General features: G+C 38.9%; 3 protein-coding genes across 4 annotated transcripts; 1 reads left to right on the top strand and 2 right to left on the bottom strand.

The window, feature by feature from the left end:
• Positions 1-14,581: 14,581 nt before the first annotated feature.
• Positions 14,582-17,814, top strand: LOC136203230 (uncharacterized). Of its 2 annotated transcripts, none has more exons than XM_065994332.1 (11): positions 14,582-14,778; positions 15,066-15,133; positions 15,224-15,285; positions 15,373-15,427; positions 15,507-15,546; positions 16,338-16,451; positions 16,525-16,571; positions 16,705-16,765; positions 16,957-17,048; positions 17,137-17,370; positions 17,497-17,814. In XM_065994332.1, the coding sequence occupies exons 2-11, from the start codon at positions 15,098-15,100 to the stop codon at positions 17,644-17,646; spliced, it is 891 nt and encodes a 296-aa protein (XP_065850404.1). In that variant the 5' UTR covers positions 14,582-14,778; positions 15,066-15,097; the 3' UTR covers positions 17,647-17,814. The 2 variants fall into 2 exon arrangements, with proteins under 2 accessions (XP_065850404.1, XP_065850405.1); XM_065994333.1 differs by having other exon boundaries at positions 14,582-14,857.
• Positions 17,815-18,169: 355 nt separating this feature from the next.
• Positions 18,170-20,347, bottom strand: LOC136203500 (cytochrome P450 CYP72A616-like). The gene is made up of 5 exons (XM_065994663.1): positions 20,051-20,347; positions 19,705-19,925; positions 19,366-19,610; positions 18,905-19,286; positions 18,170-18,792 (listed from the first exon to the last, which is right to left on the bottom strand). The coding sequence occupies exons 1-5, from the start codon at positions 20,325-20,327 to the stop codon at positions 18,367-18,369; spliced, it is 1,551 nt and encodes a 516-aa protein (XP_065850735.1). The 5' UTR covers positions 20,328-20,347; the 3' UTR covers positions 18,170-18,366.
• A 5,116-nt stretch (positions 20,348-25,463) lies between these two features.
• Positions 25,464-31,162, bottom strand: LOC136203248 (transcription factor MYB1-like). The gene is made up of 3 exons (XM_065994356.1): positions 31,030-31,162; positions 30,354-30,483; positions 25,464-26,085 (listed from the first exon to the last, which is right to left on the bottom strand). Exons 1-3 carry the CDS (start codon positions 31,160-31,162, stop codon positions 25,662-25,664), a joined length of 687 nt encoding a protein of 228 aa, XP_065850428.1. The 3' UTR covers positions 25,464-25,661.
• Positions 31,163-72,089: the final 40,927 nt, after the last annotated feature.

Raw genomic sequence — 72,089 nt, 5'->3', positions numbered from 1 at the left:
GGGCGGATAACATAGTAATCGTTTTATACCCTCAAATGCCTCTTGACAATCCGGCGTCCATTCAAAGGACTTAGATTTTTTGATGGCATTGTAGAAAGGTAGACATCTCCTAGCTGAGCATGATATGAATCGCCCTAATGCCACCAACCGCCCATTCAGTCTCTGTACTTCTCTTACGTTCCTCGGTGTTTTCATCTCCATCACCGCTTTTACTTTCTCCGGATTCGCCTCAACTCCCTTGCCGCTAACAATGAAACCCAGGAATTTTCCTGCTCTTGCTCCAAACGTGCATTTTTCTGGGTTCAATTTGAGGCCATATTTGATCAGCACTTCCAGGATTTCTTTAATATCCTGCGGGTGGTCTTGCATCTTCTTGCTTTTAATGATCATATCATCTACGTAGATCGAGAAGTTCTCACCTGACTTGTCTGAAAATATCTTGTTCATCATCCGCTGATATGTTGCTCCCGCGTTTTTCAGTCCAAAGGGCATCACCCTGAAGCAATAAGTTGCCTGATGAGTTATAAATGATGTCTTGATTTCATCCGCCTTCTCCATGGGTATCTGATGGTAACTGGATTTCACGTCGGTGAACGATAAAGCTTCAAATCCTGCCGTCCCATCTACCAATATATCAATGTTAGGTAGCGGATACATATCCTTCGGACAAGCTTTATTCAGATCTTTGAAGTCGACGCACATTCGATACGTTCCATTTGGCTTTTTGACTAGCACCACATTGGCTAGCCACTCCGGATAGGTGACTTCTCGAATTGCATCTGATTTTAGCAAATCCGCCACAGCTTTTTCAATCGCCTTCTGCCTCTCTGGAGCGTGTCCTCTCTTTTTTTGTCGCACTGGGGTTGCACCTTTGTCCACATTCAAATGATGGGTTACTATGTCTGGACTTATTCCTTTCAGCACTTCATTCGGAGCTGCGAATGCCGACTCGCATTGGATCAACACCTCGGTAATGGCTTTCTTCATTTCTTCTGGGAGTCCTGCCGCTATTCGTACCTTCTTGTCATTTGAGATGGCGAATAGTTCCGTTTCTCCCAACGCTTCCGCCGACAACTTCTCATCAACTTTATCCTCTTCATCTGGTCTTGGTTGAAGTGACAATGTATAGGCTTGTTGAGATACAAGTTGATCACCTTCCACTATGACTCGCCCTTGGTGTGTTGGCAAATGTAACGTCAAATGCTTCATTGAGATGAGCAATTCCGTTTCCGATAGGAACGGACGCCCCAGAATTATATTGTAGGCCAATGGGAGATCAATAATTGTGAATTCTAGATCACCTCGCCATTTTAGATTCTTATCACCCATTTCTGCCTCCAGCACCACCTGTCCACTTGTTTGAGATGATTGACCTCCAAAACCAGTTACATCCATGAACGTATGTTCCACTCGTTCGTCATTAATTCCCAGCTTGTTGAATTCAGTCCGAGTAATAACATTACAAGAACTGCCTGTATCAATAAGGACCCGCTTAACGTCCCATCCTTCTACGGCCATTGTAATCACCAAAGCATCCGCATGTGGCTCCGTGATTCACGCAAATGAGTAATTGAGGGCATCCCCCCTATGTGTGTTGCTTTTTCGCTGTTCACGGCGAGCCCTTTTTGTTGGAGGCTCATAGATCCCGCCTGCTATCACGTTTATCACCCCTTTTTTCTGCTTCTTTTCTGGCCTTGCATCCACTTCATGCGGGAGCGTTGTTTTCTCGTCACTCGCCTCTTTTCTTACGAATTGACTCAGTTTGCCTCTCTCGATCAGCTTTTCAATCTCCTTCTTCAATTCATAGCAATCGTTTGTGTCATGGCCATTCAATCTGTGGAACCTGCAATATTTGTTAGGATATCTCCCCAAATTGGTTCGTCCCTTGGCCTTAGGAAACTGCACATCCTTTTTCAGGGGGCTTTTCTCAATCCAAAGTAGCACCTCATGACGAGTCGTGTTTAATGGTGTTTGGTATTCCCTCCTTGAAAGGAACGATTGCCCTTTCGAACAAAATTATCCTTGTAATGTGTTTGGTTTTGATGCCGTCGACCATCTGAAGTGTATCTAGCCGCCTCCCTTTCTCGCCTTGTTTGAGCTCTATGCTCCCTGTTAACGTCGTCCACTTCCATGAATTCTTTTGCTATCTTCATGAGTTCATCCACGGTGCATGGCTTGTTCCGGATGATTTCCTCCCGCATGCTCCAATCCGTGGTTCCATCCGCCATGATATTGCGAATGCTCACTATATCCGGGTTCTGTAACCGCACCAGAATATCATTAAATGCGATAACAAATTCCCTTAGGGAATTATAATTTCTCTATTTGATCTCCTTCAGCTGCCTATCTGTCACATCCGCTGCTTTACAGCCCACGAACTTTGCACAGAAATCACGACTGCATTGATTCCAGTTGTGAATGGATTCAGTAGGTAAAGACAAAAACCAATCAGATGCCGCTCCGCCCAAAGTGGTCAAGAATAATCTGCAAATTATGCTTTCACTCGCTCCTGCAACATCCATTAATTCTCTATAGTTCCTGACATGTGCTTCAGGATCAGAATTTGGGTCCCCATAATATTTAGGTATCGCCGGCGCTTTTATCCTGTGATCTGGAATAAATTCCCGCAACGATGGAGCGAAGGGCGAATCGCTCTGCACCTCTGCTCTCGCCCTAGGTGTGTACCCTATTCGCTCCATCATACTCCGCAGTTGATCTTCCAATTCAATATGGGGTATTCGCCGATCCTCTTCCATCCGCTGCTGGTGAACTCTAGGCGGCATCCACCCGCCAATTGGTGTTGAAAGTTGTTCCCGCCGTGGTTCTAGCCGCCATCCAGTTATAGGATCAAAGTTCCAAGTATGCTCCTGTCCAGACGTATTCGCCCTAGACGTCATCAACTCTGAATATCCGTGAACAAAGGGCTCCGTTTGTCGTAGCGGAAGGATTCCTGGCATTCCCGACGTCGGTTGGGATGTTTGCCAGGTCGGATGGATCGTCATACTAGGATCGTGATACGAGTAGTTGCCTGGGTGGCTGTGTGGGTTCATGCGACTACTCTGACCTATCTGATCTGGCTCTCGAGATGGCTGCGGAAGCGCATATATGGTGGCAGTAGTCGATGGTTGTGTGGAGATGACAACAGGTTGTTGAGGAGCAGCCGCCACGGCGGTATTGTGATCAGCGATTGCGGTTAGCAAACTAATCATTCGATCCCCCGCCGCTTGGCTCATATTTGAAGCCAAGACTTGTCCTGCCATTTGGAGGAAATCGCTATTGGACATCTCCATCTCAGTTTGCACTTGGACTTCCAATAATGGACTCAATTGTCCCGAAGGGTTCGTCGAGCTAGGCACCATAGGTTGTGTACTCGCAGGCTGCGAATTCGCAATCCGTGGACCCCTTGAGTTCATACTAGTTGATCTGGTTGTAACGCCGGTCGTTCGTGATGGTTCTGACATGTTCTTTGGGTACCTTTAACCAAATGTTGGTAAAAAAAAGGTCCACGTTCACCGCACCAATGATAACTTGCTGGATCCGATTAGATGATCTCCACCATAGTTACCTGCAAAACAGAACCGGAGACAGGATCTCCGGGAAAACTCTCCGACGATCAAGTCAGTTTTTGTAATATGAACGTCCCTCCCCCTCTGGGCTTATGGCTTTTTATAAATGTTCTGAAGTAACCGCCGAGGGCGGTTATTCCTTCCAGGCCACGTCCCTTACGTGGCAACAAACGTGTTTGAGTGGGAGTTTTAATGCTCCGTTTAGGATGTCGGGGTGGTTATTCGCTTTACCCGCTTCCTTTATTCGGAGCCCGTTTGATCTTGGACCATGGGTCTAAGTGTAGATTGGGCCCGTGTTCATGATTCGGCCCGTTTTGGCTTCGCGGATCATCAAAACCCTAGTTAGATTGAATTAGATCATTTAATTAGAGTTTTATTCCAAATTGCACTCTTATTAATATTATCTATAATTATATCTAAATATAATAAATAATATTTATTATTGATAGGATAATAATTAGGGATATAATCACATTAAACCTCCTAACTTATTTATCCTATAATTAATTTAACCACAATTACAATCCAATTATAATCATCTAAATAAATTAACTAAAATACATATATATTATGTACACAAAATTCGCCCCCTTAAATCCATAATTAAACAATTTTAATCCTCTAGTCATTAATTACCATTATGTCCTCTTTTGGTTCCAAGTCTTATGTGCGACCCATTAGGTTCTTATTGCTACTAGCCGTATACACTCATTGAATTAATTTCCAAAATTACATTCAACCTTTTGTATATCGGAATGAGTGCGTGGACTGTGAATAGCAGAACTGTGAACATTCCCCCATAGCTATAAGAAGACAGGTTGATTCTATTGTTGACCTTTCCGTATTAGGTCCAGTATAATCCGATCCTTCACCAACTATATCCTCGAACGAATCGTATGACTATGGATAGTGTCAAGTCACATATAGCGAGACGTTCATTTTACTTGTTCAGGTAGAGTTAGCTCCGAATGGATAGATTAAGTGAAATCTCCATTTCAATTCTTAATCTATCACATTGCAAGGATTTGGAGTCAAGTCTTCCACAAGTGATCCTGGATATATCTCCCATTTATCAGGAGTGACGAATGCCCAATCCAATATTAAACTATCTGCAATTACTTCGTGTGATACCCAGCGCCTTCCTGCACACACCCCAGGGTCCTCCTTGTTATGGATCGTGTTTGAACAGAGTCAGAGTATCACACTCCATAATTCAGAATCACTAATTAACATTCCTTTGAGTATGACGATTACTTATACCTACTAATACCAATGTGATGAATAGGTGACATAGGATAGATCCATCCATCCTGTTATCTCAAGTCGGGTCCCCAATCCTAACGAACTCCTTTACCGGATCCATGTAATTTTTCAGATATCTCCATATCTGAAGCTTGTGAGATCAGCTCTCTGTTCATAACAGAAGATACTATTACATGCAAGTCTTAATAGTATTATGTCAATCCATAGTTAAACATATTACTTGATTTGGGGTGGTTTTAAGTTTATTAGTTTATTATAAGGTTTGGTCTCACTTCATGCTTGTATGAACACTTTATAATCACTTTAAATAAACTTTAGGATTTTCTTTTATTTGACTTATTTAGTTCTTAAAAGTTGACTGCCTTTATATAGTTGAAAACAAACTATATCTTATTAAAACAAATGATATAAAAGAACAATTCATTAATCATGTTTATATCCTAAAATAATTGTCTATAGGACATAAAACCCCAACAAAAAATGGGTAAGAAACCGGGTATCTCGGTCAGAAACAATAAACACTGGTAAGCCATGTAACTTGTAAACCTTCTTAAAGAACAACTGTCCAAACTTAACAACATTCATGGTCTTCTTACATGGAATAAAATGAACCATTTTAGAGAAATGGTAAACCACTAGATAAATAGAATCATTATCCCATTGAGTATGTCGTAACTGGTTCACGCGGAGCTTGGCCCATGGCATGCTCCGCGTGGACCAAGATTAAAACTTGATAGGCGGGCGGAGCGGACTAGAGCTTCTAAGGATGCGTTATGTGTAGTGTGTGTGGTCTCTTTAGCCAGCCTCGACTCTACCTGTCTTTTACTTAGGGGCAAGTGTACCCTGTCATATCAAGTAATAAATCTGGTTAAGTCCAGGTATCGAATCCGCATGATTTATATCTACAAGTATTAAACTACTCAGTTCTATTCGTTATCTAAGCGGTGAATACTTTAGCTTTGGGTTGGGTGACAACTACTCCTAAGCTACAGTGAGATAGATTTGTATAGTTCAAACTCTAAGGAAGTGATACGGGTGATGATAAGTTACAATATATAATAAACAATATTTCAAAACATATACGAGTAACAATTTACTCTTGCAAAGACGACTACGTGTAAACTGACCAACCCCGTGAAGTGCTTAGATTATGTGGTTCCTCCTAAAGGCGAGTCTAATTCTAGGGATCAGAAATTAGGGCATGTAAGTTCCGTGGCTTATCAATTCCGGTAGGGCAGCACCTATATGGTTCCTAATAGGTTTCGGAGTTCGTAATCAACCTACACAATAGTCAATTATAAGTATCAAAGCAAGTAATAAATATCAACACGTATAGAGAAACCGAAATTGCAAATTATATATTATAAATATGGAATGCGTAAATGTGGAATACAACCAAGCCTAGTACATAGGAAAAGTGCAAGCTAATTAACAAGTAGAAAGGGAAGAAGAATAAGCCATTAGAACTAGCTAACCGGACTCAAAGCCGTCTCGTAGGACTTGGAGGTGGAACTCTTGAGCTTGGTGGATGAGGATGGAACGGAACTTCGACGGAGTAACGAAATGAATGTACAAGCTCTCAAGGTGGTAGAGTTTTATTATACAAAATCTGAATGTCTAAATGAGTGCTAAGTACTCCTATTTATACACATCAAGCTTAGGGATATAATCGTAATTATAGAGGTCTTTGGGATAGTTCACATTTTCCAGTTGATTTTCAGGGCATGCTCCTCGTGATCAGGGCACGCTCCGCATAAGAGAGTTCTTCCTCATTCGTTGCAGATTTCACACCTTCGAAGACTAGATCCCCAAAGTGTTGACCGGTCCACGCTCCGCGTAGACCAGGGTACGCTCCGCGTGAATGGAGTCCTGGAACTTATCAACTGATCCACACTGCCTCAAGCTCCGCTTGGTGAAGGTACTCTCCGTGTGAATGGAGTCCTGGAACTTATCAACTGATTCACACTACCTCAAGCTCCGCGTGGTGAAGGTTACGCTCCGTGTGGACATGAGTTGACCTGGGACAAATATAAGGTTGACTGCCGTAATTCAGTGGGCACCGTGTGATGACGTGACACGCTCCGCGTAAGGCGAAGCACGCTCTATGTGGACCAATGTAGATTTCAACCATTTTCCTTTGTTCTTCGCATCTCGTGTGTTTATCCCGAACCTGCAAAACACGACTACGAACACCGAGATTACTTGACGCTTTATTTGTCTAAAATTGATCAAATAGTAATAAAAATTATCAAAAGTACAATTTTTACTATTATTTCGTTATTTATTCAAAACACACTTATTTTTGCAATTAAACTTAATTATTAGCTCAAAATAAACCCTAAATCACGCTAAAAAGATAGGGACAAAACGTCCTTATCAGTAACCCAAGCACAAAATCCATACAGATGTCCACCCAGAGATGGAATCGGTAGTGTCATGTACAAGCCTGTATTTGTTGTTGTTCCTTTAGACATTTGGCAAACCCGACACCTCTGCACCAACTTCTCAATTTCTCTTTGAATTGTAGGCCAAAAATAGTTAGCATGCACCAACTGTAAAGTATGGTCTCACCCTACATGCCCCTTACCAATGAAGCTCCTAAATAATCTTCACTCACAAGCTACAATCCGGAACACAAAATTGATTCTCCTTGAACACGAACCCATCATGTCTATGGAAATCTGTTCGTTCTCATGCTTGAACTATTGCTAACACACTAGAAAAATATGGACCATAATCATATAATTCATCAAAGGAAGCAAAACCAGGTACCTTGGTAGACATATTCGTCAATAACCCCTTCTAACTGCTCAATGCATCAACCACCATATTAGTCATCCCTGATTTATGATTCACCTCAAAAGTGAACTGTTGAAGGTAAGCAATCCAACTCACATGTCTCGCAGAACTTGTATCATGGTTGCGCAAATGCTTTAAAACTTCATGGTCTGTGTACAAGATAAACTCCCACTCAAATAAATAATGGCGCCAATGCTTGATGGCCGCACCATAGTATAAAATTTGACATCATAAGTGTTATATCGTAGTTTGGCACTTGACAACTTCTCACTAAAAAATACCACTAGTCTATTGTGTTGGCTCAGAACAACCCCAAATCCCAGCTTGGACGCATCTGAATGCAACTCAAAAGCTAAAATCTGGCAGAACTAAAATGGGCGTCGTAGTTAGGCACACTTTGATGAGCTCAAATGCCTTTTCGGCCTTGCCTATCCAAAAAAACTTGCCATCATGCTTCATGCAATCAGTTATAGGGGCTATTATACTGCTGACGTGAGGGATGAAACGCTGATAAAAAAAGCCAATCCATGAAAGCTTCTAACTTCAGTAATGGTGATGGGCCTCATCTAATGCTTCATAACCTCCACTTTAGACTCATACACCTGCAACCCAAAACTAGACACAACATAACCTAGGAAAAGCACCCTAGATGTTAGAAAAACACATTTTTTACTGCTACATACAACTTTTCTCTTCACAGTATGGTAAGAACCTCCCACAACACAACAAGACGATCTTTCGGGTTAACGCTATAGACCAGAATATCATCAAAGTACACTAGAACACATTTGCCAATAAAAGGTCTCAAAACCTGATTCATAATACGCATAAAAGTGTTGGGTGCATTGGATAACCCGAATTGCATAACCATCCACTCATACAACCCCTCCATTGTCTTAAAGGTTGTCTTCCACTCATCACCTTATTAGATACGAATCTGGTGGTATCCGCTCTTCTAATCCACTTTTGTAAAAACAATTGCACCACTAATCTGATCTAGAATATCATCCAATCGAGGAATAGGAAAACGATACATGACTAGGATCTTACTGATGGCTCTACTATTAACAAAATTTAAAAGGGTAATAAATACTATTCACCCATCTAGTATTTGAAGGAAATTAGGGCTAAGGTATAGCAGCGGAAATATAAAAATTTTAGCCTATTTCCTTTTAACCATAGGATCCGTTAATCGTTATTTCATATAAAGAGGGATAAGAAGGAATACCTTTCGATGAACAATCTACCGTTGTTAAAGAAGCGCCCACAATTCTTCTCCGAGGTTCCAACCGCAAAGTAGAATACGGTGAGGTTAAGATAAAATCAACCCTTATGAGATGCAACCAAAATAGATTGCCTCTAATTAACCAACACAAGATCAAGGAGAAAGAGGGATGAATAAGATTAATCAATCGATGGAATGCCGTATGAATTCTTGTCCACGAACTTGGGGAATAGAATTTTTTTCTCTCTCTCTCTAAGCAATTTCGAAAATCACAAGTGGGGAGGCTTAGGGCTTGGTCGAAATTCACTATAGGGAGGGGTATATATATTAGCTTGTATCTAAACCCTAGTTAGATAGGAATAGGTTACTTAATAGGAATCCAATTCGGAAAAGGATTCCTAATTATTATCTCACTATATATCTAATATATTTAGGATAATAATAAATAACCTAATTGGATAATAATAGGAGAATATTAATCTAATTAAAACTCTTAATTAAATTATCTCTTAATTAATTTAATTCATAATCCTAATCAAATTAGGATTAATGGAATAAAATCAATCCCTTACTAATACATACAAATTTCGGCCCCCTCCTTGTATTTGGGCCTTACTGGGCTCAATTGGGCTTCCATCTATTAATCATATCCATCTCTCTTTTGGTTCCAAGTCTTATGTGTGATCCATTAGGTCCTTACTACTTCTGGCCGTATGCAACCTATTAAATTAATTTCTTCAAGAATTATATTTAATCCCTTGCATAACGGAATGATGTACAGAGTATGTTATTGGCAAGTCTGTAATCATTCCCCCAGAGTCCGTTAAGAAGACAGGTTGATTCTGTCGTTAACCCTTCCGTATTAGTTACGGTATAATACGATCCTTTATCAACTACATCCTTGAACTGAATCTTATGACTATGGGTAATGTCAAGTCACATATAGCGAGACGTTCGTTTTACTTGTTATTGGCCGAGTCAACTCAAAAAGATAGGTTAAGTGAAATCTGTATTTCTACTCTTAAGCTATCATCTTGCAAGGGTTTAGAGTCAAGTCTTCCACAAGCGATCCTTGGATGTATCTCCCATTAATCGGGAGTGATAAATGCTCAATCCAATGTATAACTACCCTGAAATTACTTCCTGTGACACCCAACCTTTGCAGTTCACACCCCAGAGTCATCTCTGTTAAGGATCGTGGGACCACAGGATCAAAGCCTCACATTCAGTAATTCAGGATGACCAATTAACATTCCTTTGAGTCTGAGGATTAGTTATACCTATTAATACCAATGAGATGAACAGTTGACAAGGATGAATCTACCCATCCTGTTATCTCAAATCGGATCCCCAATCCTAATGAACAACGTTTCATCGGATCTATGTAACTGTCCAGATATCTGTATATATGAAGCTTGTGAGATCAGCTTTCTGTCGGATAGAAGACATTGTTACATAAAAGTCTCAACAGTGATATATCAATCCTAAACATATCACTCGACTTGGGGTGGTTTTAAGTTTATTAGTTTATTATAAAGTTTTGTCTCACTTCATGCTTGTATGAACACTTTATAATCACTTTAAACAAACTTACAGATTTCCTTTTATTAGACTTTATTTAGTGCTTAAAAGGGATTGCCTTTATATAGTCATAAAACATATATCTCATTAAAACAAATGATATAAAGAACAATTCATTTACAATAAGTTTGTATCCTGCAACAATTGACTATAGGACACAAAACCCCAACAGTATTTATATAATCATATTGGGCCAACAGAAGTTAATGCCAAGTTTACAAAGGAGAAATAGAGAGATAAGTGAGAGAAAAATGAGAGATTGGAGAGAGAGAGAGAATATTATTTAGTTGAGGAAAGATGGATAAGTGAGAGAGAGAGAGAGAGAGAGAGAGAGAGAGAGAGAGAGAGAGAGAGAGAGAGAGAGAGAGAGAGAGAGAGAGAGAGAGAGAGAGAGAAGATGGTGATGTGTTAGTTGGAGATTGGGTAAGGTGTATGATTTAGAAAAAAACAAATGATAAAATAAATGAAAGCATAAAAATATTCATTTTAACCATTTGACTTTGATTATTATCATGTCATCTTTTTTAACACCACTAGCTTTTCAGACTCGGTTTACTAACGAAATGAGCCTCGAGGTACATGTTGTCAAGTTTTGAAACATAAGATTATATTTGAAAATGACCAAAACCATATGGTTTATTTTTATTTTTTTTCTCTAATTAGTATATTAATAGGAATTAAACTCCTAAAGGGAATTACACTCATAAAATGATAGAACTCTTAGTAGGATTAGAAGACCTATTCCAAGAAGGATTGAAGCAATATAAACACATTATTCTACATGGTAGAATTCGGCCAACATAGTACAAAAATAGAGTTTTTGTGCTTTCTTCTGTGCGACAAAAATTCATATACCAAACATATAAGCATAGCCGAAATCCTCTTTGGGTTTCATTGCTACCGTTTTTCATTACTTGTTCGTGTGGATCACCATTGGAGATGTTATAACTATGGACATTTATTCCAAGTTGGTTCAAAGATCAAAGTTTCAAAAGTTCGGAGCTTCAAGAGGTAAACACGATTAATTCTCTTGATTAGTTTAATTACTATCAATTCATGAATATAACAGAATCCATGAGATTGGGAATAGAAAATTTTTAAATTCCACTGCGTCTAACTCACCAACTTTGTCTATTCTATTCCTAACATCCTCCCATATATCATCTCTTACATTTTCATTGACATTTATGTTCGTCCCGTGTAATATAGTAGGATTAGTTCCAAGGGGGGGTTAGGAACTAATGTAACTTTTTCGCTTTATAATGCTGACTTAATTAGATGTTTGACAATTTGACTCAGTTTTTAGGTCAGCAAGGCTGAGTGAGGTGTGAGACAGCTTTAATCAGATACTGACTAGAGCTGTTTCACTTGTGAGTTGGGAAGTAACACTTTAGGTCAGCTTCAAACTCAGCACTTTGATTACTCAGCGTTGGCTTGTACAAATTATTTACTGAGCAATTTAAGCAAGCAACACATACATATGCATATATATCAAGAGAAGGGGTTAGAGATTACTCAGCAGACTTATCCTGGTTCGGCCTCACCGCCTACGTCCAGTCCCCAGAATCCCTCCGGGCTTTTTCAATCCACTACTGAGCTCTTTAAAGGTAAAGCACAAACCGTTTACAATAGCAACTGAGTATGCAAGAGTACCGTCCTCTATTCGTCTACTCAATCCTATCTACCACTGAACATTATAACCGAGTATTCAGATTTTCTCTACCACTGAGTACTATAACCGAGTACTCAGCTTCACTCTTCTAACCTTTTCAATTGATACAAGATTGTTCTTACAAAACGAAGAACACTTTAGATGAATAAAATTCACTCTAGACTTTTACACAATGATTGGAATTGGGTGTAAGAACTTGCTTTTTCTATTCAGACAGCTTCTCTTTTGGATTTTTGACTTAGTGAAGATTTTGCTTGTCTGTATCTCTCTTGTATGTATTCGGCAATGATCCAAGTGATGAACTTGTCCATTTATAGTGAATTCTGAAGCTTCAATGATTTGAAAATCCGACATATCCGTTGAGAGTAAACGGTCTTCTTTCGTCATTGATTGGTCAGCTTCCAAAATTGCAGGCCAATCATATCGTCTGTTTTTAGCAGGAGCCAGATTGCTAGTTTCGTCTTCTTGCGCCAGGTTCGTCTTCTAGCGCCAGATTTGTCTTCTTGCCAAACGTCAGATGGTCCATGCGTCTCGAAAAGGTCCTTGAAATGGATTTTCGAGGCTTCTGAAATGTGTCAGACTTTGTCTTGCAAGTTGATGGATAATTGGACACTGACTTGATTATCACTCAGCTTGACTTAGCGGCGACTTGAATATTGCTCAGCTTGACTCCGTAGCTTCGCCTTCAAGCTTTAATACAGAAGACGTTTCTTTAGTAAAGCTGAGTTGCATTCTACTCAGCTCTGCTGTGTGACTTGCTCATGCTGACTTTGTTCTATCTTTCTTTTATATTTTTTAAGTTCCTGTTCTCGTTAGTTAATATACTCAACATTGAACAAACACATTAGTATAATTAAATCAAAGCACTTAAATTTAATTGTTTTAATCATGAGATTAACTTAAATAATTTTGTCAAATCAAAATAATGTGGAAAGGTGTTTCAACAATTTACTCCTAACACCTCACCACAATGTCATATGAATTACTATTTTCTGCATCTTTTTGCCCAATCCATTCACTTTTGTACATTGTCAATGGAGGTTTAAGAACCTCATAGTGTATGTTGCATTCACTATAGTTTTTATTAATGTCTATCCTAAATGTTATGTTCCTATCATCCTCTATTTTTGGATAATTTATAATCATAGTACCTAAACTTTTCCACTTTGGTATTTAGACTTCATTTTTACACAAAAATACCTCAACTTAAGTTGACTCGACAATATAGTACCTACCACCTGCTACAAATGATTAACCATTAGAAGTATGAGTAAATTACAACCATGGTATCTAAACTTTACATTCTTTCACACTTTGGTACTCAAACTTCATTTTTGCATAAAAAAATATGGTCGTGGTGGTAACTAGTATAGGAAAAAACCATTTTAAAAGAGAAGAATAAAAAATGAAAGAGAGAGAATGAGAAGATTAGAGATGGAAATGAAGGGCTAAATTATCTTTACAACTTAAGTGAGTCCCACATTTAACTAAAAGAGCTTGTCAAACTATATCTCTTTACAAAAGTGACGTTCAGGTACCGAAGTGTGAAAAAAGTTAAAGTTCAGATACCATAATTATAATTTATTCATATTTTTAATGGTTAACTGATTGTAGCAGGTCAATAGATACTATACTGTCCAAGTCATCTTAAGTTCAAATATTGTTTTGTGACAAAATGAAATCTCGATATCAAAGTATGAAAGTGAATAAAATTTAAGTACTATGATTATAATTTACCTCTCTATTTCCTCATGCGATAACTCTTATATCAACCACTTTAAATGGTACTGCATCCGACATGTTTTGTAGAATAAATATTATATATACATATAAAGAATATTTTTATATTTTATACATAATTCAATTCGATTTTCAATTGTACCAATTTTTTTAAATAGTCAAACCAATAATTAAAGGATAAATAATTAATTAGTTACCTGTTTGTTTTTAGCTAAATTAACTTCCCATATTTTGAAAAGGCATTACACTGATTTGAGTCCCCAAATTAAAACTTCAAAGTTAATTAGAACCCTAAACTATTAAAATTATCAATCAGGTCTTTGAACTAAATAAAAATTATCAATTGAGTCCCTATCATATTCTAAAATCAGAAACTATGACTATTTGATATAAATGATATTGATTTTTGTGCTGGTTCAAAATGAGTTTCGGAAAGAGGATCTGAAACTGTTCAATCGAATGATTTTCGATAAGGTCTCAATTGATGATTTTTATTAAAAATAAGACTCAATTAATAATTTTTGATTAGTTCAGTGACCCGATTGATGATTTTGATAGTTTAAAATTCTAACTGGCCTTTAAAACTTAGTTGCGATTTTAAAAAATACATTATTAAAGTTAGTATCTTTTTACTAAAAAAAAATAAAAGTTAGTATCTTTTTGTAAAAGTTCCTCTTCCCTTGATCAAAGATCGAGGTTGGATCCATGGTAATTTGTGAATTTTGCCACCCATGATAATTTTTAAACGTAGAATTCGGAGTGGGGGGAGGCAACAGGGCGCGCCTTTATTTACTAGGTTTTTTTTGATAGCGACTCACGTCTTGGTTGGCCGTTTTCTCCTACTCTTGCCATTGCCATTGCCATTGCCATTGCCATTGCTTACTCTGCTTCTCATATAACAAACTCAATTAACTTATAATCTCTCTATACAGGTTCATGCTCTCCTTCAACCTCTTTTCCTTCTTTTAACCGAGCTAGTTAGTTATCTGCTGATACATATAGACCATAAAGGTTGATTCATTATTTTATATCCGATTATCTGTATGATCCCTTAATACTTGTTCTTTTTTGAATGCTGCTTCTCTTCTCAATGGAATTTTCTGTTTTCAATCTAGCTTATGATTGTTTCTTCTTAATTAATTTTCCACCAATGGAGTTATTATTATTGCTATTGTCAATTAAGTTTGGTAATCAATGACCATTGATGAAATTGATTCAGGTTCTTCCCGGAAGTTCGCTAATTCAATTCAAATGGAGTCAAAGCCTCCTCTGAATCCCCCTAGGAAGGTTTGCTCCAATGGCCCTTTGTCTTTTATTCATACTTCAGTTTGGTTTTGCTGTTTACATGAATATGTTTGCATTTTTTATGTATTACAGTTAAAGTTTCAGCCTAAAGCTCCTCTACGCCGTGCACCAGTGCTTATTCCTGCAATTAAAGGGTAAGTTTTTTCTTTTAGTTAGCTTGCAATTGGCATTTTTTTTTTAATTTTTAAGTACCCTTCAAGTTATTCATTTTATGTTTGCAGCGAGAAGGTTGAGGATGATTCTATTCAGGCAAAGAATTTGTTGAGAGAATTCCAGGTATATTTGTTCGTAAATCCTTTATTCTCCTTTATTAAGTTCAATTTTCTTATACTTGGATTTTCAACATCTGGAACAGGAAAGGTCCATGAAGGGAAAACCTAAAATTGAAAAGAAAGGTAACTTCTTTTCTCAAATTTTCTGGCTTTGTAACCCTTGCATTGAACAGAGAAATATAGCATAGTTAAATATTGTTTTGAATGAAGACCAGAAGCATATAACTTTGTTCTTATATTAGAAGCATACTGATAGTAATTTAACTTGTTTTAGATGTTTATGTCATTTGACCTCTAGTCATGCTATTTCTGATTTGGAAGAAGTAATGACAAAAAATTTAAAGTCTATGTATGATCTCCCAATGAAAGAAAAAGTTTCATGGTTTCCTTTGTCTCTAATGTAAAATTCCTTGATTTGGAGATTTTAGAACAACAACAACTAAGGCTTAATTCGAGCCCCAACATTTATATCAAAAGAATAATTCATGGGTCAAGATTTGATTATGTTTATTGTCAACCCACCACAGCCCCTCCTTTTATCTTGGAACAAGCAAGTAGCTGATGTGTAGATATTAGTGTGATATAAGCAAAAGGCCAGTACAATAGGTTCTCTTTAGATTGCGTATAATTAGAACATAAAATTTGGAGTTGCAATTTGATGTCAGTTATGTTAAAACCACATGAGATAATACTCACTATATTTTAAGGTTGGAAATTTGTTGCAAGTTATTTATCTTCTTCGAGGATGATCCTGGCAATTATGACTATGTTGGGGACATACGAACAACATTTATTGTACCATGAATTCTATCAAAAAAGTCGAATTTCAGATTCTTCATATAAGTTTTGTCAACAAGAATGCATTCTTTATCATCTTTTGTAATAGGAATATTAATGTTTTGATCCTTGAACAGTTCAAGGTGTGCAATCAGCTTTTGGTTTTGTATCTGCATCTTCCAAACTACAAGCATATGGTGTCTCCATAGGCAGGAATGCAACTAACCAAAATCAGGGTTCAGCTTCCAATGGTAAGCTTATCACGAATTACAGATTTGCAAATTAGTGGAGAATTCTTGTGGTTTAGAGTGCAGTATTTTGCAGGTGGTGCTTCTTCAGGACTAAGATACAAAGAGTATACAGAACCATGGGTAGGAAAACCGTGACTTGTGTTTACCAGCTCAATTACCTTATCTAGTTTCAGGTTTCGGCCTATAAGGTTTTATTATTGTGCACAGAGATGACTATCTGCTTATTTCATTCACATTGTTGATTCTACTGCAGGATTATTACAGTTATTATCCCGTTACTCTTCCTTTGAGGAGACCATATGCTGGAAATCCAGGTATGTTTTGAGAGGACAAATATCCAATTGCGATTTGGATGGTTCTGCCATAATTAGAACAACTAAGTTTCTTTAACAAGTCAAACAACATTCTACACTTTGATCTCTTAATTGAGTTGCACAAATTAGATGGCTGCATTAACTGTCATATGTTTTTCACAAGATGGCTTTAACTCTCCCATGTCTTGTAGCAATTCTTGATGTGGAGGAATTTCGGGAGGCTTCAGAAACTGTTTATTCTGTTGAAAATTCAATAAATCCTGCAGTAGATCTTAGCTTAATGGTTGGTTATTTTACATTTAAGGTTTGAAACTTTCAGAGGTCCTTCTTGTTTGGTTCCTGTCTTACATTTTTTGAGGTCTTACTGGCAGGAGGAAAATGTTGAGGCAACAGTGTTTTTTCTTCGTTTACCACCAAATTTCCCCATGATAAAGCGATCAGCTACTGCAGATGGCAATGAAGTGAAGGAAAGATCAGCAACTCCTAAAGAACATGCTGTTGAGAAGACATGTAAATCAGAAGATTTACCTGAGGGCATCATAGGTAAAATGCTTGTGTACAGGAGTGGTGCAGTTAAACTGAAGCTTGGTGATACACCTTTTGATGTACGTATTGAGAAAAAAGTTTCATATAACACTTGACACCCTGCATAAAAAAGAGTGCACTTATGATGATTTTTTCAAAATATTTGTAGTTGAGGAATATATATCTAATTGCCGGAATGATTGCAGGTTTCCCCTGGTGTGGACCGTGTTTTTGCCGAGGATGTTACCGGTGTTAATAAAGCAGAGAAGTATGTTTTGGTTGTTGCAGAGATCGATAAACATGCTTCAATTACTCCTGATGTAGATGCCATTATCAATAATATGGATAATTTGTGACAGTAATACTGCTTACATATAGGAAAGAATTCAAATTCAACAGTTTTGCATTTCCATTTTTTTTTTCTTCATCAGATACAATGAAAATGAGGGGATAGGAAGGATATAAGATTTCTGTACCGGCTATACTTCGAAAAAAGAAATAGTAATATTTGTTTTTCTGAGTTATTCCAGCTTACTAGTGATATTAAATTAAAGCTCAAGGCACCACAACTATCATAAGTTTCTACTATTGAGCAATTTGCCTTTCTAGTCCTGAAAATACATATATAAAATCTTTAACTTCTATCAACAATTGCTTATGTAGTTACAAAAGCATGGTTAATTTATATTTTTTACTTCTGATTCAGCTGATTTTTCAGATCCTGTTTCATCAGATGACTGTGCCAACATAAAGCTCCCACAGTTTCTTTGATTATTTCGATCCATGATACTCAATTTCCTCTTTGGTGATAGTTCATTAAGAAATTGTTATACTTACTGAAGTAAAACAATGAAGTTCCCTGAGGTTCGAGAGCTGATATGTGGCTTATTGCTCTGCAGACTAACACATGAATGCATAGACTCAAAGAATCAAACTATATTGGCTTTATATCTAAAAATTCAAGAATAGTAAAAACTTTGCTGCACTAATTCTACATACAAGGGAAAACTCTTCTATGATCGAAGAGACATTATTCATCATATATTAGCAACGGTGTACGAGAGACATCTCGTAACTTATATTTGATGTATTATGATCTGAGCTCCATGCTGTGGCTGAAGTGTCATGATAGTATAAGGAGCATGAGAGTAGGAAGGTGAGAGCTCAAATGAGAAATGCTGCAGAACCATAGCCAAAACTGTCTTGGCTTCTAACAGGGAAAAGTTTTGGCCAATACACGTCCTTGGACCCCAACCGAAAGGGAAAAATGCCAAATGATTTTTAGATGCCTTAGAAATTCCTTCAGAGAATCTCTCTGGTTTAAATTCTTCTGCATCATATCCCCAGAACTCGGGATCGCGATGAATGAGCATTGTGGGTAGCAAAAGGTCGACTCCTGCTGGGATATTTATGTCTCCTATCTTTGTGTCCTTGTAGGTGTGTTGATATAAAGCAATTGCTGGTGGATATAACCTTAAGACTTCATTGACTATCATGGTTACCTGCAAGATGATGATACACCACCGGGATTGATTAAATTTCTTCTGCAACAGGCATCAGTAATAACATAGAGCCATATTCTATGGATATGATGTATACAAAAGAAATACTCACGATTTTGAGGTGGGTTAAAGCTTCGAAATCAGGTTCCTTCTTCCCACAAACTTGTAGAACTTCTTGCCTTGCCTTTTCTTGCCATTCTGGGTGCATAGCTAAAACTATCATTGTCCATGTTAACAGGCTTGCAGTAGTTTCTTGGCCAGCTAGGTAGAAAACTTTGCATTCTTCTATCACCTCTTCGACTGTCATCGAATTAAGTTTTGAATTTCCTGAATTCTCTTGTTCACTAGAATGCAAGAGCAAGCTTAGCAAGTCATCTACTTTTGACTGTCCGGTTCTGATTGCATTCTGTTTCATTTGTACTAAATCTCTCAGCATCGACGTAATCTGTGTGTTCAAAGTCTTTCTCCTCAGATTCTTCTTGGTTGGAACAAATCTACAATATTTTGAAAGGATTCTGTAAAATGGCTCTGAATTTCATGTATCAAAGGCCAAGTAAATCTTATAATTAGTACCTGAAACCGGGTATATACAAGGACCGCATAGCCTCTATAGTAAGTATAACCAACTCCTGTTGAAGTTGAAATATTTTCTTTCCTTCTTCATAGCTGCTTCCAAATGCTGCCTGTGAAATGATATCCTTGGCCACTTTTTGCAATTCAGGCCATACATCTAATTCGAACGAGCTTTCATCACCGATCTTCTTCTTCCATTGTTCTATCATCTTGTTGCAGGTGGTTGCAAATACAGGTATCATCCCCTTCAACAATATTAACCATTATAACATGTAAACATCAAATGTTTCATATAAGCTTATACGTAATGAAATAATGTGCTGAACAGAAGAAAACAACCTTAAGTTTTTCCATGTGGAAAGCAGGATTTATCAGTCTTCTATGAATAGCCCATTTCTCACCCTCCAAAACTGTAAGTCCTCTTGCAAGGACAAGAATAAGTGGGTTTAGTAGCGGCTTTTGAATGTGACCGAGCTTGTTAGAAAGTACTTCTTGCATTAACACCGGATCCGAGATGATCAACCTCGGTGCTTTCCCGTTCCAAAACATTGATATCTTCCCTGTCAAAGTGACAATAGAACAAAAAGATTCGTTAGGGATACTAATAAAAGTTATTCTTACGCATTATCAGGATTCCCTTGGTAATGGTGAACGAACAAAGACTAAGAAACGCGTAAATGCTGACCATATTGTTGTACAACATGCAGAGTAAATGGATCAACTCTTTGAACAATATGGTGGTTTAGAGTAAGAGGCTTGGACCATGCTTCAGTTATCATCCTTATATATTCCTTCATGTCCCCAAGCAAGAACTTGTATGGTGTGCCTTGAATGCCTTGTTGTCTCAACCTCCTCTCTAGCCACTTGGGTTTCCACCAAAGAGAGTAAGAAACTTTTACTGCTCCATAAATTGCAATAAGTAAAAATGAACTCACTAAAGAGTAAAAAACAAGACCATCCATGATTCTGTAGGTATGCTCAAGTTATTTTTTCTTTTGTTGGATAATTTTGATGGTTATGTATTCCACTATAAATAGATTGCATTAGCCATATCACATTTATGATTGTTTAATATTGAGTCTATCATTTTCCTTGACTTGTAGAAGGATAAAGAAAAGTGAAATACAATATGTTATTTTCCTTGGAGAAGAAGGTGGGAATTTGGCTTATCAACTGTATATTCAAGCAAATTTTGATTGGAGTGAGGACCAAGATTTAGAATCTTGAAATATTTTAACATCATAAAGTTGACTACATTTAAGAATATTATAATCCACTAGAAAAAATATACAACTGCACCTTATTCAAATTCCAAAACAAAAATAAAAAACGGTAAGAATTAAAAATATATGCTTTTAGTAGAAAAAAAATAAAGCTTAATATCTTTCTAATCGCCTCAACTTGTTCTTTTTTTCCTTCATTTTGCCCCTCACCCCTCAACTTAGGGCATAACCTATATTAGCCCCTTAACTCAACAAATATAAAATTTCATGCCACTTATGTGCCTATTGATGAGGGCATCCGGTCCCTAAAGATTGAACCGGAGTTGAAGGATGAGGTCCGTAGGAAGCTAACCGAGAAGGAGGGAGGAAAGGGCGAAGAACAGAGCACGCGGGGCGTGTCCGCTGGGACGCGAGGCGTGAAGGACTCGAAGTCGTGGGAACCATCCAGGAGGTCATACACGCGGGGCGTGTATGGCGAGACGCAGGACGTGGAGCCAACCTCGGATGAGAGTTCAGATCAGGAGGTCCAGTACGCGGGGCGTATGTCTCAAGACGCGGGGCGTATGTCCCAAGACGCGGGGCGTATGTCTCAAGGCGCGGGGCGTAAGAGTACCCAACAAGAACCATCAAGTTCAGGGACACATCCACGCGGGGCGTGAGTGAGGCCACGCGGGGCGTATCGGACCTGGAGAATACTTCCTCCCCAAGTTCTTCTTGTTGAGGACAAGATCTGCCACCTTCCTTATTACTGATTTGCCACTCTACTATTTACATTTTTGCCATTGAACTTATTTACCCTAATATCTATTTTATGCTTTTCCTAATTTACCCATAGGGCTCCTTAGTTGTTGGTAACCCTAGGGGTGACCTTTTAGTCTTTATCTTTTATTTAGAAGGAGTATATATTCTCCATCTTTTGTAATGTTGAGAAACTTTTGATGAATATTATATTTTGAAGCCTCCATTGGAGCAAGGATTCATTCCTTTTGGGTTTATTCAACCTTCAAGTTAAGCTTGAGAAGTTTGTAATATTGTTGGTTTAAGATTAAAACCTCCAGTCGATTTTAATCTACATCATTTGGTATCGGAGACGAGTCGTTTTCCTTGACCGGAGACTTCTTCTCGGAAATGGTCCAACCTCGTATCACCACCGAAGCCACCGGATCCATGGAGCACCGTGTTGAGGCGTTAGAAAGTAACATGAAACATATTTCGGAGTCTCTAAAAACGTTAGAGGAGAAACATGAGACGAGCACCCGAGACTTGCGCCGCCTCATGGAAGAACTCACAATAGTGACCCGCGAAAATCACAACCTCCTAACCGGAGATCCTCACCGGAGACAAGAGGAACAAGCCCGCCCCCTACTTGAACGGCAACCGACACCACCACCAAGGATAACTTATGCACCCCAAGCCAAGAACCCTCGGGTTCAAGAGGTAAGACGTACTAATCCCATAGCCGTTAGAAACGTTGATAGTGATAGCGATGGAGATCGATTTGATGATTTTGAGATGCCTAAAATTGCTAGAACTATGGGGATTAGAATGGATGATGATGTGTTGAATGCTAGGCATGTGAATGATATGAATATGCATGATGTTGTTGGTCCCGTGCATGTGCGTGCCGGGAATTTGGATATTTTGAATGATGATGATGTAGGTGGTCACGGAAGGGGAAATTATGGAATGAATGATCCGTATGGGGGTCATGCTATTGATAGGGGCGGATATAGAGGCGGAATGAATGGGAGAGGGGAGTATGGAGGACACTATGATAGGGATGATGCTTTCAAACTCAAGGTTGATCTACCTTCATTTGGAGGGGAACTTGACATTGAGGGGTTCCTTGATTGGTTGCTTGAGGTGGAGAGGTTCTTCGACTATGCGGGGATACCGGAAGATAGGAGAGTTCGGTTAGTGGCATATAGGTTGAAAGGGGGAGCCTCGGTATGGTGGGATAATGTGAAGGAAGAGCGGAGAAGAGGAGGAAGGGAACCGATTAGGTCTTGGAGGAGGATGAAATCGATGATGAGGGAGCGGTTTTTACCACCCGACTACGAGCAGTATATTTACAGCTCCTATCGGAATTGCTCGCAAGGACCGAGGAGCGTGCACGAGTATACTTCGGAGTTCTTAAGGCTTTCGGCAAGGGCTAACTTGTCGGAAACCGAAAGCCAAAAGACTTCAAGGTATCTAGAGGGGCTACGGTATAATATTCAAGACAGAATTGGGACACAAATGGTAATCCGGATTCAAGATGCAAGGAACCTAGCTTTGAAGACCGAGTCTCAATTGAATGTTAGGGCACGTGACGGATACCGGAGGCCGAGAATTGAGGAAGTTTGTGAAGAGGGGGAAGAGTCCAAAGAGGTGGGCAAGGATAAATGTGGTGCTAGTTCTAGTGGAACCAAGATCTTGAGTGGGGGAAAATCACCTAGCGGAGATGTGCGACCCTTTAGGACAGCCACCCTGCCTAAGGGCAACAACCCGTACACAAAACCGGCTCCGTTTAAGTGTTTCCGATGCAATGAACCGGGCCATCGTTCGAATGAGTGTCCAAGGAGGAGGAGCGCTAATATGGTTGAGCGATGCGATGATGGTGATTATGGAGGTAATCATGAGTTATATTGTGAACCCATTGATAGTGGATCATCCGGGGATGAGCGGAAGGTACATGTAGTGAAGAGGGTATTGATGTCGGTTGAACAAGAGCATGACCCGAGGCACCAATTGTTTAGAACTAGAGGTCTAGTCCACGGGTTGAAATGTGAAATGATTGTTGATAGTGGGAGCCAAGAGAACATCCTTAGTAAAGCCGCTTTGAGCAAATTTGGCTTAGTACCCGAGCCACACCCGAAGCCATACCGAGTGGGCTGGATCAAAGAGGGGGAGAAGCTCAATGTCACTCACCGGTGCAAGGTTCCTATCTCTATCGGGGCCTACCATGATGAGGTTATGTGTGATGTGGCTGATATGGATGTGTATCACTTGCTTCTTGGGAGGCCTTGGCAATTCGACCGTGACGCCTCACATACGGGGCGGGACAACACGTACACCATCTTCAAAAATGGGGTCAAGTATATTCTCATACCGTTGACGGGTCCGACTAAGGAAGAAAAGAAAGCGGCATTGATTGCATACCCCAGCCGGGAACCGATGCCGTTAGAAGGGACCTGTGTTGAGCAGTCCGTCGGGTTGTTAGGTGAGGGTGAACCGACCCAAGAGACGAGCATTGCTAGTGGGGAGAGCGGAACATCAACCTTGGGGAAGAGTCACCTTCGTACTAACATTGAGTTGGGGCCCAACTCCTCTAAAGAAGGAGAGAATGATGAGGGCATCCGGTCCCTAAAGATTGAACCGGAGTTGAAGGATGGGCTCCGTAGGAAGCTAACCGAGAAGGAGGGAGGAAAGGGCGAAGAACAGAGCACGCGGGGCGTGTCCGCTGGGACGCGAGGCGTGAAGGACTCGAAGTCGTGGGAACCATCCAGGAGGTCATACACGCGGGGCGTGTATGGCGAGACGCGGGACGTGGAGCCAACCTCGGATGAGAGTTCAGATCAGGAGGTCCAGTACGCGGGGCGTATGTCTCAAGACGCGGGGCGTATGTCCCAAGACGCGGGGTGTATGTCTCAAGGCGCGGGGCGTAAGAGTACCCAACAAGAACCATCAAGTTCAGGGACACATCCACGCGGGGCGTGAGTGAGGCCACGCGGGGCGTATCGGACCTGGAGAATACTTCCTCCCCAAGTTCTTCTTGTTGAGGACAAGATCTGCCACCTTCCTTATTACTGATTTGCCACTCTACTATTTACATCTTTGCCATTGAACTTATTTACCCTAATATCTATTTTATGCTTTTCCTAATTTACCTCTAGGGCTCCTTAGTTGTTGGTAACCCTAGGGGTGACCTTTTAGTCTTTATCTTTTATTTAGAAGGAGTATATATTCTCCATCTTTTGTAATGTTGAGAAACTTTTGATGAATATTATATTTTGAAGCCTCCATTGGAGCAAGGATTCATTCCTTTTGGGTTTATTCAACCTTCAAGTTAAGCTTGAGAAGTTTGTAATATTTGTTGGTTTAAGATTAAAACCTCCAGTCGATTTTAATCTACATCACCTATATAATATTGTGTACATACTCCAAAACACTTTTTGCATCCATTCTAAATACATCTTCTGTGTACAAGGTGAATTGAGGAGGCTAATCAATACCATGTAAGCACATAAAAAGGTGCGAAATGTTACATTATTGAGTTGAATGAGTTAATATGTTGTCCCTTATAAGTTGAAGGGGTTGCAAAGATATTAAGCTAAAAAATAATTAATATTTACTATCTATCATCAATAATAAACAACCAACAACAATAGTAATAACCGAACCAAATGGGTCTTAAAATGTGTTCATGCCATAATTACATATAAAAGGTATCTACCGCTTTTATGTCCTGGTCAGAAAATACAAATAAATAAATGGAATAAGGTATTAAAATAGACTCAAAGTTTACGGGAAAGACTCAATTTGACCTCACATATAAAATAACATAATTTCAGTCATAATGTTTGCTAAATGGTATAATTAACGTCACCGCCAACACAAAATTAGTACATCAAACATATAGTACGTTAACCCCTTTTACACGGGAATAAGAAATTAAAGCCTCCACATCAGAAATCTTTGCCTCTATGTGCAGAGGGAGTTAACAAAATATATGTTTGATGTGTCAATTTCTGTTAACGGAGTCTTTAATTGTATCATTTAACATACATGGAGATTGAAATTGTTCTATCTTGTAAGTGAAAAAGCTAAATAAATATTAGAGACCAACTAAAATTTATTAATAATTATCAATAGATTTTGAAGTTCCTTGAAATAACAATACATTGCAGTATATTTTAGTATGCTAGCAGTAATATTGCTAGCTCAGCTCGAATAATAATACAGCAAACTTGAATTTTATCATATGAATTATATTTTTCTTCATCTTTTATATTCATCTCAAGGCACGGATTAAGTGCTTTTATTTAAGCAGATACATTTATAAAAAGTGATTGATCAAGGCCATATGTATCCTCAATTGGACCCATTAATTGGATCAAATTGAAAATTCATCTCCTCCAAGAAAAGATGATTAATATCCAAGTCCCATTGAAAATCCAAGTTGTGGTCAGCAATATTATGCAAGTTTTCGAGCAGAAGATCCGGTGGAAATTGGTGATCCTCTAAAGTTGGAGAAGAAGAAGAAGATTGGGTATCAACTACTGGTTGAGGAATTATGGTAACTTGACCACACCGAACTGCTTTGGGTTTCACAATTACTGTGTTTGCTGGTTTCAAATTGAGTTGTTCTTCATCATCATCATCATCATCTCTTTTCTTTGGTTTTAACTTTGAATGGTATTTTCCAAGTTTGACTGTCTTTCTCAAATAAGAATTCCAGTAGTTTTTGATTTCATTATCTGTTCTCCCGGGTAGCCTCCCAGCAATAAGCGACCACCTGCAGTTTTAATATATATATATATGTTTGAGGTAAGAAATAAACATACAAGATTCATGGATGAAAATATGTTAAATCTATAAGTATTGTTTTAATTATAAATGATGAAAATTGGAAACGAAAGCAATAGTTACAACTGAAAACTACGTTAATTTTGTAGAGAAATTGCTTTTGACAAAAGCAATTAATCATAAGAATGAAAATATTGACAAAAGCTGGAATTGGAAATAATAAACTTGAAATTGGAAGCGAATTGATGATTGGTCGATGTCTGGAGCTAAAATTAGTCTTGTAATGTGAATGACAACTGTTGTGATTGATCAAATGAGAATTGAACGAAAGCTAGAACTTGTGTTGAAGGGTGCTTGTGAGCTTTTGGAGAAGATGACAATGGTGGTTTGATGGAAACTTGATTTCAAATAATTTGAAGGCTTGAGGAATGAAATTAAAGGCTTAAGAATGAAGATTAAAGCTTTAGAACGAAACTTGATTGCTTAGAAAAAAGCGGGTTTGGAAGAACAATTCAGAGAATGAACTGAGTTTTTGATGTAGAGATTGATTGGGGTTTGGTTGGACTGTGAGTTTTGGGAGAAGAAGATAATGGTGGCTTGATGGAAACTTGATTTCAAATGAATTGGAAACTTGAAGAAATCGAACATGGCTGCAAAAAAAAAAAAAAAAGCTTGAAAGAATCGAATATGGGTTGCAAAAGACTGGTTATTCTCTGATTAAGAAGTTGATGTTTTTGTTGGATTGGTTGGGGCAGGGTCGGTCCTGACAATTTAGGGGCCTAGACAAAATAAGTAATAAGGGCCCCTTTAATAATAAAAAATTTATACGTAATAAAATAAGCCTTTTAATTTTTTTTATCAATTGAGTTTCGGAAAGAAATAAACCCTTATATATAATTTTATCACTATTTATATTAAAAAAAATTAAATTTCATATATATATATATATAAAGGCTAATTTTTTTTGGGCCTCCTCCAACCCTGGGTCCTAGGCCTGTGCAACCCGGGCCTATGCCCAGGGCCGACCCTGGGTTGGGGTGTGATGAAAATAGGGGTGGCAACGGGGCGGGGCAGGGGCAGTTTTGCATCCCCCAATTCCGCCCCCAATATTTTTGGGGGTGGTTTCGGGGAATCCCAAAAAAATATTCGGGGATTTTTTAGCACCCACACCTGCCCGCACGGTTCTCCACGGGGTTTGGGGAATCCCCAATCCCCAAATAAAATTTAAAAAATTCCCCAAATTTAAAAAGTTATCCAATCCCCAAATTTAAAATTCCTCACGTGTTACTGGTATAAACTAGTTGCCTGAAGATGCTTCTGTTGTGTCGTCGAGTAGAAGTCGAGGGGCCTGAAGATGCTTCTGATTCGTCGAGAGTAGAAGGTCGATTTGAAGAAGAGGTTAGAAGAAGCGGGAACGGTGTTGTCTGAAGTGAAGAAAATGAGAGAAGAAAAGAAGAAAAGTGAAGAAGGAGTGGCGTTGTGTCTGAAGGAGAGAAGAGAAGAAAAGAATCGGCAGATTATAGATAAGAATTTTAGGGTTAGTTTATTATAATGTTTTTTTAATTAAAATACTGATTTTTTTTAATAATTTAAAGTAAATTGAATTGTTGTAGATCTACATAATAGTATTAATTAACTTATCATAATACTGATTATTTTTTAATCATATTTAAATACCAATTATCTTAGATATATATATAATATTTTATTTTATTGTTTGGGGATTTTACGATCGATTTTTCGGGGGCGGTATACAGATCCCCGCGGTTCGGGGATAGTAATACCCACCCCGTCCAATTTTAATGTTCGGGGCTAAAATTTCACCCGTCCCCAGCCCCGCACCCAAAATTTTCGGTTTTTTCCTGGCCCATCGGTTCGGATCCCACGATTTTCGATTTTCCCCCGCCCCATTGCCACCTCTAGATGGAAACTTGATTTCAAACGAATTGAAAGCTTGAGGAATGAAGGTAATGGCTTAAAAACGAAGATAAAAAGCTTGATTGCATGGAAAAAACAGATTTTGCAAGAACAATCTCGGAGGAAGAATTGAGTTTTTGCTATAGGATTTGATTGACTTTTTGTTGGACTGGTTGTTGATTTGGAAAGATGATTTGAAGTCCTATTTATAGCAAAAACATCCAAACTTCATGTCTCATGATTCCGACTTTTTTCTCCCATCATTTCCACTAATTCATATTGCAGAGATGGTGCCCAAAAACGTGGGTAGTGGATGTGTGGGTGGGTGTTGAGAAAAACAGTTTCAGGACTACGTCTTATCGAGACGAGACAATCGAAAAAAGGAAAAAATTTCCAGTAGCCCTTCCCACCAAGATGTGCTGATTTTTTTTTGTTTTCTTTTTCTATTTTTATATTATAATACAATAAAATGATTTTTGTTTATTTTTTGACATTTTAATGAAATAAAACGATTTTTTATTTTCACCTCCAACACCACTTTTAATATTTGTTTATTAGTTAGTTTCTTTCCTTGGTCCTATAGAAGAGATTTTGAGTACAATAAAGGATATCACGAACTTGACTATTTTATATTATCACCTACTTTTTTTCATCTTCTTCTCTCTTCATTTATTTTTTTTTCTAGTTTTATTATAGATTCCTTCTCCGTGATAACAATTTCTTCCTTGCCTATGGAGGAGTAGTTAATTTCAAGTAGAAGTCAACCATGAGTTGGTAGTTTGATAGTTATTCTACTTGTTCTATAATAAATGTATAACATCTTAAAGATTGTTTAATGTAAAGATAAAAAGAATGAAACTGGTAATTTCATATAACAACTAAATAATTGCAAAGAGACTTGGATTACGAGGTGTACATTGGGATTAGATACATGAAAGGCTTTATGCTAAGAGTGATTTGTATAAATCTTCTTCCTTGTTCTTACTACTTACTCATGAATCAATGCAAGAAAACTTGGTTGGTAAGTGTTTGAAGGATCTTGGGAACACATGATATTTGATCCATGTGACTTTAGTGGAAGAAACCTTAGATCTTCGTACTTAATCTTATGCATATATTTATAAGTGAATATGTGTAAAATTCATGTTCTACTTGTTGCTTTTGCCTGTTCAATCTTTATTTGTTTTAAACCCATTACAATTAACTTTGTGTTTGTCCTTTAAGGTAAATTTACTTCATAGTTTGCCTTAAAAGTGTTAGAAGAATTTAGATCTCAACCACAAATCAATTTTAAGTGAAGTTAATTATGATATGTTTCCTCTTGTTTTAAAAAGTGATAATTGCGCTTGTTCAATTCCTGTGGATGCGATAATTTACTTACTCAATTATTACTTATCAGACCTAATGCACTTATTAGTGTTCACATTATAGGACAACAACACCCATGGAAGAAGGATTGAAGCTATGTATTGAGTCAGATCAAGTGCAACTTGATAATGGAAGGTACTAAAGACTTGTAGAAATGCTAATGTACTTAGCACATATGAGGCTAGACCTTGCTTATGCTTCGAGTGTTATTAGCCAATTTATGCACAATCATGAAGAGAAACATATGAATGCAGTAATGTGTATTTCTCGGGTATTTGAAATCTTCTCCCTGAGAGGGAATGTTATTTTAAACAAATGAAGGTTTTCAAAACATTGATGTGTATACGGATGTTGTTTACGTTGGAGCAATTGATGATAGAAGGTCAACTTTTTGGTATTTCACCTTTGTGGGAGGTAACCTGGTGACATGAAGATGCAAGAAGTAAAATGTTGTTGCTCGCTCAAGTGTAGATACTGAACTTAGAAGTATTGCTCTTGGAATTTGCGAGGTGTTATGGATAAAGTTCCTATTGCAAGATTTGGGATTTACACCTACATGATCAATCATATTGTATTGTGATAATAAGTGTGCGTTTGATATTGCTCAGAATCATTTTCAACATGATCGAACAAAACATGTGGAGGTAGATAGGTTCTTTATTATGGAAAGCTTGTGGAACTACTTAAAATTAGGTATGAGTATCAGCCTATTGATATCCTTACTAAAGCAGTTTTAAATCGAATATTCTCAATATTTCTTCATAAATTGGGCATGTGTAACATCTATACACAAACTTAAAGGAGAGTGTCGAGATTTGCTCCGAGTTTTGTTCCTTTAATGTAGTTGTCATTTATATTGTTTCCTTGTATAGTTTATTTACTTATTTGTAGAGTTAATTAGGCTAGTTTACTTATTAAATATATATATACAGAAAATTAAAGTTGAAAAAGAAGTGGTAGAGTAGTAGGTACCTATTGCCAAGGAGGTTATGCATTCTGATGATGAGATCTTCTTCATCTTCAGAAATGTTACCTCTCTTAATACCTGGCTTTAGATAGTTCACCCATCGAAGCCTGCAGCTTTTCCCACATCTCTCCAACCCTATATAACCACCATTTTCAAATTGAGAAAAAGTTTAGGAAAGGAGGATTATTTACGGTCCAATAAAGTTAGGTAAAGTCTCATTAAAGAATTATCTGAGTTATAGTGCTCTAGATAAATTACTATATGTCAAAATTTTATACAAAATCATTTTAAAAACGAAAAAAGTATATAGGAGTTTACGAGTATTTTTCCAATATAGCTTTAACCTGTTTACCTCATTGCTAACTCATATTATACGTCAAAAATTTCACTTTTTACTTATTTATTTAATATATTTATTTACTATATTTTTGGTTTTTCTTGATAAACACGTGTGTTTTACATAGTTAACAATTTCTTTTACTAACAATATTTATCACAGTATCAAGTCAACATGTCATATAAACAAAAAAACATTTCAATGTGTCACGTTAGTAAAGTTAATAAACCCATGTAATCGAAGACTAACATAGTTATAGTCAAATTCTTCTACTATAACTATGTAAACGGGGACATATATGCGTGATAAAATTACATGTGATCAAGATTTAAATAGATACGTACCTGCATTACGAGGGAGGGTTCTCCAATTTCCTTCACCATGAAGTTGAATAAAGTCTGTGAGAATTTTATCTTCCATAGCTGACCATGTTCCTTTTCTCACTGCTGCTTTTGTACAGCATGGCTTTCGTCCCATATATTTTTATTTGTTTTTTTTTTTTCAATTACTCTGCGAAAACCATTCTGTTTACATATATATATTAGTTACAACAACCAAGTTCTTATTAGTTATGTTGTTACTAGCATTTTCTACGCCCAACATTATCTTTTCTTGTACGTCATTTTGACAATAAACCAAATTAATTATATCCTTTAAATAATAAAATTCTGTCTTAATTTAAGTGTTCCCATGTATTTCACTTTTTTTCAAATTAATTAAATTCATCTAATCATATGAGAGATAGCTTAAACTTAAACTTGATAGACAACGTAGTGAATTTAAGGTTTTTAAGTTTTGTCTTCATAAATTATTTACCCTATATTAATCCTACTATAATTACACTTGTTAGGACTGTATATATATTTTGTATCTTCATGGTTCACTCTTATAACATACCCAATATATTTATATATATAGAGAGAGTCCCAGACCTATACTAATTAGGAGAACCAAAATTCTAATCTAACTCTACTTAGGAGAACCGACTTATACATAGTTTTAACTAGGTTTAACAATGTGTAAAAATAAACTTAGGAATGACATCCTTATTAGTGTGCCTATTTCATTGGTCCACGTGTTTAGGGAGTTACCTTTTCATCATTGTTGTAGGGACATGTGTTTTGTCCACATGTAACATTCAATTAATATCATGTTATCATTAAGGTCCAAAAATAGCTTTTATTAATATTATATCTAGCACATTTCTACATGCGAATTCTCTTCATACTTGAAACGTGTACAACACATACCCATTTTATTGTGGGTTAAAATTTCATTTGGGTTAAAATTTCATTTGAGTTGATCATTTAATCTAAAATGTTTTGATATCATATCAATAAATTAATTGAATCAAACTTTTTAATTTAATAGTTAAGATTAAAAACAACTTTTAGTATTATTGTGTTTGAAATTCCAAACTTCTATCTTTTTAAAGGCGTAGTAGAAAGTAAACATCAAATTCAAAATCAGTGGTTGGCAAGTATGGGTGATGCTACTTAATTATTAAAACAATTGAGTTGGTATCACAATCTTAAAGTATTGTAAATGAGCATCTAATCAACTTGTAAAAAGTAAATATCAAAATCAATTGTTGTCCGAAACTACTTCTTAAAACTACATATAGTTGTTGTCACTATCTTATAGAATTCTAGTTCCATACATTGGGAGGAGATCCAAATGCACAACTCAAAGTCATTAATATTTATGTTAATTACATGTCAATGTTTATTGATTTTCCACTTCTTTTTCATGTTCAACTTTTTTTTTATCTAGTTAGTGCCTTTATATATGATGAATAGTAATTTTAAAAGACTAATAACTTAAAATTTGAAATGTTTATGGGAAATTCTAACTCTGTTAGCGATATTTTCGAAATATGCTAATTTCAACCTTGTCACGTGTGGTTAGGGTGCGGGCATGCCAGATGAATTATTCCTCAATTATGAAAAATGGTTACGTTTGTGAAATTGTGCGCCGAAAACATGAATTCTAAATCGAAGCGATTGGCGAGAGACGCAAGGATTGAAAAAGTCCCCCTTGGGTCTCTAGCGCCGTTATAAAAACTTTGCTAGATAAATTGTTTTATTTAAGCTAATGCGGGTAAATTGAAGACAGAAAAAATAAAGGAAATTAAAGTGCGGATTTGACACGAGATTTTGGAAAAATTGGTATTTTATTGATTGAATAAGTGTTTGAATACATGAAATTGGAAATGAATTACTACTGAAAATTTTCTATATTAAACATATAGACAATCAATTGAGTTAGGGAAAGACAAATCAATACAACAAATTGAGATGCAATTAAAATAAAATTGGAATTCAACAACAAACTCGGAGCCACAATAGCTATCTCGGATTGATGTTGAATTTTGGTGTTGGTGCGAGGTCCTCGGAGAGCTGCGGTCGGTCGGGCCCGTACGGTATGTGATCTTGGCAATGGCAAAACGTTGGTAGGCAAATGGGGCAGATTTAAACTTTAACTTTGGGAGGCTCGTTTGGATGCTTATGAACACGGAATTGGACGATTAAATAGGCTAAATTTAACTTCAGGAAGTGAGGAACAAACTTCTATAAGGGATCGAGGGCCAAAACGGACTTTTAATAGACGAAATTGGGGGTTGAAAATAACTGGACGAATCTGAAAAATTCTGGAAACAGAATGTCTAAAAGAATTTGGGCTGGAAAGATCGGCTTGTAACTAGAGTTTCTGGGCACGGAATTGGGCAAATAAATGCACTAGATCGAACTTCAGGACGTTAGGAACAACTTTGTCGAAGGGATTGAAAGCAAAAAATGAATTTAAACAGACGGAATCGGGCTTTGAAAGTAGTTGGACGAATCTGGAAAATTGATTTGAAAACAGAATTATAGCTAAGAATTGAGCAAATTGAAGGCTTGGAATGCTAAATTGAATTGGAAAGGACTTGGAAAGAGGCTATTGAAACTTGGATTAAAGCTGAAGAAGAGCTAAAAGAGGAATCGAAGCTAAGAAAAACGAAGAACGAAAGGAAGAACTTTGAAGAACTTGAAGAACTAAGAACTAAGAACCAATGGACTTAAGAACTAAGAACTTAAAACTAAGAACTAGAGAGCATTGGAAGGGACCTTAGGGAGGGGTTTTGTTGTGTTGGATTGAGTGATTTTTTTATGAAGGGGAGGGGGTCTATTTATAGTATTTTGGAGTGGCATTTTGGTAATTATTAAGTGGCATTTTGGTAATTATTCACCAACTAACTCAACTACCTCCATGCCACATCACCCCACTACCTCAACTTCCACAAACTGCTGTTGACTCCTTCCAACTGCTGCCGGAAGAGACGATACGCCCCGCGTATTCTTGGTTACGCCTCGCGTAATGTTGATTACGCCCCGCGTAGTGCAGCTTCTAGAGTTGGCGCATTTTGTTGATGGTGCATATGCGTGGCGTACTTGGCATTACGTCCCGCGTAAGGAAGTATGTCCTGCGTATGAGAATGGACGCCCCTCGTGTTGGAGCTTCTGATCTCGAAACGCCTTGTTGCCAAGTTTTACGCGTGGCGTCTCTGATGTTAAGTCCCGCGCAGAGAAGGACGTCGTGCGTATGAGAATAGACGCCCCGCGTATTGGAGCTTCTGATCTCGAAACGCCTTGTTGCCAAGTTTTACGCGTGGCGTCCCTGAGGTTACGTCCCGCGTATTGGAACTTCTGAAGCAGATCTTCTCTGGTTGCTTGATCTACGCCCCGCGTATTGGAAGACACGCCCTGCGTAGTGCCGGACTTTCTCATCGGTTGGCGGTTAGTTTACAAGTGTATTTTTCATTATTTTCTAGACAAAAATAGAAACTATACCCTGGGCTAACAAACTCCAAGAGTTTTTATAATTCATTCTCTAATCATCCAGGTTTCTAGTTCATCTCTAATATTAAAGAGGTTCTCTCCTATCATAATTCACTCGTTATTTTATTTTTTCTTAATAATTATTAATGATGAATCTCTCTCCTCTCACTATTGGTAAAAATAACTGTAACGATCCGGTCCAGAATGAGTGATGATATCTGTCTATGTCAACTTGTAATGGAGAGTGTGAATGTCTTGCTGGGGCTTCTGGGTTTGACATGTAAAACAAAACTAAGAGTCGAAGAGGGGCTAGATTCCAACGAACCCACTCTGATGCATAAGTCAGTAAATGCTTAGGAAGGGTTGGAGACTAAGGACAAGTTTTAAGTTGTAGTGTTAATGTACCATAGGATGTGACTATACATGTCTATTCAATGGCGGAGCCAACACGAATGTTAAGAAAAAAATTCGCCAAAAATGTTGTTTATTGTACGAATTGGACACACAAAAAAATTTAAAATATTTCATCGAATTTATAAATATTAATCTCCAATTCAATTATTAAATCATAGAAAATATGATTTTTTTTAAACGAACTGATATGCAATTGATGCAGAATAAGGAATAAAATATTTATGTTTTATAATAATGTTTAAAATTAACCCAACTTGTTAACATTAGGAATAAAATTTCTCTTGGCTGTTAAAGTTATGGGTAAAATCGCACCATTTTAGACTTTAGAGGTAAAATTTCTCCTGACAGTAAACGTTAAAAGTATTTTTACACCTTATCCCGAAATATATTAAAAAGAATAATTTATTTAGTTTGATATAGTTTAAAGGGTAAATTCCAAAAACAACCCCTGTGGTTTCATGTTGTTCTAAAAAAACCCTTGTGGTTTGTTAATACAAAAAAAAGGACTGTGGTTTGCGCCGTTACCCGAAAAACGGAAAATGGCTTAACACCGTTAGTTTTGATGACGTGGCAGAGGGTAAAATTGTCCAAATTAAAATAAATAAATAAAATAACAAAATAACAAAATTAAAATTAAAATAAATAAATAAAATCTCCAAATGACCACCTTCTCTCTTCTTCATGGATTTTCTTCTTCTTTTGTTACAGATACTATCTTCTTCTTCTTCTAATTTCATTGTTTTCACTTTCTTTTTAATCACCGATTATCAGTTGAAGATGAAAATAACTCTGCAAATCTCAGGAAGCAAACCACAAAACACAGCAATAACACCACAGAAAATAACTCTGCATATCTTAGGAAAAAACCACAAGAGAAGAACTGTGCTGAACAGAAACGGCGAACTCAGAACAGAGGAAGTGCTGGCAAAAAATCGCAAACGCAGAGAAGAATCCCAGGAGATTGATTCGCAAAGTTCAAATAGCGCAGAAGAAGAACTGTGTAGAGAGAGAACGACTGCGCTAAAGGAAGAAATTGACAATGAAATCGCGATTTTCAAATGGCACAGAAGATTAATTTGTCTTGGGAAAGGAAGGGAGCTATGGTGACTGGAAATTTCCAAACGTCCCAGGAAAATCAAAACATCCCGGGAACCAAAATGCCCAAACCAAAACGTCCAGAATTTCTCAATTATGGCGTCGATTCTCGAGGAATTCAGATCGATTCTCGAAGAAGAGGGCTGCTTCTAGAATGATCAGATTTCTGCTGTTTGCGCGAAGAGGAAGAAGAAGATTTCTGCTGTTCGTCGCGTCAGATCGCTGCTGGAGGAGAGGAGAAAAGAAGAATCTCACCAGAAGAAGAGAAGAATGGCGAGGGATGCAGGAAAGAAGAAGAGAAGAGAAAAGAAAAAGAAAAAAATAAAAAAAAAATCTCACGCAGGAAAGAATGGTTTTAATTCGTGAAAAGAATGGCAACAGAAGAAGAGAAGAATCTCACGCATGAAAGAAGAAGAGAAGAGAAAAGGAAAAGAAAAAAATAAAAAAAAAATCATTTTTCCAATTTTACCCCTTGCCACATCAGCACTTTAACGGTGTTAAGCCATTTTCCGTTTTTCGGGTAACGGCGCAAACCACAGTTCTTTTTTTTTTGTATTAACAAACCACAAGGGTTTTTTTAGAACAACATGAAACCACAGGGGTTGTTTTTGAAATTTACCCAAGTTTAAATTATAATTATGTAGATAAATTTTTAAATCTCAATTTCTATATAAATTTCCTTTAAATTTTTTTTAGTATTGAAAACTCATTTATCTATAATGTATAACTCATTTAAACATCAAAATAATTGATTTATAAATTATATATAGGTAGGATAGTGCACACTTTTGTTTTCAAACAAGTTAAAAGTTAAAGTTAAAAGATCAAAAAGAAAAACAATAAATCTTTAGGTCCTTGGAAATTGTATTTTTCTTGTAAAAAATTAAATATGCTACAGGTTCCAACTAAAATATAACAGCAGAATTAATTAAAAAAAATCGAAACTAAAAATCGAAACCTTCTTCTTCTTCCCCATTCTTTTCTTCTCCACCATTTTTCTAACTTCTGAAACTTACTCTCTCCTTTTATTCATTTCCCTTACCAAAAATAAAAATTACAGTAACATTTCAAACTTTATTGTAAAATCACAATAAAAACATAGAAGATATCTTCTATAATTGAAGCAGCCGCCATGGTCGGAGGGCCATGGCGGCTCCTAGCAGAGCCAGGGAGGAAAACCCCTCTCTAGGGTTTTCCAGTGGGGTCGAAAGGTCGGCCGACCCTCCCCGCCCCCTCAAACTCTGCCCCTGTATCTATTTATAAGGCTGGATCGAACCCATTTTCTTCTAGGAATCATTTTCTTCTATTAGGACACAAGCTTTAGGAGAAGTCCTCTATGATATGGAGTCTTCGACCTTGGCTCATGAGGGTTTCTTAGAGGGAAAATGTTCCATATAAGCTTCTTTGATAGATTCGAACGTCCAATTTGGGACATGTGGTGGTTGATCCGAAGGCTCCTGAGATGCCACGTGTCCTATTCCTTTTATAGGATATCATATGTCCATCTGCCTTCTTGGCTTTACAGGGTTCAGTTTAGGTGGGGGAGGCGAATCAGCTGTCTTTGCCTTCGGTTGCTTTGGACCTTTGTTTTTAATTTTTCTTTATCGACATGTGTCGTTTGAGCTTCCTTGGAAATTGATTTCCGTATGTCACACATTGTCCATGTGGCATCTTTTGATTGGCTTTGTTACTTGCGCCTGTCATGTTTCCTTAAACGGCGGCTAATCTATTCGACTATAGGCATTTATTGCTCCTAATTTCTGACGTTTCACCTTTCATCTTCCTCTTTTATTCTATAAAATGCTCATCCCAGATAACTTGTTTCTCTTTACCTTCTTTGCTTCTTATTTTTTACTAATTGTCGCTTGCATTTCAAGCTCTTTTTCTCTTATTTTTCTTCAGTAAGTGCCTTTTCCTACTGTGCTTTCCTCTTTTGTGCTTTATTTTGTTTCGTAATGGGTCGTAAGAAATTGCAAACCGGTGAAACTTCAAAGTTTGAGAATGTGAAGAAGACCATTGTTCCTAACCTTAAGAACTTCAAATGGCATTCTTTCTTGGATGACATTTCATTAATGGAGCTAGCCTCCCAATACCTAGAATTTGAGCACATAGGTTTTCTTGTTCCCAATCAAGACCAAGTAATAACCCAAGCCCCATATGGATTTTTTGGTTTTTATAAATTATTTTTGGAGAACGGGGTTCACCTTCCCTTTTCTACCAATATAGTCAACGTGTTGAATGAGTTTGAAATTTTCCCTGCTCAACTTTTCCCCAATGGTTGGTTAGATTTGTTTAGACTGGTGAAGGTATGTGAGGACCTGGATATTGAGCTGACTGACTCCTTATGCCGAAGAATCTAGACACCTTCCATGAGATAAAAATGGATGACTCCCTTTGGATTTCCATATTACTTACGAACCAAAAGTCATTTGTGAGAGATAAAGTTTCTAGTAATAAAAAGTTTAAACCCAAGTGGTTTTGGATTTTTTCCCTTATTGACAAAAGGGGAAAGCATATGAAGGGGGATATGTATCTGAATGGCTTCCCCTTTAGGTCCTCTTGGAACCTCACTCTTGTAAATAAAAAAAGTGGCATATGTTGGGGCCTCTAATAGAAAGCGGAGAAGGAGACTTAAGATCTCCTGGTGAACCTGCCCTTGGATTTTTCTAAGGAGAAGTTGCTGAAACATATTAATTACAACATCCCCTTTCTTTTTTGGTCTACCGAAGGGGTTTTTTATTTTGAGGGCACACTTGAATAGGATACTCTTGTAGGAAAATAAACAAGCCTAGGCACAGCGGAATAATAAAATTTTATCTATTTTATCTATTTCTCCCTTTTCAAGATCTGTTAATTGTTATTTCATATAAAGAATGATAGAATGAAATAGCTTATATGACGAACTATCTACAGTTGCAAACGAAGTGCCCATAACTCTTAATCAGTGAGTCACGAACAATGATTAACACAGAAAAGAAAGACTGTTAGTAATCAACCAATTAATAGCAATCACAATGATTGCCTCTAAAGGAATCGACACGAGATCAAAGAGAGAGTTAGAAAGATAGTAATTTAGTCGGGATGATTTCGGAAAAGTTCCTTAGTCTCTTACTTTTGTGTTGGTCGAAATTTACAGGGAGAGGGGTCTATTTATAGACTTCTCAAACTCTAACCCTAGTTGCATTAGTTAATTAATTAATTAGAAATCTATTCGGAATAGAATTACTAATTAGATAATTAAATAAATATTTATTATTATCTAAATAATAACCAATTATATTTAGATAATAACTCTAATCTAATTAGTTATTTAATTTATGTTAGGGATAATTAATTAGAGTTATAATCACATTAAAACTTCTAATTAATATTATCAGATAATCCTATAATTTAATTTACAATTATAATACAATTATAATTATCAATTAAACTATTTATCCCTAATTTCTAATGCAAATTTCGGTCCATGCTTTATGGCCCACTAAATCACAATTCCGTCCTCTGGTTCCAAGTCCCATGTGCGGCCCATTAGATCCTTATTGCTACTAGCCGTATATAGCCTTTGAAATTAATTCATCCTAATTAATTTTAACATGTATATAACGGAATGTCTTCGCAAGCTGTTACTGGTAGAACCTAAGACATTCCCCTAGTACAAATATGAAGTCAGGTTGAATACTAACATTAACCTTTCCGCATTAGGTGCAGTATAATTCGATCCTTCATCAACTATATCATGTGGACAATTCCTTATAACCACGGAATGTGTCAAGGTTACATATAACGAAGAGTCTGTTTTTACTTGTCCAAGTTGAATTTACTCTAAAAGATAAGTTAAGTGAAATTTTCATTTCTACTCTTAACTATATCACCTTGCAAGGATTTCAATCAATTCACCACAAGCGGCCATTTGGATATATCTCCCATTTATCAGGAGTGACGAATGCTCAATCTAACATTAACTATTCTGCAATTACTTTATGTGATACCTAACCCTACTCTCACACACCCTAAGGCCTCCCCTGTAGTGGATCGTGCTCGCTCAGAATCAAAGTTGTTGGTCCCTTATAACGTTACAAGTATAGTTCCAAGGGGGGGTTAGGAACTATTTAAAAATTTTAAGCTAGGGCAGACTTCTTTTTCGTGAGAAAAAGGTTTGGACAGCGGCGCTGAGTGAATAGCAAGATACTGGCTTAGTCAACTAGTGATTAGGTCAGTTTCTTTACTTGAGTCAGGAGATAGCACTTAGAGTCTATTCCTGAGCTCGGATATTCAACGCGCACAACTCAGCTTGACCTCTTTACTTGGTCAGTTTTTTGTTTAAGCAAGCAATAAATATATAAAGGAGTTAAAGGTTAGAAATATGTTACTCAGCAGATTTATTCAGGTTCGGCCTCCAAGCCTACGTCCTGTCCCCGGAACACGTTCCAAGATTTCGAATTCTCTACTGAGCTCTTTAACGGTAGAGCATCAAACCTTTTACAATCTTAGCAACTGAGTATAACAAGAGTACCTTCCTCTATACCTCTACTCAATCCTAATCTCTCGCTGAGTACTATAACCGAGTACTCAGCCTCTCCTTTCTAATCTCTAGAAATGATAAGTGTTTGTCTTAAACAATGATTGAAAAGACACCTTAGATGATTGAATAATCACTCTAGACTTTTACACAAAAGATGTGAAATTTAGTGTAAGATTGCTTTGCTTTTTCTTGGAGAACTTTGCGTAGAAATTTGGTCAGCGTAATGGCTTGTTCTAGTTCTCTGTTGAATGAAGCAACTGATGGCACTATTTATAGAGACGTCTGAGGCATCGGTCATTTCGAATTTCGAAATAACCGTTGGAGGGAAACGGCTTCCTGTCGTTGTCATCATGACTTGCTCAGAGCTCTCGGCCAATCAGATTTGAGTATCTTCTGTCCTCGGTCAGCTTTTGGTCAGCTCGGCAGAGTGTCTCTCCATTTATGGTAATGTCAACTAGACAGCATACTGCGTCTTCTGAACTTTACCCAAAGTAGAAATACTTTGTCTGGAAGTTGTTCTTAGCCAGCTGCTGTCTTGTACTGTTTGTCGAATCAACTCAGCAGCTTCGTTTCGAAGTTGTTCCTTGAAGGTCTTCTAGATCCTTCTCTTGCTGAGCTGCGTTTTGTACATAACGACAGCGTTTTGACATACGCGGGCCGAGTTGCCTTAAACTGTTTGACTTGGGCTTTGACTTCCGTATTGGGCTTGGGCCTTTTAATCTTGTGTCTTATAAACAGTTTAACTCAACATTGAACAAACACATTAGTAGAATAAATCAAAGCATTTAAACTTAGTGTGTTTAGAATATATTTTAATTATACTTTAAACAATTTTGTCAAATCAAAATTATGTGGAAAGGTGTTTCAACAAACTCCCCCATTTTGATGTTGGCAAAACTATTCAGCGAAGAACTCAGTATTGAGCTCCCTCATGATAGTTGACCTAATATATCTTAGCAAACTCCCCCGTAAGGGTTGAGCTACTGACTTAGTTTTACTCTAAACATTTGAAGGTTTAATCGAGTAGGTCTGAGGTCAGTTTTCAGATATAGGTCAGCTCATGGAACATATTCTATTTTACTCAGTGTTTAAGCGAAAGTTATAGCATTCAGAGGGCGCTGAGTAATTTGTTGTTCAATGAGTTTTATAAGACAATGTTATATAAACATTCAAGTCAATGTCAAACATATTATCAGCTTGGATGTGATTGTAGATACATAAAAACTTAATACTCAGCATCATAGATAATAACTCATAACTCAGTTTTTGAATAAAAAGATGCAAGTATTGATATTACTAGAAGTAGTCAGCATAAACAACAAAAGAAAAGCATAAACATAGAGACTACAAACTTAGCATAACTGAGCTAGCCTAAATTCTATTTCTTTTTCTTTTGCTTGGACTGACTATGCTCATGCTGTGTTTTAGCTTGTTCTTTCTCCCCCGTTTTGTCAGCATCGGGAGGAGGAATCCTAAAAGCATCGGTTAAGACGGCTCTGGTCAGTTCCGTGGACAGCGTCTTAAGTCTATCGGCGCTTTCATTGACACCATCAAAAATAGCAACTCCATCATCTGATACCTCGGCGGGTATATTGAGTTCAGCAGTGCTGATCATGCTTACTATGAAGGCTTGAGATTTACCTATCCAGTAAGTGCGTCGGTCAGACCAGCAACGACTTGATGAAAAGTTTTCAGTAAGGATGTGCCATAGTATTGATGCTGAATATTTGTGTGACGTATGTGATTGAAGGTTTGTCTGGTGATAGACAACATTTCATTTTGCTTCATAGCGTCAGTATCCATTTCTTGCTTGTTCAAGTTCAGCAATCGAACGGCCTCACCAATTTGCTCCACTGAGCACTGAGAATAGGAAACCATTTGCTCGTTGGTTTTGATTTGCTCGGTGTGAAGCTGAGCAAAGAGCATTTTTACTTCATCAGAAGTTGCATAGCGCGTGTTCGCAGCTGACAAAGTCTGAACTTGTTCCTGAAAAGCGTTGAGATGTTGAACTATTGTCAGCTGGATCTCAGCCAGCTTTGTGATGGAATCCTGCTTAGCTTGCTGTGCTTGAAAGGTAACGATGACACTCAGCAAGTCCTTGAATCCCTTGACTTCGTTGAGAAGCTGGGTTACATGGGAGAGCTGAGTTGTCTCAGCAGTAGAAGATCCAGCAGCAGGTTGAATGGTTTGATGAAGATCTTTGATTAGTGTTTGCACCGAGTCGATGATTCTTTTTCCAGACTCGGTAGCATGCAAGTAGCTAAGAGGGCCTTCATTAACTTGCCTTGTTGCCTCAGTATGACCGGTTGGAAGAGGAGTCAGTGGAATAACGTGGTCAATGACTGGAAGTGTGTTTCCAATCTGCACTTGAGGTTCTGGTAGAGCTGATTGATCGGTAGTGGTGTTGATTGGAGAGGAAGTAATTCTAATACTGTCTGTGCTTACAGGGGCAGGAATGTTTTGGGTCAGCACAATGCTTGGATTGACAACATTTACAGGAATTGACTCAACTTGACTTGTTGAGTTGGCGGAAGCATTCAAGTCGACGTGTTCCTTTGGTGAAGAAACAGAGGCTTGCTTTTCAATGGAAGCCGATGGAGTAGTAGTTGGTTGTTTTCTGAAAAATTTCAGCTTGAGCTTAGAAGGGTCTTGGGTCGGCTTCTAGATAACAAAATCAGGGACAGTTGGAGGAGGAGTGTCAATGACAGACTTTTGACTTGCCTTGATTAATCTTCTTCTTGGAGGAGGAGTGTCAGTATGAATAGATTCTCCTGAGTGAGAGGGAGAAGTTTCCTCTTGATCAGCATTAAGCTGGTCAGCTTGTTCTTGTCCTTGATCAACATTGTGTTGGTCAGGTTCTTGTTCAGCAGTCAACCCAGTATTGGTTGGCTCAGCATCAACCTCACTAGCTGTTTCCTCAGTGTCCTCAGCGTCATCCTGACCGCCTTCTACTTCTTGTTCTTCATCTTCTTCACTATCACCATCTAACTCTTCCTCAACTTGTGCAATGAACTGATCATCCAGATGCACCTCATCTTCTTGATGCTCAGCTATAGTTCCTAGACACTGTGTGTAGTGAGAATCACTAGGAACAATTACGTCAGTAGGAATAGCATCAATGGGAGTCAGTGTAGAAGACTTCTGCTTCTTTTGAGGTTGCTCATCAGCATTTGTTCTTTCCTCAATTTCAGGCTCTTCTTGCCTGCTCCTTTTCTCAGCTGGCTTAGGTCTTTCCTGACCTGGTTCATCAGCTAACTTTGACTTCTTGGTCTGAGGCTCAGACTTCTTGGAAGAGGTCACAACAGCTTTCCACTTGCGGGCAGCTGGAGCCTTTGTCCTTTGGCTTTTCTTTAGAGTTGTTTCCTCAGCTTGTTGTTCAGCAACATCTTTTCCTTTCTTTAGTGGCTGATTGAACTTCAAAGCCCTCAGCGAAGCAGCTGTTATTTCAGATCCTCTAGCTTTAACTTCATCAGTTAGGTCTATTTAATGATCAATGAGGATCCTGGTGATGAGCGATCCCAGCTTGAGAGTTCCAGTGCTCCTTATAAACCCAGCAATCAAGAATACTGGCATGTTGATAGGCGTATGTGTCAGCATATGCCATATAAAGCATTGCTCGAAATTTGTCGCTGAGCTGGTGCAGTTTATCTTTGGGTAAATAAAGTAGGTCAGCAGGTAATGAGCCATCTTTTGGTGCTGACCCATGGATGAACTTGAGACTTCTCCAGAATGACCAGGGGGCTTGCAAAAGTTGACTTCGTAGTTAGTGTCATTCTGATCTCCAGTTCTTCTCAGTTTTGCTCCCTCATTTTTCAACTTTAGCAAATTCGCCAAATAGGTGGGATTGATGAAAATCGTTTTCCCCCTTACCACTGTTGTTAAGTAGTCCTGGTTATCGTCAGCGACTAAGAGATTGTGGTAGAACTCCCTTACTAGGTCAGGATAGGTGTGATCCCTAATGGAGAACAGCTCGGTCCATCCATTTTGCGATATCCATTCGCAGAAGGGTTGTTCGGATGTCACGAAGGCCTCAGAAACCCATCGCGAGAAGTCTACTTTCCATTCGCTAATGTTATCAAATACCTTGGTATAGGTTCTGATTTTGGTCGGTTTTCCTTTGGAGGAGGTAGCTTGCCAAGTTTTGCCTTTGCTCGGCGTAGTGACCTTGGTGGTTTCAGGCACAGTAGTTTGCCTGGAGGATTCATCGGAGCTGGTCTTAGGGTGACCGGCACCGGAGATGTTGACGGAAACTCTAGTCATTATTTCAGAAAAGGATTGGGAAGCTTTGAGAGTCTTAGAGAGAAAGAGAGAATGCTTTGCCAGAGATTTCAATAAGTGTAAAGAAAATAAAGAATGGGGATTTACCCATTATTTATAGCGATGAAGTGTGGATCTTATCGAATCCATGTGTCAGTTTTGCCTTGGGATTGTCAACCGACAAAGATCCTGGCTTTTATGACACATTCGGCGCATACGTCATCCTAGGTGGCTATTCACGTGCTTTTGCATTTAATGCAATGGATCTAACACTCAGCGTTTAGAATACTAAGCGTTTTATATTCTGAGTGGTCAGTAGTATATGAAAGGATGATTTCTCAGTTTGAGTTTACTACTCGGTGTGCGTATTTACTCAGTATTGATATGTTAAGTACTCAGCATAACAATCACTCAGCATGCATTTGTATAAATCATTCAGCATTGCAATTCACTCAGCATAGATTTACATTTTAGAACAGGAATTTACTGAAGAGGATTAAACATACCAATGGCTTCTCTCAGTATGCTGAACTGTTCACGAGCCAGTGGCTTTGTGAAGATATCAGCAAGCTGCTCATCCGTTGGGACGTAGGTCAGCTTTATCTCACCTTTGAGTACATGGTCTCTAATGAAGTGATGCCTTATGCTGACATGCTTCATTCTGCTGTGTTGAATTGGGTTCTTTGATAGATCAATTGCACTTTTGTTGTCGCATTTGACCTCAATTGTCTTTGTTTGAACACCATAGTCTTCAAGCTGTTGCTTAATCCATAGGACTTGAGCAACACAGTGACCAGCAGCAATGTACTCAGCTTCAGTGGTAGACAAGGCTACTGACGCCTGCTTCTTGCTGAACCAAGATACAAGACAGCTTCCTAAGAAATGACATCCTCCAGAGGTGCTTTTCCGTTCTAGCTTGTCTCGACCATAGTCAGCGTCAGTGTATCCAACGAGTGCAAAACCATGAGTGTTGGGATACCATAAACCTGCGTTCACTGAGCTTTGCAAATATCTAAGGATTCTTTTTACAGCTATGTAATGAGATTCCTTAGGGTTAGATTGATATCTAACACAGTAGCATACTGAGAACTGAATGTCCGGTCTACTTGCTGTTAAGTAAAGTAGAGAGCCTATCATACCTCGATATAACTTGCTGTCTACTGACTTACCATTCTCGTCAGCGCAGAGGACAGTGTCAGTGCCCATAGGAGTGGATATTGGCTTGCAATTTTCAAGATCATATTTCTTCAATATCTCCTTGGCATATTTAGCTTGACTGATGAAGATGCCATTCTTTCCTTGTTTGATTTGAAGTCCAAGGAAGAAGTTGAGGTCTCCCATCATAGACATTTCAAACTCAGTCTGCATTTGCTTGCTAAATTCCTTGCACATTGACTCATTAGTAGCACCGAAAATAATATCATCAACATATATTTGAGCCAGCAGGGTATCTTTACCCTTTTTCTTAATGAATAAGGTTGTATCAGCTTTACCCCTGACATAGTTTCTAGTCAGCAGGAAACTGGTCAGCCTCTCATACCAAGCACGTGGTGCTTGCTTGAGGCCGTACAGAGCCTTTTTGAGTTTATAAACGTGGTTTGGGAATTTAGGATCCTCAAACCCTGGAGGTTGATTAACATAGACTTCCTCGTTTATAACTCCATTAAGGAATGCACTCTTAATATCCATTTGAAACAGTTTAAAGTTCATGTAAGATGCATATGCACATAAAATCCTAATAGCCTCTAGCCTTGCCACTGGGGCAAAGGTCTCATCATAGTCAATACCTTCTTGCTGACTGTAGCCCTGAGCTACAAGCCTTGCTTTGTTCCCGACTATGTTTCCTTACTCATCCAGCTTGTTGCGGAAGACCCATCTTGTTCCAATGGTCTTCTAACTCCTTGGATGTGGCACTAGCTCCCATACATCGTTTCTTCTGAATTGATCAAGTTCCTTTTGCATTGCACTCATCCAGAATTCATCTTCCTCAGCATCAGCGAAGTTCTTAGGTTCCTGAACTGAGACGAAGGCTACATTGCTGAGGTACCTCCTGAGTTGGTTTCTTGTCATCAGGGTATTCTCAGCGGCATCAAGGATTGCACTCTCTGAGTGCCCTCTTGGAATCCTTATCTCTTTGGGTAGATTGATGTCTTGTGTTGTCTGTGTTTCAACAATCTCTGCAGGTGAAGACTGGTCAGTGAAAACAATATTTGGTTCACTTTTACCTTTGGTTAGCCCTTGAGGGAATGACTCAGCAGCTGTATCTTGATCAGCGGGTGCTGAGTGTGGATCATCCTCGGTCAGTGGCAGATATCTTCCTGTAGGGTTAGTTTCGTCGAACTCAATATGTAATGACTCTTCTAAAACTTGAGTTCATTTATTGAAAACTCTGTATGCTTTGCTGTTTGTTGAGTAGCCTAAAAAGATAGCTTCATCAGCTTTTGAGTCAAATTTAGCTAGGCTATCTTTAGTGTTTAAAATAAAACATTTACAGCCAAAGGCACGAAAGTATCCAATGTTGGGCTTTCGTCCTTTCCAAAGCTCGTAGGGGGTTTTCTTTAGTATAGGTCTAACAAGAGCCCTATTAAGAATATAGCACGCTGTGTTAACAGCTTCTCCCCAAAAATACTTTGGAAGCCTATGCTCACTCAGCATTGTCCTGGCTATTTCAACCAGTGTTCTGTTCTTCCTTTTAACAACCCCATTTTGTTGAGGCATTCTAGGAGCAGAAAAGTTATGGTCAATGCCGTTGGCTTCACAGAATTCAACAAACTGTTGGTTTTTGAATTCTCCACCATTATCACTTCGGATGTGAGCTAGTTTTAGGTCTTTATCATTTTCAAGTTTTCTAACCAAATTTGAAAATGTCTCAAAGGTCTCATCCTTGCTACTCAGCAAGATGACCCAAGTGTACCGAGAGAAGTCATCTACAATGACCAAGGAAAATCTTCTTCCAACCAGACTCAGCGGCTAGACTGGACCGAAGAGATCCAAGTGTAGTAATTCTAACGGACGCTTAGTTGAGACAATGTTTTTGCTATGAAAAGATTGTTTGGTTTGTTTTACAGCTTGGCAAGCGTGGCATAATTGACCTTTTTCAAATCTAAGTTCAGGCAGTCCCTCAACCAATTGCTTTCTTGCTAATTTGGCCAGGAGGTCCATGCTTACATGACCAAGTCTCCTGTGCCATAGCCAGTAATTTTCTTCCTTTGAAACTAAGCATACAGTTTTTGAAAACTTTTTCTCTAAGTCTAGCATAAAGACATTATCAATCCGAGGGGCAGTTAAAATTAACTCATTTGTTTTTCCCTCGTATATTTTACATCCAGTAGCATCAAATATAACTTTTCTCCCATTATCACATAGTTGAGCTACGCTGAGTAAGTTATATTTGAGTCCGCTGACTAAGGAGACTGACTCAATAGTAGGATTACCTCTGATGGTTCCTGACCCTACTATCTTACCCTTTTTGTTGTCTCCAAAACTTACGCTTCCTCCTCGTTTACGCTCAAATGTGATGAACTGAGTTTCATCACCAGTCATGTGCCTCGAGCATGCGCTGTCAATATACCACATCTTTGACTTCTCAGCACACCTCAGGCTTACCTGCATTGTAACTAGTTACTTTTAGGTACCCAATTCTTTGGGTCCTTGCTTGTTAGGTTCAACAGGTAAAGCATCATATTTTATTTTATGGTGGCATACTTGGACAGTATGGCCATTCTTTCCACAGAAGTCACAGCTGACCTTCCATTTAGGATTTCTCACTGACTGGTCAGCACTCCAGTGCTGAGCGTGCCAGCACACCTTTGTGGTGTGTCCTTTCTGTTGAAACACCTTTCCACATAATTTTGATTTGACAAAATTGTTTAAGTATAATATATATACATATTCTAAACACACTAAGTTTAAATGCTTTGATTTAATTCTACTAATGTGTTTGTTCAATGTTGAGTTAAAATACTATAAGACATAAGAATCGAAAGGCCCAAGCCCAATACGGAAGCCAAGGCCCAAGTCAAACAACTCAGTACACTCGGCCCGCGTATGTCAAGACGTTGCCGTTTTTGAACAAAAACGCAACTCAGCAAACGGAAGGATCTAGAAGACCTTCGGGAACAACTTCACAATGAAGCTGCTGAGTCGTCTCGACAAAGCGTACAAGACAACAGCTGGCAAAGGAAAACTTCCAGACAAAGTGTTTCCTCTTTTGGCAAAGTTCAGACGACACAGTATACTGTCCAGTTGACTTTACCATAAAAGGAGAGACCATCTGCTGAGCTGACCGAGGACAGAAGATACACGATTGTGATTGGCCGATAGCTCTGAGCAAGTCAGGATGACAACAACACATAGCCGTTTCCCTCCAACGGTTATTTCGAAATTCGAAATGACCGACGCCCAGACATCTCTATAAATAGTGCCATCACAAGCTTCACAACATACAGAACTTGATCAAGCCATTACGCTGACCAAATCTCTACAAGTTCTGCAAGCAAGAAGCAAAGCAAAATTCTTACACTACATTTCTCATATCTGTGTAAAAGTCTAGAGTGATTGTAAATCGTCTAAAGTGTCTTAGCACATCTTTGTATTAAGACAAAACACTTATCATTTCTAGAAATAGAAAGGAGAGGCTGAGTACTCGGTTTTAAGTACTCAGCGGAGAGATTAGGATTGAGTAGAAGTATAGAGGAAGGTACTCTTGTCATACTCAATTGCTGATATTGTAAAAGGTTTGAGGCTCTACCTTTAAAGAGCTCAGTAGAGTATTTGAAATCTCGGAACGTGTTCCGGGGACAGGACGTAGGCTTAGAAGAAGCCGAACCTGGATAAATCTGCTGAGTGAAGTATTTCTTACCTTAACTCCTTATTTATATTGCTTGTTTTAAATAATCAAAACTGACCAAGTAAAGAGGTCAAGTTGAGTTGTGCGCGTTGAACGTCTGAGCTCAGGAATAGACTCTAAGTGCTATCTCCTGACTCAAGCTAAGAAACTGACCTAGTCACATGTTGACTAAGCCAGTACCTTACTGTTTACTCAGCGCCGCTGTTCAAACTTTTTTTTTTTGAAAAAGAAGTCTGCCTAAATTGCAAAAAAGTTTGAATAGTTCCTAACCCCCCCTTGGAACTATACTTGCAACTAAACAAGGGACCAACAAGTGGTATCAGAGCTTAAAAGCTCACTTTAAAAGGTTTAACAACCTTGAGCTGATCCCTACCATGGGCGAAAACAGCACTCGGTTTCTCCCTGGAAACCAAACAACTCAAATACTGCCTGAGGGCTGTCCATTATTAGGCCTCCCCTATTCTTCGGGTCAAACTATACCTTCTGGAAGAATAGGATGAAGAACTTCATTCAGGCTACAAACATGAGTGCCTGGCTATCTATAGTCCAAGGCCCGTTTGTACCTGTCGAGGTTGTGGCTGGCCAAACAGTTATAAAAGTTGAGGCCAAATGGACAGAGGATGATCTTAAGAAGCTTCAAAACCATGCTTCGGCTATCAATATGCTTCACTGTGTGCTCGATGCTGCAGAATATAACAAAATCTCAGGTTGCGAGTCGGCACAAGAGATCTGGAAAAAGCTGGAAGTCACCTACGAGGGAACAAATAAAGTGAAAGAATCCAAGGTGAATCAGCAGATGAGACTGTACGAGCTGTTCGAGATGAACAATGATGAGGGCATTTCAGACATGAATGCAAGGTTCACCAACATCATAAATGAGCTCAAGAGACTTGGGAAAATCTTCACTGAGGAAGAACAAGTCAAAAAGATACTCAGGAGTCTTCCGAAGGACTGGCAAGCAAAGAAGACAGCAGTTGAGGAAGCTCAGGATTTAACCACCTACAAATATGACGAACTCATCGGTTCATTGCTGACCCATGAGATATCCATGAAAAACTTTGAGGTGAAGGAAAAATCTGAAGACAAGAAGCAGAAGTCACTTGTCATGAAAGCTGACTCCACTGACGGGAGTTCAACTGATGATGAGGAGATGGCTATATTCACAAGGAAGATGAAAAGGCTATTCAAGAAGAATGACAAATACTCTAAAAAGCCTTACAGAAAGTTTGATAAGTATAAGGCTGACTCAAGTGACAGCAAATACAGAAAGGACAGCTCAAAGCCCATTACATGCTTTGAGTGCCATCAAACTGGCCACATTAAGTCAAACTGCCCCACGCTGAGGAAAGACAAGAAAAGTGGGAAGAAAGCAATGGTGGCTACTTGGAGCGACAGCGATGAGTCTTCATCCACAGAAACTGAGGCCACCGAGTCAGCGAAGATATGCTTCATGGCTGACGAACTTGCTGAGCCATGCGTCTCTGAGCATGCTGACCCATCCATCACATCAGATGATGAGGAACAATCAAATGAGGTAATTTCTCTTCCCCAGCTCAGAAACGATATGGTTAATGCCCTGAGTGATCTCTATACACTTGTCAAGAAGTGTAATAAGAAAGTTAGAGCACTCAGCAAGCGCTGTGACGAAGTGGAAGAGGTCAAACTGAGTGACCTCAGATACATTCTTCAGGACAATTTGACTCTGCATGATAACATGAAGATCATGCATGAGTATGTCTCTGAAGTCCAGACAGTTTCAAAGAAACTGAGGAAGGACGTCACAACCATCCAGAACCAACTAAAGGTTCCAAATAAAAATAACATTCCTCTGAGAACTCAGTACCAAGGTACTCGGCAGAGATGGAATCCCCAGCGAAAAGTCCAGTGTGACTTTTGTGGGAAGTTAGGACACACCACTAAGGTGTGTTGGCACGCTCAGCACTGGGGTGCTGACAAGTCAGTAAAAAATCCTAAACAGAAGGTCAGTTGTGACTTCTGTGGAAAGAATGGCCATACTGTCCATGTATGCCGCCATAAAATAAAGTATGATGCTATACCTGTTGCACCTAACAAGTCAGGACCCAAAAAGAATTGGGTACCTAAAAGTAACTAGTTACATTGCAGGTAAGCCTGAGATGTGCCGAGAAGTCAAAGATGTGGTATATTGACAGCGCATGCTCAAGGCATATGACGGGTGATGAAACTCAGTTCATCACGTTTGAACGTAAATGAGGAGGGAGCGTAAGTTTTGGAGACAACAAGAAGGGTAAGATAGTAGGCTCAGGAACCATCGGAGGTAATCCTACTATTGAATATGTCTCCCTAGTCAGCGGACTCAAATATAACTTACTCAGCGTAGCTCAGCTATGTGACAATGGGAGAAAAGTTATATTTGATGCTACTGGATGTAAAATATACGAGGGTAAAACAAATGAGTTAATTTTAACTGCCCCTCGGATAGATAATGTCTTTATGCTAGACTTAGAGAAAAAGTTTTCAAAAACTGTGTGCTTAGTAACAAAGGAAGAAAATTCCTGGCTATGGCACATGAGACTTGGTCATGTAAGCATGGACCTCCTGGCCAAACTAGCAAGAAAGCAATTGGTTGAGGGACTGCCCGAACTTAAATTTCAAAATCAATTATGCCACGCTTGCCAAGCTGGAAAACAAACCAAACAATCTTTTCACAGTAAAAACATTGTCTCAACTAAATGTCCGTTAGAGTTGCTACACTTGGATCTCTTTGGTCCAGTCCAGCCGCTGAGTCTGGGTGGAAGAAGATTTTCCTTGGTCATTGTAGATGACTTCTCTCGGTATACGTGGGTCATCTTGCTGACCAGCAAGGATGAGACTTTTGAGACATTTTCAAATTTGGTTAGAAAAATTGAAAATGAAAAAGACCTAAAATTAGCTCATATCCGTAGTGATAACGGTGGAGAGTTAAAAAACCAAAAGTTTGTTGAATTCTGTGAAGCCAGCGGCATTGACCACAATTTTTCTGCTCCTAGAACACCTCAGCAAAATGGGGTTGTAGAAAGGAAGAACAGAACTCTGGTTGAAATAGCCAGGACAATGCTGGATGAGCATAGGCTTCCAAAGTATTTTTGGGGAGAGGCTGTTAACACAGCATGCTACATTCTTAATAGGGCTCTAGTTAGACCTATACTCAAGAAAACCCCCTATGAACTTTGGAAAGGACGAAAGCCCAATATTGGATACTTTCGTGCCTTTGGCTGTAGATGTTTTATTTTAAATACCAAAGATAGCTTAGCAAAGTTTGATTCAAAAGCTGATGAGGCTATCTTTTTGGGCTACTCAACAAACAACAAAGCATACAGAGTTTTTAATAAGAGAACTCAAGTTTTAGAAGAGTCAATACATGTAGAGTTCGATGAAACTGACCCTGCAGGTAGATACCAGCCGCTGACCGAAGATGATCCAAACTCAGTAACCACCGCTGACCCAGAACCAGCTACTGAGTCATTCACGAAAAGGCTGATCAAGAGTAAGAGTGAACCTAAGATTACGTTGATTAACCCATCTACTTCTGCAGAGATTATTGAAACAGGAACAACACAAGACATAAATCTACCCAAAGAAATAAGGATTCCAAGAGGGCACTCCGAAATTGCAATCCTTGATTCTGCTGGGAATACCCTGATGACGAGGAATCAACTCAGGAAGTACCTCAGCAATGTTGCTTTCGTCTCAGTACAAGAATCGAAGAATTTCGCTGAAGCTGAGTACGATGAATTCTGGATGAACGCAATGCAAGAGGAGCTCGATCAATTTCGAAGAAATGATGTATGGGAGTTAGTGCCTCATCCAAAGAGTCAAAAGACCATCGGAACAAGATGGGTCTTCAGGAACAAGATGGACGAACAAGGAAACATAGTCAGGAACAAAGCAAGGCTTGTAGCTCAAGGCTACAGTCAGCAAGAAGGTATAGACTATGGTGAGACCTTTGCCCCAGTGGCAAGGCTAGACGCAATTAGAATATTATGTGCATATGCATCTTACATGAATTTTAAATTATTCCAAATGGATGTCAAAAGTGCATTTCTTAATGGAGTTATAAACGAGGAGGTTTATGTAAATCAACCTCCAGGTTTTGAGGACCCTAAGTTCCCAAACCATGTTTACAAACTCAAAAAGGCTCTGTACGGCCTCAAGCAAGCACCACGTGCTTGGTATGAGAGGCTGACCAGTTTCCTGCTGACTAGAAATTACGTCAGGGGCAAAGCTGATACAACCTTATTCATTAAGAAAAAGGGTAAAGATACCCTGCTGGCCCAAATTTATGTTGATGATATAATATTTGGTGCAACTAACGAATCAATGTGCAAGGAGTTTAGCAAACAAATGTAGACTGAGTTTGAAATGTCTATGATGGGAGAACTCAACTTCTTCCTTGGTCTTCAAATTAAACAAGGAAAGAATGGCATCTTCATCAGTCAAGCCAAATATGCCAAGGAGATCTTAAAGAAATATGACTTGGAAAATTGCAAGCCAATATCCACTCCTATGGGCACTGACACTGTCCTCTGCGCTGATGAGAATGCTAAGTCAGTAGACAGCAAGTTATATCGAGGTATGATAGGCTCTCTACTTTACTTAACAGCCAGCAGACCGGACATTCAGTTTTCAATATGCTACTGTGCTAGATATCAATCTAACCCTAAGGAATCTCATTACATTGCTGTAAAAAGAATCCTTAGATATTTGCAAAGCTCAGTGAACGCAGGTTTGTGGTATCCAAATACTCATGATTTTACACTCATCGGATACACTGACGCTGACTATGGACGAGATAAGCTGGAACGAAAAAGCACCTCTGGAGGATGCCACTTCTTAGGAAGCTGTCTTGTATCCTGGTTCAGCAAAAAGCAGGCGTCAGTAGCCTTGTCCACCACTGAAACTGAGTACATTGCTGCTGGTCATTGTGTTGCTCAAGTCCTATGGATCAAGCAACAACTTGAAGATTATGGTGTTCAAACGAAGACAATTGAAGTCAAATGTGACAACAAAAGTGCAATTGATCTTTCCAAGAACCCAATTCAACACAGCAGAATGAAGCATGTCAGCATCAGACATCACTTCATTAGAGACCATGTACTCAAGGGTGAGATCAAGCTGACCTTTGTCCCAACGGACGAATAGCTTGCGGATATCTTCACGAAGCCACTGGCCCATGAGCAGTTCAGCATACTGAGAGAAGCAATTGGTATGTTTAATCCTCTTCAGTAAATTCCTGTGCTAAATGAATATGAATGCTGAGTGAATTACATGCTGAATGATTTATTGTTTGCTGAGTACCTCATTGAAACTGACTGAATATACAATACTGAGTAAACTTGCACACTGAGTAAATTAGTTTAGAATTTGAACTTAAAATCATCCTTAAATAATGCACTGACCACTCAGAATATCAAACGCTTGACATTCTAAATACTGAGTAATTAATCCGTTAGCATAAATGCAAAGCACGCGTATAGCCTAGAATGACGTATTCGCCGTAATGTGTGATAAATGCCAGGATCATTATCGGTACATGATCCCAAGGCAAAACTGACACATGGATTTGATTAAGATCCACACCGTTCATTTCGTCTATAAATCATGGGTATTTCCCCATCTTTTACTCTTTACGCTTAATCAATTCTTAAGGCAAAGAAATCACTTAGAACTTCTTTTCTCTCAAATTCCTCAAATTCCTCCATCTTCGAAGAATGACTAAGTTATCTTTCAACGTCTCCGGTGCCGGCCACCAAAAGTCCAGCTCTGATGAACCTTCACAAAACCCCTCTACACCAAGCAAGGGTAAAACTGGCCAAACTTCTGGAAAAGGGAAAGCTGTTAAGATCAGGACCTACTCCAAGGTCTTCGAAAATGTCCGCGAATGGAAGGTTGAGCCCTCCAGATGGGTCTCTGAGCATTTCGTACAGCATGAACAACCATTTGCCGAATGGATCTCCAAGAACGAATGGACTGGGCTGTTCTCGGTCAGAGATGAGACATATCCTGACCTGGTAAGAGAGTTTTATCACAACCTCAAGGTTGCCAGTGACTCCGCCGACTACCTAAGCACTGAAGTGAGAGGAAAAACCATTTTCATCAACCCTCTGTACATAGGAAATCTCCTCCAGCTCAAAACTGAGGGAGTAAGGCTGAGGAAGTCAGGAGATCAGGACAAAACCAACTACGTCCATACCTTCTGCAAACCTGAGGGTCACGCAGGAGAGATCTCAGCATCTTCAATGGGACAGCACCAGAAGATGGCTCACTACCTGCTGAGCTATTTTATTTACCCAAAGATCAACTGCACTACATCAGCAACAAACTTTGAACAGTGCTTCATATGGCACATGCTGACGTACACCCCCATCAACATGCCGGTCTTCTTAGTTGCTGGGTTCCTACGCAGCACGAGTACGCTAAGGCTTGGGTCACTCATAACTCGAATTCTTCTTGACCACAAGATTGATCTCGAAGGTGAGGAATCCTTCAAAGGAACTGAGATCACAGCTGCCTCGCTGAGGGCACTGAAATTTGGGCAACCCTTGAAGAAAGGAAAAGCTGCTGCTGCTGCTGGCCAAACTGAGGAAACCGTTGCTGAGCCTAAGAAAGGGAGAAGAACTAAGGCTCCAGCTTCTCGCAAGAGAAAATCTACTGAGTCACCAAATGTTGAGTCTCCTGCAAAAAGGCAGAGGTCAGCTGGAAAGTCATCTGAAAAGAGAACCAGGCACGATGAGCCTGGAACTGAGGAAGCTGCTGAACTACCTCAGAAGAAGCAAAAGACTTCAACACTTGCACCTCTGGACGTTATACCGACCGACTTCATTGTACCGGGTGATTCTCATTTCACTCAATGCCAAGGTACTGATGCTACGGAAACTGAGGTCCAGTTAGATGACCACTTCATCTCCCAAGTTGAGGAAGAACTTGACGGAGATAGTTCTGAGGAGGTAGAGGAAGAAGAAGAAACCAGCGGTCAGGATGACGCTGAGGATTCAGAAGAAACTACCAGCGAAATTGAAGCTGAGGATGCTAACACTGGGTTAGCTGATGGAAATGTGCAAACTGACACTGAGTTAGCTGCTGGAGTTGAGCAAGTTGAGCAAGTTGATCAAGCTGACCAGACCCATACTGAGGAAAAGGAACCTACTCCTACTCACTCAGAAGAACCTGCTCATCATACCACTCCACCACGTAGAAGGCGAAAGCTGGTTAAGGCCAGTGAAGTGATGGTCAGTGAACTTCCTGTGCAATCACCATCTATTCCTGAACTTGTCCTCTCTAAGACAACAAAGGACCCTTCTACTGTTCAACTAAAGTTCTTCAAACGGCCATCAACTTCCTCTACTACAACGCCGTTGGAAAAACAAGCCTCTATTTCTTCTCAACAGGAACATGTCGACCATACCACTTCAACCACTTCAACAAGTCACATTGAACCAACCACTGTCCCTGCTGTCTCCTCCAGCATGGTGCTGACTCCCCATCCTTCTGCTGTCAGCACAGACAGTGTTCGGGTTATGTCTTCCATCAACAACCTCTCTGCTGATCAATCAACAATTCCTTCAACTCAAGTGTAGATTGAGCCAACTCATCCAGTCACTGACCAGGGTACTCCTTTCACTCCACCTTCTTCTGGTCATACTGATGTACATCGGGATGCCACTGAGTCCGGTAAAAAGCTCATTGACTCAGTGCAAGCACTCATCCACGATCTTCAACATTCCGCTTCACCTGCTGCTGGATCTTCAATTCCTGAGACAACTCAGCTCTCCCAGGTCACTCTACTTCTCAACGAAGTCAAAGGACTCAAGGATCTACTGAATGTCGTCTTGTCATTCCAAGCCCAGCAAGCTAAGCAGGATTCACTTGCCAAGTTGGTAGAGATACAACTGTCAACAATTCAACATCTGAACTCTCTCCATCAGCAAGTTCAGAAGCTGTCTGCTGTAAACACTGACTACGCCACTTCCTCAGAACTCAAGATGCTTTTTGCTCAGCTTCATACCGAGCAACTTAAGACAAATGAGCAAATGGTGTCCTATAGTCAGTGCTCAGTCGAGCAAATCGGTGAGGCCATCAGGCTACTTAACCTCAACAAGCAAGAGATGGATACTGACGCTTTGAAGCAGAATGAGTTGCTGTCTCTCGCACAGCAATCCTTCAATCACATCCGTCATAATAATATCCAACGTCATCATTATGACTCAGCTCTCTTGAAAACTTTCCACCAAGTCTTTGCTGGCCTCTCTGAAGCTCTCATATGGCAAGCAAAAGCTCAAGCTTTCAGTGTAAATATGCTCAGTGCTGCTGATCTTCGCGTACCAGTCGAAGTATCAACTGATGGAGTTGCCATCTTTGATGGCGTAAATGAAAGTGCTGACAAACTGAAAGAGCTTTCACAAGAACTTTCTCATGGTGTCTTAACCGATGCGTTCAAGCTCCCTGAAGTTGACAAAACGGGGGAGAAAGCGCAAGCTACCAGAGCTCAGCATGAGCGACGTCAGTACGAGCAAAGTCAGTCACAGGGCAAGAAGAAGAAATAAATAGGCTAGCATAACTTAGGCCATATCAGTGTAATCTATTTGTCTAGTTTATTTCTTTTACTATGTACTTGCTGACTTCTTTCAATATATATCATACTTATTTTTCTTATTCCAATACTGAGTTATGATATATGCTATTAAGTATTGAGTTATTATGTATCTTCATTTGTATAATATTTATTGACTAAATGATATGCTGATAACATGTTTAACATTAACCTATGTACTTATGAAACATTCTGATAAGAACTCATTGAACAACAAATTACTCAGCGCGCTCTATATGTCTAAAACTTCTGCTTAACATTGAGTAAATAGAATATGTGATATAGCTGACCTATACCTAAAAACTGACCTTAGACTTACTCATTTAAATCCTTAAATGTTTTAAGTAAAACTAAGTCAGTAGCTCAACCCTTACAGGGGAGTTTGCTAAAGTATATTAGGTCAACTATCATGGGGGAGCTCATACTGAGTTCCTTGTTGAATAGTTTTGCCAACATCAAAATGGGGGAGTTTGTTGAAATACCTTTCCACATAATTTTGATTTGACAAAATTGTTTAAGTATAATATATATACATATTCTAAACACACTAAGTTTAAATGCTTTGATTTAATTCTACTAATGTGTTTGTTCAATGTTGAGTTAAAATACTATAAGACATAAGAATCGAAAGGCCCAAGCCCAATACGGAAGCCAAGGCCCAAGTCAAACAACTCAGTACACTCGGCCCGCGTATGTCAAGACGTTGCCGTTTTTGAACAAAAACGCAACTCAGCAAATGGAAGGATCTAGAAGACCTTCGGGAACAACTTCACAATGAAGCTACTGAGTCGTCTCGACAAAGCGTACAAGACAGCAGCTGGCAAAGGAAAACTTCCAGACAAAGTGTTTCCTCTTTTGGCAAAGTTCAGACGACACAGTATACTGTCCAGTTGACTTTACCATAAAAGGAGAGACCATCTGCTGAGCTGACCGAGGACAGAAGATACACGATTGTGATTGGCCGATAGCTCTGAGCAAGTCAGGATGACAACGACACATAGCCGTTTCCCTCCAACGGTTATTTCGAAATTCGAAATGACCGACGCCCAGACATCTCTATAAATAGTGCCATCACAAGCTTCACAACATACAGAACTTGATCAAGCCATTACGCTGACCAAATCTCTACAAGTTCTGCAAGCAAGAAGCAAAGCAAAATTCTTACACTACATTTCTCATATCTGTGTAAAAGTCTAGAGTGATTGTAAATCGTCTAAAGTGTCTTAGCACATCTTTGTATTAGGACAAAACACTTATCATTTCTAGAAATAGAAAGGAGAGGCTGAGTACTCGGTTTTAAGTACTCAGCGGAGAGATTAGGATTGAGTAGAAGTATAGAGGAAGGTACTCTTGTCATACTCAATTGCTGATATTGTAAAAGGTTTGAGGCTCTACCTTTAAAGAGCTCAGTAGAGTATTTGAAATCTCAGAACGTGTTCCGGGGACAGGACGTAGGCTTAGAAGAAGCCGAACCTGGATAAATCTGCTGAGTGAAGTATTTCTTACCTTAACTCCTTATTTATATTGCTTGCTTTAAATAATCAAAACTGACCAAGTAAAGAGGTCAAGTTGAGTTGTGCGCGTTGAACGTCTGAGCTCAGGAATGGACTCTAAGTGCTATCTCCTGACTCAAGCTAAGAAACTGACCTAGTCACCTGTTGACTAAGCCAGTACCTTACTGTTTACTCAGCGCCGCTGTTCAAACCTTTTTTTTTGAAAAAGAAGTCTGCCTAAATTGCAAAAAAGTTTGAATAGTTCCTAACCCCCCCTTGGAACTATACTTGCAACTAAACAAGGGACCAACACTTTCTTCCCACAGAAGTCACACTAGACATTCCGCTGGGGATTCCATCTCTGCTGACCAGTACTTCGGTACTGAGCATTCAGAGGAATATTTCTTTTGTTTTGAACCTTTAGTTGGTTCTGGATATTTGTGACATCCTTTCTCAGTTTCTTTGAATCTGATTGGACTTCAGAGACAGACTTATGTATGATCTCCATATTATCATGCAAAGTTGAGTTGTCCTGAAGAAGGAATCTGAGGTCACTTAGCTTGACCTCTTCAACCTCGTCACAGCGCCTGCTGAGTGCTCTAATTTTCTTATTACACCTTTTAACAAGTGTATAGAGGTCACTCAGGGCATTACCCATTTCGTTTCTGAGCTGGGAAAGTGATATTACCTCATTTGATTTCTCCTCATCATCAGATGCAATGGAAGGGTCAGTATGCTCAGAGACGCATGGCTCAGCAAGTTCGTCAGCCATGAAGCAAATCTTCGCTGACTCGGTGGCCTCAGCTTCTGTTGATGAAGACTCATCACTGTCGCTCCATGTAGCCACCATTGCCTTTTTGCTGTTCTTCTTATCCTTCCTCAGCGTGGGGCAGCTTGACTTGATATGGCCAGTTTGATGACATTCAAAGCATGTAATGGGCTTTGAGTTGTCTTTCTTGTATTTGCTGTCGCTGGACTCAGCTTTATACTTATCAAACTTTCTGCAGGGCTTTTTAGAATATTTGTCATTCTTCCTGAACAGCCTTTTCATCTTCCTTGTGAACATAGCCATCTCTTCATCATCTGTTGAGCTCCCATCAGTGGAGTCAGCTTTCATGACAAGAGACTTCTGCTTCTTGTCTTCAGACTTTTCCTTCACCTCGAAGTTTTTCATTGATATCTCATGGGTCAGCAGTGATCCGATGAGTTCATCATATTTGTAGGTGGTTAAGTCCTGAGTTTCCTCAACAACGGTCTTCTTTGCTTGCCAGTCTTTAGGAAGACTCCTGAGTATCTTTTTGACTTGTTCTTCCTCAGTGAAGATCTTCCCAAGTCTCTTGAGCTCATTGATGATGTTGGTAAACCTTGCATTCATGTCAGATATACCCTCATCATTGTTCATTTCGAACAGCTCGTACAGTCTCATCTGCTGGTTCACCTTGGACTCCTTTACTTTATTGGTTCCTTCGTAGGTGACCTCCAGCTTCTTCCAGATCTCTTGCGCCGACTCACAACCTGAGATTTTATTATATTCTGCAGCATCGAATGCACAGTGAAGCATATTTATAGCCGAAACATGATTTTGTAGCTTCTTGAGATCATCCTCTATCCATTTGGCCTCAGCTTTAACAACTGTTTGGCCAGCCACAACTTCGACATGTACAAATGGACCTTAGACTATGGATAGCCAGGCACTCATATTTGTAGCCTGAATGAAATTTTTCATCCTATTCTTCCAGAAGGTGTAGTTAGACCCGAAGAATAGGGGAGGCCGAGTAATGGACAACCCCTCAGGTAAGATCTGAGTTGTTTGGTTTCCTGGGAGAAACCGAGTGCTGTTTTCGCCCATAGTGGGGATCAGCTCAAGGTGGTTAAACCTTTTATAGTGAGCTTTTAAGCTCTGATACCACTTGTTGGTCCCTTATAATGTTACAAGTATAGTTCCAAGGGGGGGGGGTTAGGAACTATTTAAAAATTTTAAGCTAGGGCAGACTTCTTTTTCGTGAGAAAAAGGTTTGGACAGCGGCGCTGAGTGAATAGCAAGATACTGGCTTAGTCAACTAGTGACTAGGTCAGTTTCTTTAGTTGAGTCAGGAGATAGCACTTAGAGTCTATTCCTGAGCTCGGATATTCAACGCGCACAACTCAGCTTGACCTCTTTACTTGGTCAGTTTTTTGTTTAAGCAAGCAATAAATATATAAAGGAGTTAAATGTTAGAAATATGTTACTCAGCAGATTTATCCAGGTTCGGCCTCCAAGACTACGTCCTGTCCCCGGAACACGTTCCGAGATTTCGAATTCTCTACTGAGCTCTTTAACGGTAGAGCATCAAACCTTTTACAATCTTAGCAACTGAGTATAACAAGAGTACCTTCCTCTATACCTCTACTCAATCCTAATCTCTCGCTGAGTACTATAACCGAGTACTCAGCCTCTCCTTTCTAATCTCTAGAAATGATAAGTGTTTGTCCTAAACAATGATTGAAAAGATACCTTAGATGATTGAATAATCACTCTAGACTTTTACACAAAAGATATGAAATTTAGTGTAAGATTTCTTTGCTTTTGCTTGGAGAACTTTGCGTAGAAATTTGGTCAGCGTAATGGCTTGTTCTAGTTCTCTGTTGAATGAAGCAACTGATGGCACTATTTATAGAGACGTCTGAGGCATCGGTCATTTCGAATTTTGAAATAACCGTTGGAGGGAAACGGCTTCCTGTCGTTGTCATCCTGACTTGCTCAGAGCTCTCGGCCAATCAGATTTGAGTATCTTCTGTCCTCGGTCAGCTTTTGGTCAGCTTGGCAGAGTGTCTCTCCATTTATGGTAATGTCAACTAGACAGCATACTGCGTCTTCTGAACTTTACCCAAAGTAGAAATACTTTGTCTGGAAGTTGTTCTTAGCCAGCTGCTGTCTTGTACTGTTTGTCGAATCAACTCAGCAGCTTCGTTCCGAAGTTGTTCCTTGAAGGTCTTCTAGATCCTTCTCTTGCTGAGCTGCGTTTTGTACATAACGACAGCGTTTTGACATACGCGGGCCGAGTTGCCTTAAACTGTTTGACTTGGGCTTTGACTTCCGTATTGGGCTTGGGCCTTTTAATCTTGTGTCTTATAAACAGTTTAACTCAACATTGAACAAACACATTAGTAGAATAAATCAAAGCATTTAAACTTAGTGTGTTTAGAATATATTTTAATTATACTTTAAACAATTTTGTCAAATCAAAATTATGTGGAAATGTGTTTCAACAAAAGCATCGCACTCCATAATCCAGAATCACTAATTAATGAATGTTTGAGTCTAAGGATTACTTATACCTACTAATACCAATGAGATGAACAGTTGACACTCAAATAAATCTATCCATGCTGTTATCTCAAGGCGGGTCCCAATCCTAATGAACTCCTTCACCGGATCCATGTAACTGTCTAGATATCTCCATATCTAAAGCTTGTGAGATCAACTCTTTGTCTCGATAGACAACACTATTACATGCAAGTCTCGACAGTAATGTGCTAACCCCTATAACACATTACTTGACTTGGGTTGATTTTAAGTTTATTGGTCTATTATAAAGTATAGTCTCACTTCCTGCTTGTATGAACACTTTATAACTACTTAAATAAACTTGGGATTACTTTCTTTATGAAAGATTAATGTCTTTTTTATATAGTTTTAGTTATGCTATATATCTGATTAAACAAATGATTAAATAAACAATTTATGCATTAATAACTCCTTTAGGGTCAAAGTTTGATTCTTCTTCTATCTCCTTAGGAGCTTCTGAGGAAGTAAATGAGGAGTCTGCTACTGGTTAGCGTTTTATTCTAAACTCTTGTCTTTCTTTTTATCTTTCCTCTTCTGACTTGGTTTTTGAATATGTGTGCCTCTACAAACTTCTACTCGTCCAGCTACCCCTTCTACTTCTTCAGGTGTGCCTTTAGTTGGCATCCCCTTATTTTCTTATATGCTTGAGGACTCACGTGCAGCTCAGCTTACAAAGTGGACTATTTCTTGTGTGAAGAAGGCTCCGGTACAAACTAAGGCGGTGGATGTCAAAGGTGAGTCTGTACCAAATGCTACATGGTCTATGAGAAACAAAACTTCAGGAAAGGCTACAACTGAATCCTTAAGTGTTGTTGAGACTAAGCCTGTGTCTCCCGATAAAAAGTCTATAGCAAGCAAAACCTCAAAAAAGGTTATGGCTACGTAACAGAAGGTTGCTGAAGGGGTGCCTAACAAGGCTAAGTCTAAGTCTGACACTGCTGATGAATCTCCCCTTAGCTTTGAGAGGCTTATTTAGGAGTCTAAGGTTCCTTTGCCTAAGAGGTCCAAGACTATGGCTTTGGAGAAGGGACGCACGGTGAAAGCTTCTATGGTGGGTGATAGGGGTATTTTACCCCTATCTTTTAGCGTGATTTACGGATTAATTTTAGAAGAAATGAATAAGTTTAATTGCAAAAATAGAGTGTTTTAATAAAATAACGAAATAAAAATAAATTCCACACTTTCGGTTAATTTTCCTTGTTTTTGATTAATTTAGGAAATAAAACGTCAAGCTAACTCGGCTCTCGAGAATTGTATTTCAGGTACGAACAAGGAGTGAAAATCCTCCACAATACGCGGGGCGTCTCATTCTTTACGCGGGGCGTGAAACACCAAGTCAGAAATAATTGCCCTATCCACAGACACCACGTGGGATCTACTCAGCATACGCGAGGCGTATGCCACCCTACACGAGGCGTATGACACATGTCAGAAATGATTAGCCTAATCCTGAAAGTCAGACTGCATGGTCTCCCTGAGTCAACTATCCATACGCGGGGCGTACCACCTTACACGCGGGGCGTGTGAGGGAATTCTTCAACCTAAAAGAATCAGAGACTCATTTACGTGAGGCGTGCTTCAGCTACGCACGGCGTAAAAGGACCAATTCAAGCAATAAAAAGTCAGAGACTCAACCACGCGAGGCGCATCCCAGTCTATGCGGGGCGTGGTTGAGATAACAAAATCTGGATTTGGTCCACATGCAGGAGATTTCTGACGGAATGGGCAAACACGCAGGGCGCATACCACCATACGCGAGGCGTATCATGGGATTTCTGCACAAAATCATGTTCCTCCATGCTTGCACCTTGTGGAATTACAATTTTACCCCTAGCTTGATGTGTATAAATAAGAGTGACTATCACTCATTTCAAAAACCTTTACACACCTTGTAACATATAGGTGTTGCCTTACCGAAAGTGACGCTCTGGAAACCGTAGGAATTGACAAGCCACGGAACTTACGGGCCCTAATTTCTGGTCCCAAGCATTAGACACGCCTTGACTAGGAACCACGTAGTCTAAGTACTTCACGGGTCGGTTACACTACACGTAGTCGTCTTTGCAAGAGCAAAACATCAACCGTATATGCATTAGGAGTCATTATTTGTCATATTTATACCTTATCGCCATCCGTATCATTCCACAGAGTTTCGTTATATAAATTTGCCTCACCCGTAGTTAGGAGTAGTTTGTAGTTGGTCCCAATATCAACCTCAAAGTATTCACCGCTTAAATAACGTATAAAACCGAGTCGTTTAATACTTGCAGTTATAAATCCCGTGGATTCGATACCTGGTCTTAACCGGATTATTACTTGATACGACGGAGTACACTTGCCCCTAAGTAGTGACGTCTAGTAAAGATAGAGCATTTAGAAAGATCACATCCACAGTCGTAACACACTTATCATAATATATATTTCATCGTAGAAAACACTACACTAGACGGTACGCATCAAGTTTTTGGCGCCGTTGCCGGGGATTTATAATTTCTTGCAATATTAGACAAAAACGTTTTATTGTTAGTCTAAGAATTTGTAGATATTACTTTCTCTTTGTGAATAGTTTATTTTTCTTACTAATGATTTGTTTCATGGTATGATGACTCATAGTCATCGTCTGTGGGATGACCTCATGGATGACGAATGTCCACACCAACACTCAAACTCGCAATTCGATGTGGTAATCTCTATGCTTAAAGATATTCAAGTGAGATTATCTAACAATGAGGCATATTGCAGGGATTTGGGAAATCAAATCGCCGGATTGACGTCTCGTCTCGATTCAACCGCGGACGAATCGATTAGAGACGCCAATCCGGGTGATCAAAATGTAGAGCTCGAGTTAATTGAGTTCTCTCAAGAGGAGTCCCCAAATTATGTAGGTTGTCTCAACTGCGAGGAACCGGAAATCCTAACCGATGAGCTGGTTGTGTGCGGACCCATGGAAATAAATCCAAAGTTAGAAGAGTTTGAGGTTCCTTCTACCTCGGAATATTTCACTCTTTTTGAACTACCAAAGGAGTAAAAAAGGGAGCAAACTAAACTCTTCAATAATTTCTTTAAATATAGTTTTTGGTTTTCGTTAAAATTCTTTGAAACTAACAACCCGTTTTGTAGGTACGGATTGTTTATTCAAGAATTTGCATTTCTAACGCGAATGGAAGCATACACCTAGGAGAAAATTCTAAGTCGAGCTCACCGACTATAAAGTAGCGCTTCTTGGGAGGCAACCCAAGCTCGAATAAAGTTTAATTTTATGTCTTTAATTTACCTTTTAAGTTTTTACATTTAAGTTATTATCGTGTGATTAATTATTCTTGTTTCTTACATTTTATTAGGTGTTCGTGTAATTTTGTGTCAATTCGGTGGGACGATTTGGAAGGGAGTTGTAAGTATTGACGTTGGCAAAAATAAAACTAAAATAAAAAAAATAAAAATAATAAAATAATAAAAAAAAGTGCTGCTGGCCGCTGCGGCACGCGGGGCGCGCGGCAGCACGCTCCGCGCGCAGGCGCTGCCACAGCTCTAGCAGCTGCGACACGCGGGGCGCGCGGCAGCGCGCTCCGCGTGCAGCGCTGCCCAGCGCTGGCAGGCAGAGCTGGACACCGTCGCTGAAGCGACGTCCGCCGGCCGCAACGGGTTGAAATTTTATTTTTATTTTTTTTCTTTCTTCTTTAATTTTATTTTAATAAAAAAAAATATATAAAAATAATAAAAGAAAAGAAAAGAAAAGAAAATAATAAATAAATAAATAAATAAAAATGTTTACATTAATAATCTTACACCCCATTTAAATTTTGACTTTCTCAATCATCTCTCACTCTTCCCAAGGTTCCTTTCACATCTCACTCTTCCCAAACCTTTTTTTTTCATTCCCCCATACCCCTCAATTAATCACATGAGCCAAAATGATAATAATAATAAGAATAAAAAAAAATATATATATATAAAAAAATAAAAAATAAAAATAAAAATAAAAATCAAATAAACAACAAAGGGTCCTTTTTAGTTTCTTCTCTATTTTTGTTTTTATTTTCTTCTCTTTTTGCAACGTCCTTGGAATAGACGTCATTTTAATAACGCGGAGGGCCGTGCAACCCTGCACTTTTAGTTTGTTTTGCACTAACAAAAACAAAATAAAAATCAAATATACACCAAAATAATTAAACAAATTTATTGATTCTTTAATTTATCCGACACACTACCCCCCTCGGAAATTAATTAAAAGTTCCGTTATTTGTCCTTAGATGTAAAGATATTAATACAAAGGATCGGTTTTAGTAAGAAATTTTAGTCTTAATTCTGAAGCTCTAGGATTTATGCAAAGCCTAGGTTCGTACTAAACAAAAGCATTGAGTCCTAACCCACATGTCATCTCCATAATGAAATTTAAAAAGGCAATAAAAACGGGATGTTTGAAAGTTTAGCGAAGACTCGATAGTACACAATTTAAACCCGAAATTTTGTGAGGTAATTTTGAGCCTAAAAGAGTTCGTACGAGAACTCTATTTCTTTCACAATTTTTTGAGAGCTTTGACTTCACTCGACTCATAAAGTTTGCATCTAATACCGGGTTAAGTACACCTATTTTGGTTAAAATGGCAATAGATGAGAAAACGAACCTACTTAGTCTAATTCTTCTCTTAATTTATTTTTCTCGTTTTTATCAATCTCTAGGAAACCCCCTTGAGCCTACTAACCGACTTTTCTTGTTAATACCCTTTTAACAGTTAACCCTCTTTTTCCTCTTGTTTAATACCAACAAAATCAATTCGCACCCAAAATAAGTCAAGGCCTTGATAAGTAAGCACCATAAGCTTTCGAAATCGTTTTTGTGCCGCTCTCAAAACAAAAAGAAAAAGAAGAACATAATAAAGAGCGAAAAGGCATTCTCAAGCTCCACCCGAGCAATTTCGAGTTATATTTTACAAACTTACTAAGGCCAAAATAAAAACGCGGTGCGATCATCAAAATGGTATTTAAACTCGAGTTTCCAAAAATTAACCACTAAAAAGCCACCCGCATTACAACCCCCCTCCGGGTTCATTTTTAATATTGCCTAGACCATAACATAGGAGGAAAAACCCGGATAAAAATGCAAACTCAAAGTGATCTCGAGTAAGTGCAAAGAAGAGTGCCGAAACACCGACCCACCAAAGTTTGAGCGTAAGAGTGAAATCCCTTGGTGAGGTACTATTGGGTTCTCAAAAGATAATCAACCCCGTTAATATTGCCTATTAATTTTGATCATGGAGGTTTCAAACAAGTTTTGGTCACTCGATTGTTTGCGTATGTACTTACCGAAAACTTTGCATAAAACTTTAACTTTGAAATCACGCACTTGGTAAAACCAACCGACGGTTTGTTTCTTAATAATCTCAATCCCTTGTCTTTCGATTTCTTTTACTTGAGGACAAGTAAAACTTTAAAGTCCGAGGAGGTTTGATAAGGGTATTTTACCCCTATCTTTTAGCGTGATTTACGGATTAATTTTAGAAGAAATGAATAAGTTTAATTGCAAAAATAGAGTGTTTTAATAAAATAACGAAATAAAAATAAATTTCGAACTTTCGGTTAATTTTCCTTGTTTTTGATTAATTTAGGAAATAAAACGTCAAGCTAACTCGGCTCTCGAGAATTGTATTTCAGGTACGAACAAGGAGTGAAAATCCACCACAATACGCGGGGCGTCTCATTCTTTACGCGGGGCGTGAAACACCAAGTCAGAAATAATTGCCCTATCCACAGACACCACGTGGGATCTACTCAGCATACGCAAGGCGTATGCCACCCTACGCGAGGCGTATGACACATGTCAGAAATGATTAGCCTAATCCTGAAAGTCAGACTACATGGTCTCCCTGAGTCAACTATCCATGCGCGGGGCGTACCACCTTACACGCGGGGCGTGTGAGGGAATTCTTCAACCTAAAAGAATCAGAGACTCATTTATACGAGGCGTGCTTCAGCTACGCACGGCGTAAAAGGACCAATTCAAGCAATAAAAAGTCAGAGACTCAACCACGTGAGGCGCATCCCAGTCTACGCGGGGCGTGGTTGAGATAACAAAATCTGGATTTGGTCCACATGCAGGAGATTTCTGACGGAATGGGCAAACACGCAGGGCGCATACCACCATACGCGAGGCGTATCATGGGATTTCTGCACAAAATCATGTTCCTCCATGCTTGCACCTTGTGGAATTACAATTTTACCCCTAGCTTGATGTGTATAAATAAGAGTGACTAGCACTCATTTTAAAAACCTTTACACACCTTGTAACATATACCATCTTGAGAGTAAATTCTTGTCATTTGTAGTTTTAGATTTTGTTTTTAGGCTTTATATAGCCAAACTCTTTCACCTTGAGAGCTTGTTCGTTGATTCCGGCATTCCATCAAAGTTTCGCTCCATCTCCATGCACCAAGCTCGAAAGCTCCACCATCCAAGTCCTAAGAGACGGCTTTGAGTCCGGTTAGCTAGTTCCGAGGGTGAATTCTTCCCTTTACACTTGCTAATTAGCTTGTACTCATCCTATGTACTAAGCTTGGTTGTAATTCATATTTACATTCTCCATATTTATAATTTATGATTCATAATCTTCTTTTCTATATATGTGTTGATGTTTGTTACTTGTTTTGATACTCGTAATTGATTATTATGTAGAACGCGATTCCCGACGCCATTCGGGCTATCTTTAGGGATTCATATAGGTGTTGCCTTACCGGAAGTGACGTTCTGGAAACCGTAGGAATTGACAAGCCACGGAACTTACGGGCCCTAATTTCTAGTGCCAAGCATTAGACACGCCTTGACTAGGAACCACGTAGTCTAATTACTTCACGGGTCGGTTACACTACACGTAGTCGTCTTTGCAAGAGCAAAACATCAACCGTATATGCATTAGGAGTCATTATTTGTCATATTTATACCTTATCACCATCCGTATCATTCCACAGAGTTTCGTTATATAAATTCGCCTCACCCGTAGTTAGGAGTAGTTTGTAGTTGGTCCCAATATCAACCTCAAAGTATTCACCGCTTAAATAACGTATAAAACCGAGTCGTTTAATACTTGCAGTTATAAATCCCATGGATTCGATACCCGGTCTTAACCGGATTATTACTTGATACAATGGGGTACACTTTCCCCTAAGTAGTGACGTCTAGTAAAGATAGAGCATTTAGAAAGATCACATCCACAGTCGTAACGCACTTATCGTAATATATATTTCATCGTAGAAAACACTACACTAGACGGTACGCATCAGTGGGGCAGAATGTTCCAACTTTTTCCCTACCTTCCCCTCAGCCTATTGTTTCTCGAGGTAAGAGAATTGTTGAAACACCTTTCCACAAGATTTTGATTTGACAAAATCATTTAAGTTTAATCCATGATTAAGAGATAATTAAATTTAAGTGCTTTGATTTAATTGTACTAATTCGTTTGTTCAATATTGAGTATAAACATAAATGCAAAAGGAAATAAAAATTAAGACAGGACAAAGTCAGCATGAGAACACAACACAAGCTGAGTGAAGAGCAACTCAGCACAAGAGAAGATAAGTCATCTTCAAAAACAACAGTTTAAGAATGAAGCTGATCAAAGAAGATGAGTGGAACGAAGCTAAGCATAAAAGAAGTCTGCTTCAGAACTAGATCTTGCAGAACGAAGCTGACCATTGAAGCTGAGTGAAAAAGAACTCAGTATGAGATTTGGTGACAATCAAAGACAATGACTATCGAAGTGAAGTTGAGCGATCCTCAGGACAGCATGAATGATCCGTTAGCTAAAAGACAAATCCGACAACTGTCTGCACCAATAATTGAAGCCTTGGAATTACGCAAAAGCCAAATTTTGAGATGCATGGGTCAACTATTCATTGCTATAAGACAAACTGCCGCAAGAAGACAAAGCCTGTAGGAAGAAGACAAGCCTGACATCTGACGAAATCAGAAAACAAGATTGGCCTGCACATCTGAAGCTGACCATAAGTTTGTCCCCCAAAAGAGCCATTTTGGATTCAACGGACAAATCAAATTCAAATCATTTGATCCTCAAAATACAACTATAAAAGGACAAGCAATCCTCTTGGATCATTGCCGAATTACAGAATATACAAGAGAGAAAAATACAAGCTCAAAGCACTCAAAAACAAGAAAGAAATCTTACACCAACTTTCTATTCCTGTGTAAATGCTAGATTGATTGTTTTGTAATCATCTAAAGTGTTCTTTATCTGAAAAAGAGCAAATTGTATCAATTGTGAATTGAGAGTGTTATGCTGAGTATTTAGTTGTAAATACTCAGTGGTAGAGAAATCTAGGTGCTGGGTTGTAGCACTTAGTAGGAGTTGAGTAGACGAATAGAGGAAGGTACTCTTGCATATTCAACTGCCTTGTAACCGGTTTGTGCTCTACCATTAAAGAGCTCAGTATTGGATTCTAAAAGCCCGGAGGAATCTGGGGACTGGACGTAGGCGGAGAGGCCGAACCAAGATAAGTCATACTGAGTAATTTCTAACTCTCTTAATATATATATATATATATATATATATGTGTGTGTGTGTGTGCATGTGTTGCTTGTTATATTTACTCAGCATATAAACTGTTTAAAGCTGACACTGAGTAAATTAGAGTGCTGAGTTGGAAGCTGACCACAAAAGTGTCAATTCCCAACTCACAAGTGAAACAGTCTTAGTCAACATCTGACTAAAACTGTCTTACACTAGGATCGGCCAAGCTGACCAAAGCTGAGTTAATAAACTCACTAAAATTATCAAGTCAGCAAGATTAATTAGCGAAAAAGTTACATTAGTTCCTAACCCCCCCTTGGAACTAATCACACGGGACCAATAAGTGGTATCAGAGCCTAAGCTCACTACTCAAAGATATAACTATCTTGAGCTGATCCCGATAAATGGCTGAGAACAGCACTCGTTTCCTTCCCGGGAACCAAACAACACAGATACTCCCTAAGGGACTATCAATTAGTCGGCCTCCCCTATTCTTTGGTTC

This window comes from Euphorbia lathyris, chromosome 8 (genome assembly GCF_963576675.1).
Source record: "Euphorbia lathyris chromosome 8, ddEupLath1.1, whole genome shotgun sequence".
NCBI lineage: Eukaryota > Viridiplantae > Streptophyta > Magnoliopsida > Malpighiales > Euphorbiaceae > Euphorbia > Euphorbia lathyris.
This window is presented reverse-complemented; position numbering and strand designations above follow the sequence as displayed.

Bases quoted from the DNA above. Each gene is read 5' to 3' on its own strand.
- LOC136203500 (XM_065994663.1), bottom strand. From the start codon at position 20,327: ATGGATGGTCTTGTTTTTTACTCTTTAGTGAGTTCATTTTTACTTATT. The intron at 19,611-19,704 runs GTTGTTTTCTTC...ATATTGTTGAAG, and splicing joins TCCACATGGAAAAACTTAAG to GGGATGATACCTGTATTTGC. The intron at 18,793-18,904 runs GTGAGTATTTCT...ATCATCTTGCAG, and splicing joins CTTTAACCCACCTCAAAATC to GTAACCATGATAGTCAATGA.
- LOC136203248 (XM_065994356.1), bottom strand. From the start codon at position 31,162: ATGGGACGAAAGCCATGCTGTACAAAAGCAGCAGTGAGAAAAGGAACA. The intron at 30,484-31,029 runs GTACGTATCTAT...GTGGTTATATAG, and splicing joins AACCCTCCCTCGTAATGCAG to GGTTGGAGAGATGTGGGAAA. The intron at 26,086-30,353 runs GTACCTACTACT...TTAAAACTGCAG, and splicing joins CATAACCTCCTTGGCAATAG to GTGGTCGCTTATTGCTGGGA.
- LOC136203230 (XM_065994332.1), top strand. From the start codon at position 15,098: ATGGAGTCAAAGCCTCCTCTGAATCCCCCTAGGAAG. The intron at 15,286-15,372 runs GTAAGTTTTTTC...TTATGTTTGCAG, and splicing joins CTTATTCCTGCAATTAAAGG to CGAGAAGGTTGAGGATGATT. The intron at 15,428-15,506 runs GTATATTTGTTC...CATCTGGAACAG, and splicing joins ATTTGTTGAGAGAATTCCAG to GAAAGGTCCATGAAGGGAAA.